General features: G+C 35.9%; 2 protein-coding genes across 3 annotated transcripts; both read right to left on the bottom strand.

Moving 5' to 3' along the window:
* Window positions 1-18,283: 18,283 nt before the first annotated feature.
* LOC137731072 (auxin-responsive protein IAA14-like) lies at window positions 18,284-20,791 on the bottom strand. Of its 2 annotated transcripts, XM_068470144.1 has the most exons (6): window positions 20,634-20,791; window positions 20,288-20,557; window positions 19,673-19,911; window positions 19,009-19,144; window positions 18,797-18,858; window positions 18,284-18,636 (listed from the first exon to the last, which is right to left on the bottom strand). In XM_068470144.1, exons 1-6 carry the CDS (start codon window positions 20,774-20,776, stop codon window positions 18,599-18,601), a joined length of 888 nt encoding a protein of 295 aa, XP_068326245.1. In that variant the 5' UTR covers window positions 20,777-20,791; the 3' UTR covers window positions 18,284-18,598. The 2 variants fall into 2 exon arrangements, with proteins under 2 accessions (XP_068326245.1, XP_068326244.1); XM_068470143.1 differs by having other exon boundaries at window positions 20,288-20,693.
* A 14,365-nt stretch (window positions 20,792-35,156) lies between these two features.
* LOC137732721 (uncharacterized) lies at window positions 35,157-40,027 on the bottom strand. The gene is made up of 7 exons (XM_068472007.1): window positions 39,628-40,027; window positions 38,134-39,519; window positions 37,858-38,023; window positions 36,554-37,482; window positions 35,528-35,870; window positions 35,266-35,418; window positions 35,157-35,187 (listed from the first exon to the last, which is right to left on the bottom strand). Exons 1-7 carry the CDS (start codon window positions 40,025-40,027, stop codon window positions 35,157-35,159), a joined length of 3,408 nt encoding a protein of 1,135 aa, XP_068328108.1.
* Window positions 40,028-72,089: the final 32,062 nt, after the last annotated feature.

Raw genomic sequence — 72,089 nt, 5'->3', positions numbered from 1 at the left:
AAACATCTGGTGGATCTATTTCAAGCCTCCTTCAAGGAGAAGGGTGTCGAGACTAATTTCCTCGACCAGGCTAGACCAATGGATATACCTGATCCAGTGTGCGACTTCTCAAGACAGTTGAACACAACCCACCTAGATGTCTCGGACTTCATTGTGGAAAAGAGGAATGAAGTGTATCTGTTCGACTAAATCATTTATATTTGATGTACTTTTATTATTCTGAACTTGTAGTTTAAAAACTCGCATTTCAATAAAAGAGGCATTTGAATTTCTAAGTTATTTTTAATCGTAATTCCCTTTACTCAGACAGCATGGATAAAAGCTATGGTTATTCTCAAAACATGAGAAATGGTTGAGATATTTGTCTTGCTGACAGCGCAACCACACATACAATACTTTGTGATCGAAAGTATTTCTCAAACTTGATACTTACAAGAGTAAGGGTAACAACAATATCAGGTCAATTGGATGTAATTGAAGGCTCAGGGAAAACTCAGATTATGTTACGAAATGGAACAATATTGTCCATACAAAATGCATTGTATGCTACTTGATCTACTCGAAATTTGTTGAGTTTCAAAGACATACGTTTAAATGGATACCACATTGAAACGAAAAGTGCAGAAAATGTGGAGTATCTATGCATTACCTCTAACGATACTCATAAGCATATATTGGAGAAGTTGCATGGTTTGTCAAGTGGATTGTATTATACATACATAAGGAAAATTGAATCACATGCTGTCATGAACCAGAAGTTCATTGATTCAAAAGATTACATGCTTTGGTATGACCGTTTGGGCCATCCAGGATACACCATGATGCATATACCAACTCTAATGGACATCCATTATTGAGTAGAGACATTGCTATCTCAAATGATAATCCTTGCAAGGCTTGTTCTCAAGGGAAGTTGGTAATTAGACCATCTCAACTAAAGGTTGATGTTGAGTCCCCACAATTTTTGCAAAGAATTCAAGGGGATATTTGTGGACCTATTCAACCATCTTATAGACCATTTCGATATTATGGTTTTGGTTGATGCATCTACCCGATGGTCACATATTTGTCTCTTATCTACTCGAAATGTAGCTTTTGCAAGACTTCTTGCTCAGATAATCAAGTTGCGAGCATAGTTCCCAGATTACCCCATTAAGTCAATTAGACTTAATAACGCTGGTGAATTTACGTCTCAAACCTTTGATGATTACTGCATAACATTGGGCATTGATGTTGAACACCCTGTTCCTCATGTCCATACTCAAAATGGTTTAGCAGAAGCATTGATCAAGCGGCTTCAGTTAATAGATCGCACTCTGCTCATGAAAACAAAATTATTAGTTTCTGCATGGGGATATGCCATCTTACATGCTACATCATTGGTTCGATTGAGACCTATAGCCAACCACCAATACTCCTCAGTATAATTCATGTTTGGACATCGGCCAAACATTTCACATTTACGAGTTTTTGGTTATGCTGTTTATGTGCCTATTGCACCATTGCAACGCACTAAAATGGGACCTTAGCGTAGACTAGCAATTTATGTGGGTTTTGATTCACCATCTATCATTAGATATTTGGAACCTCTGACAGGTGATATGTTTACAGCTCGTTTTGCTGATTGTCACTTTGAAGAGACAGTATTCTCATCGTTCGGGGGAGCAAAGACCGTTCCAGGAGAACGGCAAGAGCTAACATGGGTTATACCCAACTTGTCTCATTTTGATCCACGTAGCACTCAATGTGAAAATGAAGTGAAAATGATCGTTTATCTTCAAAGTATTGCCAATTAAATGCCAGATGCATTTAATGATGCTATGAAAGTGACAAAATCACATATACTAGCTACAAATACACTATCAAGAATTGATGTCCCTGTTGGACAAAATAAAGTGGCAGCAAATGATTCATCTGGTGCACACCTAAAGCATGGTAGACCCCCAGGTTCAAAAGATTAAGCCCCTTGAAAGAGAAAGACAAGGGCACAGCTAAATCCAAATGAAATCATTCAGGAAGAGAAAATGAATGAAAAATCCTCAATTCATGATTCTGTACTTCCCGAAAAAAAAAATATCCTTGATGAGACACATGTCCCTGAAGAGACAGCAGTATATGAAAGCAAAGAAATCTCCATAAATTATGCGTGTACAAATGAATTGTGGGATCGGAATGCAATAATCATCGATGATATATTCGCATTCGCAGTAGCCACTGAAATCATATTAAGTGATGATATTGAGCCCCGCTCTGTTGATGAATGCAAACAGAGACAAGATCGGCCTAAGTAGAAAGATGCAATCCAGGCAGAATTAAATTCCTTGGAAAGGCGAAGTGTTTCTGGACTGGTAGTCCAAACTCTGCCCGATGTAAATCCCGTGCGTTACAAATGGGTATTCACAAGAAAACGAAATGAGAAAAATGAGATAGCAAGATACAAAGCACGACTCCTTGCACAAGGCTTTTCACAAAGACCTGGAATTGATTATGAGGAGACATATTCTTCTGTAATGAATACAATTAGGTTTCGTTACTTAATACGTTTAGTGGTTTCAGAAAAGCTTGACATGCGACTTATGAATGCCATCACTGCGTATCTATATGGAGAATTAGATACTAACATATACATGAAGCTCCCAGGATGACTTAAGTTGCCTGAAACAACTAACAAACCATGAGGTATGCTGACAATCAAATTAAGATGATCATTGTACGGGCTTAAACAATCTGGACGAATGTGGTATAATTGTCTCAGTGAATATTTGATCAAAGAAGGATATATCAACGATATCATTTGCCCTTATGTGTTCATTAAGAAATCCAATTTTGGATTTGCTATAGTGGCAGTATATGTTGATGATATGAACCTAGTTGGAACTCCTGAGGAGCTTAATAAAACTGCTGAATATCTGAAAAGAGAATTTGAAATGAAAGACCTTGGGAAAATAATATATTGTCTCGGCTTGCAAATTGAGCATTGTGTTAATGGAATTTTGGTCCACCAATCAACTTACATTGAAAAAATCCTGAAGCGATTTGGCATGGACAAGGCATATCCATTCAACACGCCAATGGTCGTTCGTTCTTTGGACATTAAGAAAGATCTATTCCGTCCAAAAAAAGATGATGAAATGGTCATTGGTTTAGAAGTACCATATCTGAGTGCAATAGGTGCTTTATTGTATTTAGCGCAATGTACTAGACCAGATATAGTTTTTTCAGTTAACTTGTTAGCAAGGTATAGCTCTGCTCCAACAATTCGTCATTGGAAATGAGTCAAAGATGTTTTACAATACCTTTGTGGGACAACAGACATGAGTCTCTTCTACTTAGGAAAATCCACAAATGACCAGATCCTTGCTAGATATACAGATGTTGGTTTCCTCTCTGATCCGCTTAAAGCCCGCTCACAAACTGGATATGTGTTCACTAATAGAGATACAACAATCTCATGGTGCTCAACAAAGCAAACATTAGTTGCTACATCTTCAAATCACTCAGAAATACTTGTTTTAATGAAGCAAGTCGTGAATGTTCCTAGTTAAGATCAATGATCCATCATATCCGGAATTCATGTGGTCTACCTTCGAAGACAGATAATCCAACTATCATCCATGAAGATAATGTAGCCTGTGTTGTCCAAATGAAGGAAGGATTCATCAAGGGCGATAAGACTAAACACATATCTCCAAAAATTTTCAGTGCATATGAACTTCAGAAGGCTAAAGTTATTGAAGTCAGACAAATCCGTTCCAATGAAAATTTGGCAGATCTGTTCACTAAATCTCTACCAAAGTGCACGTTTCAAAAGTTAGTGCAGAGTATCGGATTATGTCGACTTACCAATCAGCTAAATTTGAAGAATGTGGAATAAGGGGGAGATAAATATCAGGGGGAGCATCCATGATACATGCTTGTTGTACTATTTTTCCTTCGACTATGATTTTTCTCACTGTGTTTTTCCTATCAAGGTTTTAACGGGACAACATAAACATATTTAACACTATATCAACAATCCTTAACACTATATCAACAGTCCATGTAAAGTTGTACTCTTTTTCCTTCACTATGATTTTTTCCCACTGGGTTTTTCCAAGCAAGGTTTTAACGAGGCAACTGATGTTGATATGTGGGCATCCAAGGGGAAGTGTTGTAAAATTGATGGATGAATGAATGCCCACTAATAAAGAATAAGACTTAGGAATAGTGTTTGATACTTTCAAAAGTATCATCATTGTTTTGTGGATGGTTGTAGTTACGGGAGTCTCTCTATAAATAGAGCACTCCGTCTGTTATCAAATGTATTGCAAAAGAAAGCAAGAGAAATAATATCAGTATCCCTCCCTCTTTATATGTCATTTTTTTTGTGTTATAGCTACTAAAGTTATAGTGTGACATTTTACACCTGCTTCACTCTTGTCTTTAGAAAGGTTATCTCTCTAACTTTTTGCCTATTTATAACAAGGTTTTATTGTATGAACCTTTTTGTTGGAGGTAATATTTCTTTAGAGACATTAAGATTCTTTTTAAGTTTTTAACTAAGCTCACAAAAATGGTGGTGGAGTCTCTAAAATGGGGACTTACTGAAGATGCTCCTATATAATTATGTATTTTCAAATATTCCAACAAACATTAACAAATAAAGACCCTACATTCACTAGATGTTTGCACTATGGTGAGTTCATAACATCTCTGTGTGTACAAAGAAAGATATAATGAGGATACATATTCTTTCTCTAATTAGTGCAGAGTGATCGATGTGTATATCAATTATAATAATATCTCAATAACAAAACATACGAACATTATATTGATACATTTACGATAATATCGATGTAAGATTTGTGGTTTAACAAAGGATGGACACCCTCCTCATATTTTTGGTGTGATAAAACCTTGTATTAAAATGATCCAGTTTGGTAAAAGAACACAACATTTACCCTGGAAGCAGTTATATCACTATTTAAGAAATAATCAGCGTGACATTTTCTTCTTTTTCTTTGTGAGTTGAAACGAAAATGGGTTTATTAAAACTTGTGCAGAAGTACACTTAATTAAGATCTTGGATGAGGACGTTCTAAATAATACTGCAAGGATCTTGAAACCAAATTATATAGACAAACAAACTTAGCTAACCGGTGTGCAACACCTTTACAATGACGTGATATAGGCAGAAAATTCAATCCCTGCAACTCCGATGCCCAAGATTTAGCGTCCTTAATCAAACAAACCGAAGGCAAAGAGTCATGTTGTGGATTAGAGATGGGAGATACCACTTGGGAAACATCACGCTCTAAAACAAACTTGGAGTGGTTAAGAGACCTTGCCAACTTCAGCCCCTAGTGAGTGTGACCTTGAGGGCTTGGAATATTTCGTGGATGCTTCTTTCTCTTATATGCATTGACAATGACCTTTGGTAGAGTAGTCCTCCCAAAATCTTAATTGAAAAAAAAAAAGTAATTAGAGAAGTCAATGGAAGGAGATATTTGTTATTGAATAATTCTTGGTACTGATTAGTGTACTTTAAGTTTATTTTTTAGTGGCCACTTAGTATTACGGTCTAGTGATATTTCTTTTCACTTGTGAGCAAGGTTCTAAAGGATGTTAGGTGCTAGTCAGACGATGAGCTGGAGCCTAGCGCCTAGGCAGCTAAGCGGGACCTATGACACGACTGACCCCAATATCCTCCAAACACCAAGGTAGTCACGTGCTAGCCGATACCTAAAAGTGACGAAGCCATACTTACATGCATTAGAACTATGAAGAAAGAACGAACATAAATAAAACTCTTAAATTTAATTATAATGAATATGCAATTTTGGAATGTGTTCAGAGCATACAACTAAACCAAAACATTGAAAAATGAATATTATAAAGAAGGTATGAACAAGAAATGGGTCCTACATCGAGAGGACTCGAAGATACGCTGCGAGAGTGCCTCGACGCCAGGATTGTACGCCTCGATTCTAAGTCCTGAGGGGGCGCAAAACAAAGCATGAGTGGACCAAGTTGATATAGAAGTAATACTAAAACAATTATTCATCAACGTACTAACCCCCAAAGTTTATGAAAACTCATCTAGCATAATATGTAATAGGTTTTCCGAAAACCCTAGCATGCCATAAAACCTTCGTAAAACATATATCATATAATGTGCTTAGTAGTGGTATCAAAATCGCCCGAAGGCAGTATCATTCACTTGTAGGCCCTACATCACCCTACCAAAGCCATATAATGATATCATTTGCTCGAAGGCAGTATCATTCGCCCGCAGGCAGATCGTATGAGTAACCACTAAATAAGCACATAAAAATGTGAACATAATATTTCCAAAATATATATATATATATCTCAATTAGGGCTGGATCGATATGGAATCCCGACCCGAAAATGAGATCCTGGATCCCAAATTGATTCTTTTTGGGATGGAAATCCAAATCCCAATCCCAAACTGAAATTTGGGTATTCTTGAATTTCGGGATTTCGGTATGGTTTCCGGATTCCAATTCAATAGAAATTTGGCTTCTTGTTAATGGAAAAAGCTGATAATTCAATTCAAACCTGCAGATTGAGCACGCAAAGCAGAAAAGAAATCAAACATGCAAAGCAGAAATCGATCATGGAAATCCAGAAAGCCAATTTTGTTGCCTTTCCTTTTTTTTTTTTTTTTTTTTTTTTAATATTATTTTTTTTCCTTCTATTAGTGGGAGCCAAAAGGCTCCTGCTTTTGAGTTGGGAAGTGGGAACCGAAAGGTAAAGAAACAAAACATTTCAGGATTTTGGGATTACCGAACAAATGGGATTCGGAAACCAATCCCATACCGAATACTTCAGTATTGTTCGGGTCTGGATTACCGAACTTCGAGATAGTTTTGGTTTGGGATTTTTCGGTTAGGGTTTTGGATTTTTTTGGTTTCGTTTGGGATTTTTGGGAATTTTTTCCAACCCTAATCTCAATGGATCTCAATAGCTCAAACATCATACCTTAAATCATATTCATGAATATCTCAATAAGCATAAATCCAGTGAAGCATGTTATTTCATAAAGCATGAATCTAATTTTCTCATAAACGTTTCATAAAACGTATCCGTAAAATCATGTTTTTCATGTATGCATTTCTAATAGTAAAATCATGCATTTTGGAAGGGTCCATTCATAGATACTCCGTCGTCAAAGAGATGTACGAACTAGGGTGGACGGAAACGCCATTAACAAATGCACATAAGCACATAAATGGACCAATTAATAAAACTATACTAAAATGATTGAATTTTGAAAAACGGACGTCATAAACGGATTCAGGACGTCGAAAAACCTAAGAAGGAACCTCAAGTACCCCTACTCGTTGCCACGGGGCAGCAGCCCGGAAAGCCATGAGCCACCGCACATGTCACCACATGCCAAGTTAAGTCGCCGGCAAGTTGCCCAGAAAAGTGGTCGGCGATGCTGTGGACAGAAGCGGAGCACAGTACCTCCAGTGAAGGGCATGTGCTCCATATGTGGACCTACATGCTAACTGAAATCTGGGATCCGACCGAATCGGGTCAGATCTGGGTTCTAGGTTGGGCTTGGTCTGGGTTAGGCCGGTTTTTGGGCTTGGGCCAAAGGTTTGGGTTTCGACTTGGCTTAGTGGGCTGAAACTCTGGGTTGGGCCAGTAGTATGGCCCAAAGGTTTGGGCTAGGTAATAGTTGGGCTTGGATTCGGGTTTAGGGGTATCGAGTTAGGTTGACCTGGTTTTAGGCCGTGGGTTGTCCAGAATCTGGGCAAGGTTTCCCGAGCTCTGTTTAAGCTCATTTCTACACCATTTTCAACATACAATATATGGAAATGAAGCTTAAAGAGAGAGGAAGAGATTCGTACCAATTTGGAGTCGTGTGTGGCCGGAGTTGGCCGGAAAGCGGCCTGGAAGTCACAGCATTCCTCGTCGAAATCTGGGAAAGTCACAACGAGGTGTTTTCTACAACTAACGAGGGAAACAACTTAAAACCTACTTTAATCTAACCCTAAAACACAACCCAATAGGTTCTAGGGCTTACCTATGTTGAGGGTTCACCGGAGGAGTGTATAGTGGCGCAGCCATGGTGCAACGATATACGAGTGTCCTTCATCGTTCCGGGTTTCGTGAAACTTGCAGAGTAGGGAGAATGTGATGGTGGTGGTGTTGTCGTCGTCGTCGTCATTGTTTGTGTGTGTTTGTGGTTTGAAGATGAGAGGTGAGTGTAGAGAAAAAGACTTGTGAGAGGAAAAGATGAGAAAGACCTGAGTGAGAGGCCACTCGGAGAGGGAGAAAGAAAGAGATATAAGAAAAGTGGAATTGGGTCGGGGACAAAACCAAGAGGGTGGGCCCCCTTGGTCACACCAATTAAGACCAAAAAGTAACATTTCAAAATATCTATCCCAACCATAGTGAAAATACAAAATTGCCCTTCTATTCCGGGTTGTTACAGCCTAGGCAGGAATCTAAGTGGACTAGGTAGATTTAAGTAAATTTACTAAAAATCTTATAAATTAATTAAGTTTACTATATGGTGTATAAATAAACATTCAATAATATGTTGTTTTTAAAAATCAAAATACATATGTAAGCTTATATGTTAAATTGTAGACTATTTTTTATGCCATTTTCTAAGCCCATATTACTGGGCCTTTATTCAAATTTGTTAAATAGAAGGTTGGGCTTGCATTCCTTATGTTAACAAAACAGCACCTACAACCCTAACTTAAAGCTGGTTAAAGCCTAAAGCTGCAACCGCTAAAAGCCATTGCCACCGTATCCATCTCTGCAATTGCACAAACTTCTTCCAAAACTGTCGTTGTCACCCATTCTGCAATTACAGACTTCTCATCTACAAGACTACAACTCTCTCTCTCACTACTCCTCTTCTTGCAAACCGGGAGGGAGACGACGAGATAGGGGAGACAGACGGCTGTGATAATCGCTAGATTTTTTTCCCAGACTGCTTAGCATCTACCCAGCCCATCAAGTCGGCCGCCTTACACTACCTAATATCCTTGTCGATTTAACAAATGATTTTGGGCTAATCGTGGCGGAGCACCGCTGTTCAACACCTAGGCGCCACCTAGATCGCTGATGGATATTTAAACTAACCTAAATAATAAATTAATTTGATCTAAATTAAATTCGCAAACGCACGAATCAATTATAGTAATATATGCAAATATGAGCTCCGATCTTACATGAATTACTTTAACACCAATTTAATCAATTAATCATGCTAAACTTAATTAAACAAACAAAGAATAGATTGAATTGAATAATTGAGTAATTGATTAAGACTAAAATTAACAAGAAAAAGAAGAAGACAATTGATTTAAATAAACACACATGACACAAGAAAACATAAGGTCATGAATTCACCATTAACAATCTTATTTACTTTTCATAGAGTCAACTACTATCCAATTACCGTGCCAATGTTAAAGGTTGTTCATTCTAAGGTATGAATTAATCCGTGGTCAGGCATCAACTCTTGTATCTATATGATAATTTTATCCTATTGGTTAGACATACAATTAAACACATAAAAACTCATTAAGCGTAGAAGAATCATGTCAACCAAGTAGGACTAGCTTGATATTGGTCATCCTCACTAGTTTGTCTACTTTTCTTAATCTTAATTCCAATAAACCTAATTGATTGATCATCCTCATAGATTTATCTAAATATCTAGATGCAAAATTCTTAAAGGTGATCAATCATTAGAAATCTGAATCTAGAATAAATTACACACAAAGATTAAGAATCTTAAAGGTGATCAATCATTAGAAATCTGAATCTAGAATAAATTACACACAAAGATTAAGAATATAACATGTCATATGATCGGATAATAATTAACAAAGTACTTCGCAAATATTCATGTCATGGCTTCATTATAAACCTTAGAAAACAACTTAGTTACACATAGAAATAAAAATAAAAGAAAGATAGAACCCGGAGTCCATGGCAAAGCATGTCCCTAAGCTCTTCTTCACAAATTGCGGAGATGGCGAATCGTAGTATGGTGTGGGGTGACGTCGAGAGGATGCTCTGGAGAGGGCTTAGGACACCTTATTTATACTAGAAAAACCCTAAAAGGTTTAGGAGAAACTCTCCTAAAATAAAACAAACTCCTAAACAATTAATGACACAAACTAGGAATGAATCTTTCTTGACTTGGGAATACATCATCTGTCTATCGCGCCAAATTTGGAGTCAATTTATCTTCTGGAAAATTGCATAAAAATATGAGAAACGTAACTTTATCTCTTATCTTTCCAAGAATATATCGCACGCCACTAGGAAAAATCAGGAAACCTTTCAAATCATCATTCTCCTACAGCTGCGCAATTTTGAGGGGAAAACAACTTTTGCGGGATTCCATGGAAAATTATGAAATTTGGACACAACGAGCTTCAGCCTCTTAGCTTCCTTCTCCAATTGGCCTTGCACCAAAACTCCTCCGGAAAGTTGAATTATCACCAAAAATGTTCTGAGTCTATAGATTGGCTGAAATTATGGAAACGAAAGTAATAAGGCTCTTTTATAATCAATTCTTTAACAAAACTTAGGGATAATTAACATTAAAATATGATAAATAATGCACCTATCAAATACCCCCAAACTTAGCTTTTGCTAGTCCTCGGGCAAAACAAAAATAAAAGACAACGAGAAAATAGACCTTTCCATAAATTAGACTTAGTGCAATCTAAAAACGGTCACCAAACTTTAGAGAATTAAACACCTTTCAAAATATAATTAACCAAACCTTACACAACATTCTCAAGTGTATTGAGTGAAATAACCAATATCAATACAACTTACTCAACCCGAATAAGTATATGCAAACCAAAGCTTCCACTTCAAATCCTTTACCATGAATATCACTCAGAAAGAAATCACACATTAAAGGTAAAGTGTTTCACTCATATCATAATAAGCAATATAAAACCCCATAAGCTTGCTCTTCATATCATCTTTCTACTAATGTAAATCAATGCAACACCAAAGATCAAAGGTCTTGACAAACGTTGTAACATTAGGCTAACGTAATTGGCTAAACAACAAAAAGTATGGAAAACACAAAGTCAAGAGAACTAATAATAATGAGCACATAATGAACTTTAGAGATATTAAACATTAAAACGCGCAAGGCATGATTTAACAGATCTTCAATGTACACACATGCATAGCACCTTCTTTGTGCTTATTTTGGCCCAATTTTGCAGCTCTTTACCCTGGATCTCCTTGATTCATCCTTATAGCACCCTAGGGCTATGACTTTTTGGGTCACACTTCATTATATCTTTTATGAACATATTTTTTTTACTATTTAAAACCCTCAAACGTATTTCTTTTCATCACAAGGGGTTCAACATTTTACTTTATTCCTCACTTCGTCTAAAACCTTGCATTCTTCAAAACTCTCCTTAAAGTATTGATCTACTAGTTCTCTTGAAAAGGGTAGGATAATTTTATGTAAGGCTAGGTAAGAAAAATTCACGTTAAGAACAAAAAAGCTTATATAAAGGCTCAAGGGGGCTAACTAGGAAAAATAATGAATGGGTTGGCTAGCTAGAAAAGCTCAAACGGTCTAAAGATAGCCTTAATCATCTCCCTAATGTTGCATGACTTAGGATTTTGCATCAAGAGATATTGAAGCAAGTTCTAGTGAATGATAATGCTATCATGAAAATCACAAGAAAGAATATGCAAGAGGCTCAAAATCTCACAAAGGTTCAATAAGTTTTCACTTAAAATCCACATATAATTCTCTAAGTTAAGAGGTAGTTATACTAACATTGGTTGTTTGTATAAAATAAACTTGAGAATGATCATGTAAGGATCTGATTAACCATATAAAACAACTCAAATAACCAATTCAAATAATTGAAAATAGTGAAGAAAGAAAACTAGTTGACGGAAGAGATAAATTAAACTAAAGAACTATACTCCTAATAATTCACGGAGTACTAACTACACAAACAGAAGACTCTAATTAAGTAAAGGACTTCAATTATGAATCGAATAGGAAAATAAAGAAGACTACCGATTTAATTTAATCTTTTAAATATAAAACAGAAAATAAAAAATAGAAAACAATAACTACAAAAATAAAAATAGAGAATGAAAAACAGAATTAATTAAAGCGCAATTAACAAGCTGAATTGGGATTAGGGGGCAATCCTCGGCAACGGCACTAAAAACTTAATGGATATTTAAACTAACCTAAATAATAGATTAATTTGAACCAAATTAAACTCGCAAGCGCAAGAATCAATTATAGTAATATATGCAATTATGAGGTCGATCCCACATGGATTGCTTTAACACCAATTTAACCGATTAATCACACTAGGCTTAATTAAACAAACAAATGATAGATTGAATTGAATAATTGAGTAAGACTAAAATTAACAAGAAAAAAAAAAAGGAGAAGACAATTGATTTAAATAAACACACACGACACAAAAGAACCCAAGGTCATGAATTCACCAATAACAATCTTATTTACTTTTCCTAGAGCCAACTGCTATCCAATTACCATGCCAATGTTAAAGGTTGTTATTTCTAAGGTATGAATTAATCTGTGGTCAGACATCAATTCTTGTATCTCTATATGATAATTCTATCCTATTGGTTAGGCATACAATTAAACACATAAAAACCCATTAACCGTAGAAGAATCATGTCAACCAAGTAGGACTAGCTTGATATTGGTCATCCTCACTAGCTTGTCTAATCTTCTTAATCTTAATTCCAATAAACCTAATTGATTGGCCATCCTCATAGATTTATCTAAATATCTAGATGCAAAATTTCTAAAGGTGATCAATCATTAGAAATCTGAATCTAGAATAAATTACACACAAAGATTAAGAATATATCATGGCACATAATTGTATAATAATTAACAAAGTACTTCGCAAATATTCATGTCATGGCTTCATCATAAACATTAGAAAATAACTTAGTTATACATAGAAATAAAAATAAAAGAAAGATAGAACCCGGAGTCCATGGCAAAGCACGTCCCTAAGCTCTTCTTCACAAATTACGGCGATGGTGAATGGTAGTATGGTGTGGGGTGATGTCGAGAGGATGCTCTAGAGAGAGCTCAGGACACCTTATTTATACTAGAAAAACCCTAAAAGGTCTGGGAGAAACTCTCCTAAAATAAAACAAACTCCTAAACAATTAATGACACAAACTAGGAAAGAATCCTTCTTGACTTGGGAATACGTCATCTGTCTTGCCCGCCAAATTTGGAGTCAATTTATCTTCTAGAAAATTGCGTAAAAATATGAGAAACGTAGCTTTATCTCTTATCTTTCCAAGAATATATTGCACGCCTCTATGAAAAATTGGGAAAGCCTTCAAATCATCAATCTCCTACAATTGCGCAATTCTAACAGGAAAACAACTTATGCAGGATTGATTTGTAAAACCGGAATGAATATGGCTCCATGGAAAATTATGAAATTCTTACACGATGAGCTTCAGCCTCTTAGCTTCCTTCCCCAATTGGCCTTGCACCAAAACTCCTCCGAAAAGTCGAATTATCACAAAAAACGTTCTAAGTGTGCAGATTGGCTGAAATTAAGGAAAGGAAGTAATAAGGCTCTTTTATAATCAATTCTTTAACAAAACTTATGGATAATTAACATGAAAATATGATAAATAAGGCGCCTATCAACAACTTTTTAGAACAGTGCTTGTGAGTAAGAGATCTTAGGTTCGATTATTGTCAAAGGAGAATTTGAACCACATTATTCCTAGCCCATTGTGAGGCTAAGCCCACTCTCCTCCTTTAGGGTGGATAATATCGTTTGTTAAAAAAAAAAAAAAAAAAAATTATTTTTGAGTGTGATACTTCTCAGCGCACATACGTGCTTAGGTTCCCGGATAAAAATATCATGAATTCCACTTCGAGCGTGCAATTATATTCTGATTCGGCTCTAAAACAGGAATCGGGGAAGAATAAGCTCTTTTGACCAAAATAGAGTTGCTTAAAGATTGCGAAATTGGCGATAATACTGATTTAGTAATCTGGTCGAATAATATTTTAAACTTATTGTTTACAAAAATAATTTATATATTTAATTTTGCTTGAACTTCTAAACACACATAATATTTGGACTGTAAAAAAAACACACGTAACATCTTTTGATTACATCACAAAGTCAGTATATTATCAATACCCAAGTATTATTCTTTGTATTCACAAAAAGAAGGAAACAATGCCCGGTAGGCCCAAACCCATTTATTTGGGCTTCACTTGTATACGCAGGCACATTAGTTATTTGTTGTGAAATGTAATTTGCTCGTTGAAGATCTAGGGCGTGGTTTAGGAGTGTTGCAAAAACCAATTTTGTTGTTTGACTCGTTCTGTAAGAAAATATTCTTGCTCATAAGCGTTGTACTAATTTTCTTTTATTTCTTGTAAGTTTTCATTGTCATCTTTCTCCATCACTATCATGAACGAGGATAGAAAATTGTGCATCAGAATTCTTTTTAGTTGTCAAAAAGTGATTTTAGCTTTTACAGAAACAATTTCACACAAGTAATTGTTAGAAGCACTTGAAATTTACATCGCATCCTCTGCATCGAATCCCCGGCGATGGTGTTGACGGCGGGAGGGGTTGAGAGGGTGCGGAGGTAGAGGAGATGACGGCACCGCCTTCGGGATCGTAGTCTGGATCGATGGCTTCACGATCCCGTTCGAGGCAAGTTGAGATCGTGGCTTTGCGGACCTGTTCGAGGAAGAAGATGAAGCTACAATGGCTTCGAGGCTGTGTTGGAGGCAAGGCTTGCAGCCAAACTTCAGGATCCGGAGAGGATCCTTTCCCGTAGAGAAGGACACGCAACCAGTTTTAACAGAGGAAAAAGAGATGAAGAGGTGGGTTAGTGTTTACTGTTATAGAATCGATTAGTTGTGGGATTGATAGATCGTTGCTATATTATTGTCCAAATGTTAACATAACATTGTTATGGTATCAATTTGTGTTGTTTGCGTCGTTGTGTGTATTATATACGGGATTGACAATGACCTTGGTAGGGTCCCCCCCCCCCCCCCCCCCCAAATCTTAATTACAACTAGTACATGCTCACACACCTCATCCCACACTTTAGACTATGTTACTGTCCTTTCTTTTTTTGTTGTGATAGAAGATTAAATAGTTTTTTCACTTTCTTTTAATTAACAAAGAGGGTTCTATTAATATGTAGTTTATATTAAATAGTAATTAGAGAAGTTGTGGAATGAGATATTTGTTATTGGATAATATTTAAATACGGACTAATGTTTTATGAAACAGTACGATATTCATTGATTAAGAGAAACGTACAAAGCTTGAGGATACTGACTAGTGTTAGAATAGAATCAATAACCGGAACCCTCTTCGTGATTTAGGAATGCAATTTCACTATTTTAAGATTCCTTCCACATATGGATTATGTCAAGCCCTATATGTTTTGTACTGATTGTAAATTATTAATTCAATGAACTATATTTTTACAACCATAGGATGATTCACAGATACTTTTGAGCCTTTCTGACCACCGTTGTGTAATTCACCAATATCACGAATCGGATCCAAAACTTACTAGTATAATACTTCTTAAAATAGCGATTTTGTAATTCGGTCTAATGATATTTCGACCTTCTTAGACCGTGTCAAAGTTTTTGAGTTTTAGACGTATGATTTTGTCGAACGGCGACCCTTCATGCTTAACACCTCTCAGTAATCAGTATAGAAGATCCCCATTGAACATAGGTGCAACCATTTCCGTAATGAATTTGGTCCTCTGATTTTGATATTCGAGTAGTTCCACAAGGACTTCTCCGGCGCAGATAACTAAATACACATTTTACTTGCAAGATTTTTAGCAGGTTTCAAAACTGTCTACGATTAGAGGGAAAAGAAACGATGCCGATTTCCAGAAAAATAATTAGTTTTTTCTAGGATTAGAGAAAAATTGTTATAAGAAGATCAAAACAAGCAAACTGGCTTACAAACTTGTGATAAATAAAAAAAAGTAGTATTAAACATTTTCCCTATATAACTTTTCTGTCTTTCGACTCTTTCTTTAACCAACCCATTCCATCCTTTTACATCTAAGTTTCCATTCAATATATATAGCATTTGAATGACTTAGTTACCCTATAATTAGCAGCTTCTTTTGGTCCTCAAAATAAGGGCTTTCAATACGATCCACTTTTTTATACCAAAATCGGGGGTTTTAGCTTTTATTTGTAAATCCCCACTTTGGAAGTTTTGAGCGAAAGACCTTCAAATTTCAAGATATTTAAGTAAAATAAAGAAGAAATGAATTACAAATAGCTAGATGAAAGAGATTAGAAATGCACAACATGTGCATTACCAATGCATGTAAGAGAAAATTGCAAATGACTACTTGAAAGAAGTCATTTATAGATCATTCTTACACATGCATCTTTGTAATGCTCATGTGGTCAACTTTTAGTCCCTTCTACTTAACTTTGTGTGATCCATTTCTTCCTCATCTTGTATTAACCCCTTGGAATTTGGAAGTTCCTCATCAAAACATGAGGCTAAGTTTGAAGAATTTTCAAGTATAAAGGGATTGATGCCAAGTAAATAAGAATGGATTACAAAATGTTAAATAAGAGAAATTAAAAATGCACCATTTGAGCCCCTTAGTACTACGGTCTGGTGGTATTTCTCTTCACTTGTAAGTGAGAGGTCTTAGGTTTGAATCTCGTGGATGGCGAATTCGATACCAAATTAGGTTGCCCATTGTGTGGCTTAGCCGAACTTCCCATCCCCTTAGTGTAAAATATATCATTGTACTAAAAAAAAAAAAATATACACCATTTAAGCATCACAAAAGCATGTGGGCGAGATTTGCAGGTTTTCATACTTCGAATGAGTCATTTCAAATCTTTCATGCTTGCCTTTATTATGTACGTTATGAGAGAAAAAACTGACGAATTCCTCACCATACATAATCTTACACTATATTTGGATGAGAGAAAAAACTTGGAATTTTGACAAAAATTAGAATATATAAATTGACATGCACCAATTTTCTTGTTTGGATTCATAAACATAGAAATTTTAAACATCCACTTGGAAATAAACTTGGAATTTGAGTCCTCCAATTTCCAAGTTTAAATTGTGACATCTCACATTACCCAGAGGAGTGATCTTTAAATGTATATTCCCATCTCTACCTAGCACGAGGCCTTTTGGGAGCTCACTGGCTTCAGGTTCCATAGGAACTCCGAAGTTAAGCGAGAAGGGGGCTAGAGCAATCCCATGATGGGTGACCCACTGGAAAGTTGCTTGTGAGTTCCCAAAAACAAAACCGTGAGGGAATGGTAAGCCCAAAGCGGACAATATCGTGCTATGGTGGTGGAGCGGGCCCGAGAAGTGATCCGTCCCGGGCTGGGATGTGACATAAATTCTATGTAAATAGGTGTTATTCTAAATTTCTATAAGTGAGTCTAAAAATAAAAATTCTGTATTCAAGTCTCTAGTTCTTTTAGGTTAATCAAACAAGAAAATTCATAAATTCTAGAAAATAAAATTCTATCATTTATATATATATATATATATTTTTTTAATTTTTTTTAATAATCTTAAATATCCTCGTTCAGGAAATAGCGGCCGGGTTTGTTTCCTTTCCGATCATTCGATTCTAGTTTTTAATTTTATTATACTAAACCAACCTGTCTAAAATAATTGTTTTCCATGCAAAAGATGAAACTTGGGGCTGCCAAAATGTCAGATCCAAGAAAATCCATTTATAATGTGATAGAGAGAGAACCCATAGACTTGTGATTTGCATTATCTTGAAAAGATAAGTGCTACATAATTATTGGCCCAAATCAAATGTTAGTGATCCCATAAAATTCAATTACATAGTAATCAACATACAGACGACACTTACAAAAAAATTCTACTGTATAATTATATATACGTATAACTAATTACCATACCCCAAATAATGGAACACCTTCTGAAAAAAAAAAAAATAATAATAATGGAACACCAACCACGTTCGCTTAACAGCCTACATTCACAAGTCGGATTCAGATACACATATATTTTATTAGCCGAATTTATAATTAAACAAATGGAGTATAATTAAAGGCCATGAATGAAAGCCCCCATCGACATGCACATGGTCTTGTTCCCTTCGCTCACTTGCCTCAGAGAAGAAAAATATTACAAAGTCAATACAAATATACAATGCCTTATATTATTGATTTGAACACATGAAAGGAAATTGATCATAAAATTAATCAAGAATCTTTTGATGAAAAAATAATATATAAAAAAGTAGCATTAATTTGAAGGAATAAAAACACACACCAACTATGACAACAAGGCCAACAACAAAAAATAATTGGGTAATTATAAAGAAATCAAATAGCAATAAACAAGGCAGCAGACCAGACCACTAGGTTAAGTTTATTGCTTCTTGTCTATTACAAATGTCCAGCATCTTTACCATTTACATACCATCCTCACATAAAGTACAGACACGTCCAAAAGAACACACCCTGCAGCTCTCCCTCCATCGATCCATTTTCTCTTGAGGATCGAGCTCAGCTTCTGCCTTTGCATTTCTCCATAGCTTTTGGGGCTAAAAGTAACCGAAAGAAATATATGGATGAATAGAGTTGCGTTTTCCATCGAATTAATTAAAGAGGTAAATATTACATACAAATATAGGGAAATTACAAAGACCATGCTATGAGAAAAATAAATTAGCCTAAAAGCGAGAATGTTATGTGGGTACTTACCAAGTCCAATTGCTTCTGATCCTTTCATTATTCTCAAGCGCTTGCATGAATCAACGAACATCCTGCATACAAATTAGGGAAATATATTTGTCAGTCAAGTGTAGCAGCTTCATTATTTGAAAACGAGCATTACTCTTGGATTCTATTTTTTTTTTTCTGTAATTATTATTTGTTTTAGGGTTTGTATACAAATAAGGTATGAACAACTTTACCCCCATGGAACGTCACCCACGAGCATCCAATCACCGTCCTTATCTTCATAGGTTGGCACATACTCGGAACTGTTAAGAAGATCCATCAACTTGCTCTCGTTCATGAAGTCTATCATTCCTTGGGCCCCATAGTAACCTTCAATCAAATATTATATGTGATAAGTAATTAAAAGTTAACAAGATATTGTAACATTGAAGTGACAATTAACAAGCTAGCTAGGTTGTAATGATCATCGACTAACAACGACTTCACACCTGAATCAAGTCAACTTTATTACATATGCTACATCTTGAATTTAAGTTTAAATATTTTTTTTTCTATAGTTTAAAGAAATTTAATATACAAAATTGCTGTATAGAAAAGGGAAAAAAAGTATAATTTCACTATATACACTAAGACTAATTTTGGCATAAGGAAATTGCTACAGTTCTGAACTTCTGATCAAGATCTGAAAAAAGGTAGTACTACAATTTCTAAATGAACAAGTTAAACATTTAGCTGACTTATTTGTTGAAGTTTTCCTTTTCTACTTATTAAATTCCATTTTTCTTTTTGTTTTTTCTAAGTAATCAAATTGGGTTTTGGTTTAATATTAGTTCTCAGTGTACTGTAAGTCGAAGAGATAAAATAACTAGTTGAATCAATCATATATTGCCAACTTACCGGTGGTGAAGGAACTGAACATCTTGGCTAAGGCATTAGAGAGCTCTTGGTAACTCTTGTACATCTTCAAATCCACCTTACGAAGATATGGAGCGCCATCCATGCAAACCTTCACAAATGCAGCGCTGCAGCCTCCGCCACCGACGGTTGCCTTCTCAGTGTTTTCCTCGCTGGTGTTCTTCTGCGCCATTATGTTCTTTCGGTATGATCGAACTGGTGGCCAACCCACAACTTGTGCCCTGAAGATAATGGTTTAAAAATAATTAATTACCCCCAATATATATACATATATTTGTCAGACAATCATCTTATTAGTGCATGTAAATTTACCTACAAAAATTAGAAAATCCCTAATTACTGTTTAAAATATCAAACGATATCCACAAAACCAAATAAAGGGAAGAAAAGAAGCATAGAAACATAATTTCGCAATTTGGGTGAACCTACTCTAGAAAGAAAATTGGGGGTTACACATTAGAGGGTGGATCCTCTATCGATATTTTGTGCTTATCTATATGATGTGCTTATGAACAAAACTACTTCCTTTTCGACTTTTAATTATTACCAAAACCAGGAAAAAGAAAAAAGGAGAGGACAATATAGACTCCTGCTTACTTGGCTGGAGGCTTTGCTGGATCTTTTGTGCAAGAACGGAGGTCGTTCTTCTCCCTGGAAGCAATATTTTTTACATTGTCATTCAGATCTTCCTTGGACTGAAGGTTGAGCTTGAGATCAACGGTCTCAGAGAAGCCTCTCTTTCCGGTAGCCTTAGTCTCCGGCTCAGCCACAGTAGAAGTACCACCACCAGGCAGCCCTAGGCACAGCTCAGTCTCTCTGAGGTTCAAATCACACTCAACTCCAAGCATGCTCGTCATCTTCCGGCTAACAGGAATAAAGAAGTTTTGAAGAAAGTGCTTGTATATAAAAAGCCTGCGAGGGTCTCTAAGCTTGTGCTTATATTGGTGGTGATGCGTAGAGCTGCTTTCGTTGCTGCTTCTTCTTTCTTCTGTCTTGTTGCGTTGTTGTGTTGGTTTTGGGCAAAGAGAGAGGGAGACCCCCACACAATAATATAACCGCGTGGGACGCTTGTGTCTGTGTTTGCATGTGTATGTATGTCAGATCGAGTTTCTGATGGTATGATGACTGGACAAATGGAGGAATTTGGATCGTTGATGTTGTGGAGTTACCGTGCAGACTGCAGACTTGTTGGCAATCATTTGCCGACGGGGTAAGATTTGGAGGTAGTGGTTAATATGGCTCTCACTCTTTTTTCATTGTTGATCCTTTAAGCTAGCTAGCTGTTTGTTGTCTTGGTTTCAGAGTCATCCATCACATGCATTAATTGCGAGCCAGCAGTCGGATAAATTCACTTACAATTAGAATAGATCAGAATTACAATTTTTTCCCTCCTTTTTAAAAACTATTGTGGAGCCAAAATAATCTCAAAAGTATAGAAAACGACATGTGAATTTTTTCTTGAGAAAAATAAGATTGCCCTCATTAAATGGGTGAGTGCCCTTAACTGCTCCCATGGCTAGCTGAGCATTCTTGAAGGTCCAAGCAACTAACGACGTTGCTCAAGGCTTCCCTATGTCTGGCATAGAAAAATCAAAGCCATTAAAAATAGGGTTAATTACTAAATCATATATTTAATGCATTTTCAATTGAACTACTCAATCAAGTAAGATATCCCTATCATAATCATTTAGGGATACTTTCACCATTATCCCAATATATTTTCTCCTAATTAATGTCTTGGGAATATTCTTTCCTAATTTATCCAATAGATGACACACCTTAACCAATAGAATGCCGTTGTGTGTAGGGCAAAAACAAACCCCATGGCTGGTCACCTCTCCTATAAATACCTCATCTCCACCACATTTTGGTAAGCTTTTTCTTACGCATAGAAGCCCTAAACACTCACTCTTTTTAGAAGTATTTACTTAGGCATTAGAGATCCATTGGCCAACCACCCCCCCCCCTCCATCCCCCACGTCGTGGGTGCATGAGGCTTTGGTTTTTTATCAAAGACGTTAATTGTTTTGTAGGTACAAATTCGACAAAACTGAAGAAAGCAAATTTTTGCTACCACAACCACATTCAATTTTTGTGGAATGACCTCAATCTTATTATGTATCTATTTACAACCGAATTATCGGATTAACGCATCAATGTATGTCTAGTAAAACCTCGGCGTAGAATCAAAATGAAGTGGGAATAGTTTTTACGCTTTGATACATCTTGATTCCAACCTTGCCATTTGCATGTAACTCGAGGGTGCCAATCACTTAGGCATTTAGAAATCTAGTTTAGAATGTGGCACATGGAATCAAAAGTAAATGAATCTATCCACATACGCAATTTTGGTAGATCAGCCACAGATGCACAAGTGAATCTGCCCACAACAGAGATTCAAGTAAATGAATCCCTCAATGGACACAAGTAAGGGAATCTGTCTACGAACGCTAATAAGTGAATTCATCTACAAACTCAAAACGTAACTCAATAGGTTGGGCCACAAAGGCACTACTTATTTGGTCCAAATGAGAAGCTAGTCAAAACAATTATATCTTAGATTAAGTTAAATCAAATAATTATCATATCATATCACCTCTAGTCTACACATAAAAATTTTTAGGTTAATGAGTTCGGTTTGAGAGCAAGTCTCCTTCTTTAGATTATTCCAAGTGTTGGCTAGCGGCTCAGTTTTGTGACTTGACTCTAATGTGTTTCTCAAGTTGCAGTTCCTCCTCTCAATGTTGCTTATATTCTCATTATTCGGTATCTCGTCGCCTTCTATTGTGGCTCTATTTTTATTCCAGTTCATTGGAAGTTGCCGATACCTGGATGACTCAAGGTTAATATTGATGAGTCTTGTGCCAGACGTGCTAGATTAGGAGGGATCTTTAGCTTTTTGGAGGTGGGGTGGTAGGTGATTTTGCATCAAACACAAAATTTGTAAGTTCAATTGCTGCAAAAATTATTGTCTTCATTGAGGTTGTGCGTATAACTTGAGCCAAAGATTTGGAACATTTATGGATTGAAACATATTCCATGTCGGTTATTTATTATCTTTTCAAGGTTCCTAATGAGGCCCCTTGGTTTCTTATAGTGGATTCGAAAAATTCCTTGTTGATTTTGTCAAATGCAATTTATTTGTACATATTTATCGAGAAGGAAATCATGTTGCAGATGTTTTAGCTTCATTCGAGGAAGATATTTAGGCTAATAAGTGGTGACCTACGGTTCTGAATTTTGTAGCCTCTACCCATGCTCATGACATTTTGTTTTCTACTTATTATCGTTTTCGTTAATCATTTTGTCTTCATGGGTCTTAGCGTAGTTCCCTCACTTGTATCTTTTTTTGTTTACGCTCATATATCATCAATAAATTTGATGGAGGATGGATGGTCAGGGAGTTTCTAGGTGTAAAGGTCCTCACCCTTTCGGGAGAGGGTAAGTTCCTCGCACACGATCATTGTCGAAAAGCTAATTTTGCTTAATTTTTCTCGATTTGACAAAAAAAATGAGACCATTATTTCGAGAACCTCAATCCATCTCCTGTTATATAATAGGGTAATGCTAGGGAGACTAAATTGCTAAACTTAATGATGTGGTTGTTGATGATTAGATTATTACTGAAGAGTTAATTAACGTTACGTACTTCCTACTGGTGATACATCATTTAGTTTACAAATTTAATTTAAAATTTTAGTCTCCCGAGCATTACCTATATAATAATATCATATTTGGCTAAAAATCTAATCCATTCGTAATACCTCTCCTCAACTTTTAAAGTTTCCCAAATTCTAAACTCCTTCTCTTATTGACAAAAACAAAAATCAAAATAACTATGATTATGGAATCATGACAATATTCTAAAGCATGACAACATATTATTTATTTGAATGTATTTATCTTTTTAGTGTTGGAAGTTCAAAGTTTAAATTCTCTGGTTGATCATAATTAGGGATTTAGCTAAACTACTTACATGTATTCTAATATAATTACCATCTCAACGGTTAGATAGTGATTATATTGAATACACATATTTACATCAATTATATTTCACTGTTAGATAATTATTGTACTTAAGACGTGCAAGGATTGTAACTAGACCCCACAATTAATGTTAGGAATAAAGATTGAATGGTCGTGATAGAAGTGTCAATAGATTTGTTAGTTAGTTACAAGTTGTTGTAAAGATTCCTTAGTTTGTAAGCAATCATAGTTTAGGATATATACCTTTGTAATAGTTTTACTATTTACTTAAGATTAATGAAACTGTGAAATCTCTTTTCTTACTACTGAAGTAATTCTCAATCTCTCTATAAACTTCTTCTTCTTTATGTATCTTATCTGTTTATATCTGCTTGGTTAACATGGTATCTTTGTCGAAAATGCTTCAAGCTTGACGGTATTACGGTCTTGGATTCTTCGCTTCTACTTCCTTGCTGCTATTTCCCTCTAAATATCTTTTGATTCTCTTACGCACAAAAGGTGTTTGATAAAAGTTCTCAGTCAATTCTTTCTTTGGTTTCGATCTCTGTCTATCACAATGGTGACGACATCTCATCTTGCAATCGCCAATACGTCCTTTGTTTCTTCAATTTTGACTCCTGTTACTATGAAGCTCGATGATTTTGGCTACTTGCATTGGCATTTCCATATGCAATTGTTGCTTGAAGGTTATGGCATCGTTAGTTTGTGGATTGTGGATGATTCTACTCCTTATCCTAAACGATTTCTTGATACCAACTCTGGTGATTCCGAAGTTAATTCTGAGGGATCTTTTACTCGGTGTGAATCTGATGGTTTCAAGATTTGAAAGATGCACGATAAGGTCTTGATGCAGTTGATTATTGCAAATTTATCTCATGCTGCTATCTCATGTGCAATTGGAAGCACCAGTTCTCAAGACTTACGGAATCGTCTCAAGGAACAAGTCTCCATAGTTACTCGAATAAGTAATTTCCAGATGAAATCTGAGTTGCAAACGATTAAGAAGGGTAATAATTCTATCACTGTCTATTTACAAAGAATTGAAGAAGCTATGGATTATCTGTCTGCTGCTGGAGAATGTTTTGATGATGATGATATTGTGTCACTTTGAATGGGCCGTTTGCCGAATATAATACAATTAGATCTGTAATTAGAGAGCGCAAAGCTGTCGTTTCTTTTAAGGATCTTCTATCTCAATGTTGACAATGTATCTGCTACTCAAATGCTTTCTGCTTTAGTAGCTAATACAAATGAGTTTAATTCTAAGTTTAGAGGTTCTTACAGTACACAACATAATCATTCTTCTTCCAATTTTGGTGGTTACAAGTCCGCTAACAACAAGAACAAAGAGAGAGACATGTTTTCTCAAAACTTCAATTTTGGTGGTTACAAGTTCTTTGGTTGTTCAAAATCACTCTATTCTAATTCAACATCTGGAATTCCATTACTACAATATTAGCTTTATGTGTCGGATGATGGTGGCGGTTTAATAAGTCATTATGTCAGATAAAAGATATCCAACACATCATTCAGTTAGTGTCGGATAACAATGAAATCCTTTCAGTTATATCCGACATAAATTCCTGGCGGATATTTAGTGTCAGATGCAACCACCATAAAATTATTATAACCGCCAGTATTTTTGAATTTTTTATAAATATTTTTAACATATTCCGGTGGTTTTTAAGTTATTGGTGACGGTTATAACCGACAGAAATTGACTATTTTACTATTTTAAAAGGTTATATTGATTATAAATAAATAAATAAACACATGGTTTAAATATTTTTTTTTTTTCACTCATGGCCCTGTGTTGCGCACTTAGATGTTTGCTCCTCATGTATGGCCCGTGATGCGCACTCAGATGTGTCCATAGGGTCAATTGGTGTGCCACTGCAACTTGCAAGCAAACATGTCTCTGTGTTGTCTCACGTTTTGTAGTGTACATAAATATATTTAGTCTTATCTTCTAGTGCCAAGAATCTATAGTACCTTGCCCATCATGTTCTCTAGCTTCTGTTGTTTGTCGAGCTTTGTATTGTGTTATGCACATATGTGTGAGGTTAATAGGTAAGCTTCTAGTGAGATTTTTGCATATAGAGATCGATCTTCGTTGGGATCTTACCATGGGATCTTAAAATGTTATATTGATTAAAAATAAATAAATAAACACATGGTTTAAATTTTTTTTTTTTCACTCAAGGCCCTATCGGATATAACCGACACGAACAAAACAAAATTTTGGATGGCCGCCAAAATAATCTCTGAATGTTTTTTTTTTTAATTTTTTTTTTAATTTTTTAATCTTTTTTTACGATGTTTTACACATACTATCTCGGAGTATAAATAAACATATTTGACAGTTGGATTGTTGAAACTAGTTTCGTAGAATGCATATCTTATCAAATTGATAGATTTAACAAACACTTAAGAGTTAATGTTATACTTCCATTAAGTATAAAATAAGATTTATCCACTAGTGTAAATATTTTAAATTGAAGATCAAATTCATTCATTGCATTCTTATAGGGTCGAGGAGTGTAGTTGTAAAAAAATCATCAAAATTGGAGCTAAAATAATCGTTAAATTGTGATTTTTCATTTATAACCATCGAAAACTTTTCCTCCGTTACCTAATCTCTAAATGTTTGTTTTTTGTGATTTTTTACGTATGCGATCTCGGAGTGTATACAAACAAGTCTACTGGTTGGATCGTTGAAAAATATTTTGTAGAATGTGTATCGCATCAAAACGATAGATTAAACAAACACTTAGAGTTAATGTTATACTTCCCCATCAAGTATAAAGTAAGATTTTGTGGTATCCACTAGTTTAAATATTTTAAATTGAAGATCAAATTTGTTCATTGCATTCTTATAGGGTCGAGGAGTGTAGCTATAAAAAATTATCAAAATCGGAGCTAAAATAACCGTTAAATTGTGATTTTTCGTTTATAATCGTCGAAAACTTTTATTCTGTTACCTAATCTCTGAATGTTTGTTTTTTGTGATTTTTTGCGTATGCGATCTCGGAGTGTGTACAAACAAGTTTGACGGTTAGATCATTGAAAAAAGTTTCGTAGAATGTGTATCACGTCAAAACGGTAGAGTTATACTTCCATTAAGTATAAAATAAGATTTTGTGGTATCGACTAGTGTAAATATTTTAAATTGAAGATCAAATTTATTCATTACATTCTTATAGGGTCGAGGAGTGTAGCTGTAAAAAATCATTAAAATCCGAGCTAAAATAACCGTTAAATTGTGATTTTTCGTTTATAACCGTCAAAATTTTTTGTTCCGTTACATAATCTCTGAATGTTTGTTTTTTAAGATTTTTTACGTATGCAATCTTGGGTTAGATCATTGAAAAACATTTCGTAGAATGCATATCGCGTTAAAACAGTAGATTAAACAAAACCCTAGAGTTAATATTATACTTCCATTAAGTATAAAATAAGATTTTGTGGTATCCACTAGTGTAAATATTTTAAATTGAAGATCGAATTTATTCATTGTATTCTTATAGGGTCGATGAGTGTAGCTATAAAAAAAATCATCAAAACCGAAGCTGAAATAACCGTTAAATTGTGATTTTTTGTTTATAACCGTCAAAAACTTTTGTTCTGTTACCTAATCTCTGATTTATTTTTTTTTTCTTTTTGTTTTGTGATTTTTTACGTATGTGATCTTGTAGTATCTACAAACAAGTTTGACGGTTAGATCATGGAAACTAGTTTCGTATAATGCATATCTCCGTTAAATTTGCCTAAATTTTGAAGTGGGAAAAGTAATTTGTGATAAATTTTTATTTATGTTTTTCAAGTATTGATTAGACAATATTTAGTTTGTGTGATAACATTTTCATTGTACAATTATCTTTTTGTTTCTTTATCGCATATTTTACATGAGTTATTATCTATTAAACGAAACAATTATTTATTTAATTTTTAAAAACGTATTCTATTTAAATACATATTATTTATTTATTAAACCAAACAATTATTATTTTATTTTTCAAAATCGTAACAAAATTTTGGTAGGGAATTTAAAATTTTGGGAGGGAATTTTGGGGGGATTTTTGCTGCCATTTTTTTTCTGTCGGTATTTATTTGAAAAATGTTTGTATCGGTTTTAACCGACAGTAATGAAAAATTTTCAAAATAAAACCCCTTCATCTCATCCTTGCGCAGATGCCTTCTCCCTTCCCCTTTTCCCTCCCCCTTTTCTTCTCTCCTCATTTCCTTCTCATTTTCTTCTCCCCTTCTCCTTCTTACTTCAATCACCATGGATGAACAATTCGAGAAGCAACATTCCGAAGCCAGTACGTTTTAAATTATTTGTATTACGTTTAATTTGTGTTTTAAATAGAAATTATAAACTTCTTAAATTTCTTAAATATAAATATCAAGGATGAGAAAATCCCGCATACAAGGGAAGTTGCTGTATGAGCCCAAATACAGACACAGGAAGAAAGGCAACAACATAAAGGAAAGACCTTGTCAATTCCTCATCGAGATGAATCAAGAGCACAACTGTAATAGTGAACGAGAGCATGGTCATCACTAGCAAGAAGAAAAGTAAGGCAAATCCTAAATGCATCCTAAGTGGAAGAGATTAATGGAAGTTTTTGTACTCAAACTGACATGTCAAGATTGAGAGAAACATGATGAGAGAAGACAATAAGCTGATGAGGAAGACAAGGTATGTGATGATAAATGTGGTGAAGAAAGGAGAGTGTTGGAGAACAGGAGCACCGCTTGAACTATAATCCCCAGGAGCAGTGTAGGCGGTTGCACAACTTGCATAAATTTCCGGTTCGTCTTTTCTTTTCTTTTTCAAATATATTTATCTGTCTTTCCAATCCTTTTCTTATTGTTGGGGGTCAAACTTTTGTCTAACTATATATATATATATATATATATATTCAAGTTAGTTGCGAAACAGGAAACAAACTTGAAGAATTGAATAATATGGTGTACCTTAGAGGAACGTTGCACATCTCAAAGTTGGAAAATGCAATGAATGCCGGGGAGGCCAACTTGAAAGGGAAAGAAATGATTTAGAAAGTGGTTTATATTTTTCTTTTTATTAATATATTTTCTGTCGGTTTTATCCGACAGAAAATGCTCTTATTTATTAATTATTAATAAATTCTCTATCAGTCATTTCCGACATAAGTTCTGTTGATTTAGGAGTATTTTCTGTCGGTTTTATCCGACGGAGAATGCTCTTATTTATTCATTATTAATATATTCTCTGTCAGTTATATCTGACACAATTTCTATCGGTTTTAGAGTATTTTCTGTACGAAAATTCATTTCCTAACGCTGGCAATTCTGTCGCTTGCACTACATCCATTTTCTGTTAGATTTTGCTTAATATCCTATAGTAATATATGTTTCTTGTCGGTTATCATAGCGACACCTATAAATGGTTTTGTAGTAGTGTTCTTGGTACTTGCCCACCAAAGCAGACAGATGATGTCCCTCCTATGCATAATTGTCAAATATATGGCAAAAATAATAAACTTGCCAATTGTGACAGCCCGTACCGTAGGTGCGAAAAGACTAAAATGCCCTTGGTGTTGTGGGGTGTTGTTTTGTTGTTTTGGTGGTTGACTCTACAGGACACACACACACACTCCTGTGACTCTCTCTCTCTCTCTCTCTCTTCTCTCTCAGACTTCATCCTATTTTCTTTGCAATTGTACGGATGAACTTCAGAAACCAATCTTCCACGCACGGATCGACGTCTAGAAGGTAAGATTCAAACTCCTTGCAAGTTCCTGAGTTCATCCATACCATTTGTAAGACTTGAAACCTTCGAAAAACCCTAACCCCAGTTTTCATGCATTGTTCATGCACACGTGATCATGACGTTTTTAGGAGTTTTTAAGGCCACTGGGAACTTTAGGAGGTCCTCATGAAGCTCGGAGAAGAAAGTTGGAAGGAATTGGACGTCGGGATCATGAGTTGCAGGTTTGGCCGGAATATCGTGGGTTTTTCCAGCGAGATTCCGTTGGTTTTAGGGCTTCAAAGTGGTAAGGTTTTGTTCTACTCGTCGTAAGCTTCAATTTGCTACCAATTTCATGGAATTGGGTTGAAAAATGAAGAAGATATGAAGTTTTGAAAAAATTTCCAGTTTCCGACAACCTTGACGGCGGCAGCTGGCGAGACTCACCGGAGAAGACAAGGGAATATTCTGTTAAGTTAACAGAATATTCTTAACGGCGTCAGGTTAGTTTTAAGGGAATATGCTTGCTTTTGTACGGAATATTCCCTAACGCCGTTAAGGATTCCGTCCGTGTGCCAGGCACGTGCCTGCGCGTGGTCGGCGCGTCTGGCCGTGCCTTGGCCGCTGCGTAAGGGCACTTGTGAAATCAGAAAATTATTTTAAAAATATGGGGATGTTCGTGAGGTTGAGTAGATCACGTTGGTGTATTCACACACCCCATTTGAGTATTGTATGAGAAGTTATTACCTAGTTTTGGTTATGTGCTTTAAATTGACGTTTTTATAATTGTTTCGCATATAGGTGCGACCTATCCCAAGGACGAGTGTAGTCACTCAAGGCAAGGGGGTTACGACCCTTCCACATACTAATGAGTGGGCTTTTGGTTTTCCGTATATACCTATATACTTGTGGTTTTTCCCAGAAAATGAAATGGAATGTTTATATGTTTTAAAAGCCATGCATTGCGTTTGCCTATTTATTTATGCATTAGTAGTTGCATATATGTGTGTTTGGTGCTGCGGACGCACAGGTAAGTTTATAGATTATGATTGTGAATTAATGGTTATGTGAGATGCATAGAGAGCTCATAACCTGCACCCCCGGTGTTAATGCTCCCGCCCAGAGTAGGGCACAGTCCTTCACGTGATGTTCACCTCCTGCACCACACGCTCATCTTGGATCCAAGTTAGGTGCACAGTCCTGTCGTACAGACCACTATAGGTGGTTCCAACTCGTAAGTGACCCGCGATTATTCGCCCAGTCTTCACGTGATCGTAGCACTTGAGTGTATTCATTTACAGCCAGTTCTATCGTACAAACCACTTTAGGTGGTTCCGACTCGTGTACAGGTATAGTTAGTGAGTTGGGGATTTGAGCTCTAGATTCAGCCGTACATGTCACATTAGGTGACTCCGGTTGACATGTTACTTGCATTGATTGATATTACTTGGGTTACTTACATTTTATGTGGAGGCATTCGACATGACATATTTCTGAGCATGTTTTAGATATATGTGTATATTCTATTTCTGGGAAACTATACAGGTTTTACAGCGAGGGGTTAGAACTTTTGATAATGAAATGATTTTGAAAAGCTTTGTTTTTGCCCACTCACACTTTCTGTATTGCGCCCCTTCAGGTTCTAGTTTGGGTTGCTCTTTTGGTGGCTTACGAGGAATCCACGGCATATCTGACAGATTATCACCAATGTAGAACCACTTTTAGGTATGTTTAGTTAGCGTTGTTCCTCTGGACTGCACTAGGCTTCCTGTGCTCTGAATATTGTTTTTTTTTTTTTTTTCACATTTACACTTGCACTTGTGTGTTAACTATTCTGTGTGCAGTTTGGTTTTTATTTATTCATACTTGTATTATTATCTTAGCTTCCGCACTGTGCACATGGCTACATCACCCTCACGTGACGGCTAGCATGCCCTAATTTCGGTCGGGGTGTGTCACCGATACTTGTAGATTCAAGAATGCTGCTACTTCTTAAGTATGTCAAATATGTGGGAAAAACAACCATTTTGCTAATACTTGTCAATTCAGAATTAATGCAGTTTCTCAAGGTTGTTATATTTGTGGAAATCCTAATTATGATGCAATATTTTGTTTTCAGAAGAACATTTCTCCTAGGAGTGCATTGCATGTCAATAATCATTATCCTTCTGCACTTCCCCAAATGTCATCTAGTACTTCTTAAAATGTGTTGATCACCTATTTAGGAATGACAAACCATATGACAATTGACTTGAATAACTTGTCTCTTCCAACTCCATACCTATCCAATGAGATCATCCAAACAGCTTATGGTGAAGGTTTATCAAAATCACATGTTGGTTCCTCCCTTCTTAACTTTTCATTGCAGCCTTTGAAATTAAATTCAACGTTATATGTGCCTAAATTGCCAAAGAATTTGGTCTCAATTCATAGAATATGTTTGGATATAACTACTAGTTAATCTTTTATGCTTTTTTCTTTTAGATGCAAGAGAAAACCATAAGGAGGATTCTCTTCAAAGAACTGTGTAGTAATATATTGTACCATATACCTTCATCAACTCATTTGGTGCTGCTTATCTTTGACAGCAAGTTACATCCAGTATTTGGCATAACAGGCTAGGTCATCCTTTTAATCTCAGTCTCTTAAATGTTAAGAAAATCAAATGTGTGTCTTGCCTAAGATATTATACCTATGTTGTGTCACAGATGTCTGGAAGGCAAGTTCACAAAGCTTCCTTTCAATACTAACATGTCTAAGCATTTATATCCATTTAAGGTTGTTTATAGTAATGTGTAGGGGGAGGTGAATACATAGGAAACGTTTTCAAAACCTTTTGGTTAGATAAAGGAATTAGTCATCATACGTCCTGTCCTTATACAAAGGAAAGTTGAAATGAAGCATAGACAAATCTTTGAAATTCCATTACAATTTTACAAACAGCCTCAGTACCTCCTTTTTTTCTAGTCTTTTGCTTGCCAAACATTTGTTTATCTTATCAACAGAATGCCATCATCTACTTTACATCATAAATCTCCATTTGAGGTTTTGTTAAAGTCTGTTCCTGAAATTCATCATCTCCAAGTGCTTGGTTGTTCATGTTTTCCATTGTTAAGACAATATAATAATACCAAGTTGCAAACTAAAACCACAAAATGTGTCTTTCTAAGATGTTCCTCTAAGTTCAAAGGCTATGTTTGTTATGAGGTATCCAAAAAGAGAGTGTGCATTTCTATACATGTATTATTTGATGAGTATGAGTTTCCATATCTCACATTAGTGAACTAAGTCTCACACAAAGCATCACATCTTCCTTATCAACCAATCCAACCTTTAATACCAATTTCAAATCATAGTAATGTTTTGGTTGTTCCTCAATCAAATAAGTTTACTAAAATTGCTCATGATTCCATTCAGTTTGTACCTCATACAGCTGTTGAGTCTAGTTTGGCTCCTATACCTATACCATCTACTACATCTAGCCATGACACTACAACAAAAGATCTGCATCTCAATCATCTTCCTCCCATATCTCCGTGGTTCTTGAATTCCATCCTAAGAGCTTACAAGTTGTCTTATCCATTCCATCTTTCAATTTGTATCATATGCAAACAAGGTCCAGAAGTGGAATTTCAAAGAAAATTGCACTGATATTTGAATTCATGAAAATGGGGGGTGTTTAACTAAGGTTGAACGTGCTACTTATAATCAGCCTTGAAATCTCCAATATGGGTTGCTGCTATCTAAGAGGAACCCTTAGCATTATATTCTCAAGGAACAAGGTCTTTGGTTGCACTTCCTCTCAGAAGGAACCTAGTTATTTGTAAATGGGTCTTTAAGATGTAAAAGAATGCAGATGGTACAATTGGGAGATATAAGGCTAGGTTATTAGTTGCTAAAAGGTTTAACCAATAAGAGGGAATTGATTATGGTGAAACCTTTAGTCCAGTAGTTAACCCTACAATTGTGAGGTTAGTTCCTCATTATGGTTGGTCCTTAAGACATTTAGATGTTAAAAATGCTTTTTTTTTTTTTTTTTTTACATAGTGTGTTACAAGAAGAGGTATATATGGCTTAATCACCTGGATTTGTAGATGCTCATCATTCTGACCATGTTTGTAGACTTCATACGTCTTTATATGGGTTGAAACAAGCTCTAAGAGCTTGGAAAGAAAGATTTACAAGGTTTATTTCTTCTTTGGATTCTCATACTACTCAAGCTTATTCCTCATTTTGTGGTTATTATATGTGGATGATATTATCATTACTGGAAGTGCTACTACTGTTATAGTTGATGTTAACACTGCTTTTACCAAAGAATTTGATGTTAAAGACTTGTTGCCCTTACATTTTTTTTTTTGGGTATTTATATTGCTCAAAAACAGGATGCCGTTATTCCATCTTAGGACAATTATGTCACTAATTTGTTTACCAAGTCTAATATGCTTTTGTCCAAGCCTTGTGCCACTCCATATTTACCTTATAACAGGTTGTTGAAGGATGATGGTAAACCTTTCAACAATCCAAAATTGTATAGAAGTTTGGTAGGAGCCCTTCAGTACATGACATTTACAGGACCTGACTTTGCTTTTGCAATGCATCGGGTATGTCAGTTTATGCAATGTCCCATGGACTCTCATTTTGTAGCAGTCAAATGAATTATTAGGTACTTAATAGCAACAAAGGGCTATGGTATACATTATGTTAGAGAATATTAGACTTGACAGCTTTCAGTGATGCAGATTGGGCGGGTGATCCTAATGACAGAAGGTCTACTACTTGGATGGTTGTGTTTCTGGGTTCCAATCCCATTTCTTGGTCTTTAAAGAAACAACAAACTGTTTTCAGATCCTCTAATGAAGCAGAGTACATGGCTTTGTCCACCACTGTTGTTGAGATTAATTGGATCAAAAAGTTGCTTACATTTCTTTATGTTCCTTTCTATGTTCCTCCAACACTCTTCTATGACAATCTTTCATCTATAGTCCTTACTTGTAATCCAATTATGCATCAGAGAACCAAACATAATGAAATTGATGTTGACTTTGTGAGGAAAAAGTTGCTAAACATTTGTTGCAAGTTCAAATTGTTTCCTCAATTGAATACTTTGCTGACATTTTGACAAAAGGGTTTTCTACTCCTTTATTTTAGACACAACTAGGATGAATGCCCGCGCTTTGCTGCGGGTTTTTAGATGATGAATAATATTCATAGAAAATTGATTGAAAATGCTTTAATAATATAATTGCATTCATAAATGTAGCAAGTTAGAGAACGTGTGTTTAACATGAGTAACGTTTACAAAACCACATATTTATACAATTATCTCCAAATGAAAGAAAAAGCAAGATATGGGTGAATTGATCTATAGAAAAAGTAATTTCATTTACATTGCTTATGTATTAAGTCAATATTGAGAGTCAGTATGCAATCAAAATTACTTGAATGAAAGTTTACGTTGACAATAGTTGCAAGGATGAAATATAGTGTCCTTGCATTAGAGACTGAAGTACCATACAGTTTACACATATTTTGTTTGTTCATACAACATGACAAAATACATGTTCTGCAGGGGTTTGTATCATTCCAACAGTTGCAAAACATAATAAACATGTTTTTATGGTATGTACATTAGTTGACTTTAGTAGTCGAATTCGCAAAAAGTATATGTCCATGTTAGTGGGATGACCAAAAAATATATATGTTTGATCCCTTGCAGTAGTCCATCACGATGTCTTCCATAGTTCATTTCTTTGGCGAATGAACATCTCCAATACTGAGCAGCAAAATAGAACAAAAAAGTAAGTAATTGTCCAAGTTGGCATAGATTATTGTAAACAATATGTCATTATACCTGTCTTTGATTTTCTTTGCCTGTGATCTACTTCTTAAAGCACTGATTGGACTTTTGTCTGTAGGTTCAACTTTTGGGACAACCAAGTTAGAGAATTCTGCTGAGATTCTGGTTGAATTAGTAGACAGTGGTTGGCTCCCCTCATCATGTTTGCTGTGAATACATGTCAAATTTAAAAAAGATGGAAATGAGCATTATAAAGTGCATACATGATGTTTTTGTTTAATGAAATACCAACATTACTTGAAAAGGAAAAATTAACCTGTGAGCTTTTGAAGGTTCATTTTCAACAAATAGTGTTCTTTTTACACCCTTGTTTGTTGCAGCTGATTGGATTTGTTGAGTCTGGGATTCAAGGGTAGTAAAAGGGAGAGGGGTTGTTGCATCAATAACTTGTTTTCCAATGTTCTTAGCAGGTGTACGTGGTACAATTGAACTAAGTTTTGGTTCAACTGATGTTTGTTCCTCAATTATTCCATGAACAACAAAGTCGGTGTTGCCAAACTCATTGTTTTGATTTCCAAAACGGAGCAGGAATTTTTTTGTGCTGTGAACCAATTTTTGGAGCTGTGGTGGCAAGACAGAAGAGTCATCATAGCCTTCTTCTATGACCAAAGAGTGGCAAGAAATACCCAAAAGTTTTTCAGCAGTCCTTCCAATCACTAAAAAGTTGAGTTGATTTGTGGCATCATCCACAATAAAATTCATCTTAAACCTAAATAAGAGATGAAGATGTCATGAGATGTGTTTTGCAGTTTAAAAAATTTGCAATAAAAACAAAATTTTGATTGCAAAGAGATGTAAACAACGTAGAAAGAAGAAATTAGGAAATTACCATGGTGTATGCATTTTTTTGAGCAGCCCATGCTCAAAGCATTGAAAGGTTCCATTTGTATTTCTCACACTTTTGTGGCAATACGGGCACGACTTGTACCACCATCCATTTGTCAGATCGTAATTGACAATTGTTGCTTGACACATGAAACTTGTATTCTGGTATGATGTAAAATTTTCAAATACAAATGACATTTTGAGAACAAAATCACAAACATGACATTTGCACCCTATAAAATGCATTTACACACAAAATCACAAAGTGAACAATCTGTAATGCTAATAGGGATTTTAAATCGAGAGTGTGCAGTTCTTCCTCCAGGAAGCAAAAGGGAGGCAATTCCAGATGAAGCTACTGCCAAAACAATATGGTTTTCTGATCTAATCTTAGCTATGATAGTAGTCCACAAAAAAGTTTTACCAGTCCCACCATGTCCATGAACAAAAAACATACCAGGCTTATTATGATCAACTACCTTTATGACACTATCATAAACTATTTTTTGTTCTCTATTCAATTGTGCAACCAACTGTGAATGTTGCTCTTTCAATGATTCCGTGTCGTAGTTTAACTCCTCTCTTAAACTTCTATTCTTAAGTCTATCTATGACATCTTTGCTTGGAATTGGGAGATGATGCTTAGATAGAGAACTATTTGAAGCAACAAACAACTTTTCTAACTCATACAAAAGAGAATTTTTAAGTTCATCCTCATACTTAGACATATCTTGCAAGCCAAAAGCATTAATCATCTTTATCGAGATGTCATCACACATCATTTTCCAATGTGCCTCAAACAAAGTTGTTGGATCAGCAACATCACAAAACAAAACTAATGTAACAAACAATTGTCGCAATTGATGCGATGATGCGGTAACCATCGCTTCTAACATTGCATTGTTCCACTCCTTGTCATCTCCCAATAGGCCAAGCGAGTTGCACGCAGCCTGAAATGTGGGTTGAAGAACACCTCTAATTGTTCTTAAATCATCAAAACAAAAGCCACTTTTTTGATAATTAAGCAATAATCTCAAATAGTATAATTCACCGGCAACAGGGTGAACATATGCAACTCTACCTAGAGATTTACCATTTTTCCTTCGAGTCCACTCTTTATTCTCACTATTCCAAACATATTTCGAAGGAAATTCAACATAAGACAACTGGCGTGCATTAGGATCTTGAGTATTCATTTCAAACCATTTTGTTAACATTGTGTTTTGAAGATCAGGTTGGTTAACAACATAGTTTAAACTATCATTGTCTTTAAAGACAACATTTTGGTCAGAAGGTAGATGCACACATAATCTTTGAACAGCTGGTTCTCTAAAATGAATATGAAATTGTAACAATCTCCAAACTGCTTCATAAGGACATAAATATCTGCAATTTAGATAAGCTAGAATCTCATTAAACTCTTGATCTTCAAAAACAGCTCTAGCTCTATCAACACCCTTGGTTATATACTTGAAAAGATATTTAATAAGCATTGATTGGCAACACGATTCAATATTTATATGAGCTTGATACTTTAATAATAATTCACGATTATAAGGGACAACAAATGCATTATTAAGCTTGACTCCATTTTTAACAACAAAACAATTCTCCATTTCCCTACGTTTGTATGTGACAAAACCATCAGATTCAAAAGTAGTTTCATTTGCAAAACGTTTTGGGAATTTCTTGAAACATTTTTTTTCTTTCATGCAACGAGATTTTTCATTTGCAAGACCGCATGGACCATGAATCATATACTGTGCAACAACATCATACCCATCTTTGTCAAATACTTCGCTAGGAATTTCAGCCGAAATGATTGAATCCACATCAGAAGGAGAATGACATTTATACTCTTTATTGACCCAAACCAAGATGTGACAATGCGGGAGACCTCTTTTTTGGAATTCAACTGTGTAAATAACTGTTCGGAGAAAAATAAGACAAAAACATGAAAACGAAGCGCCTAAGGTTTATGCTCATAAGAGAAAACAAACAAATAATCTCGAGAATTGGGAAAAGTGAATAACTAACCAGATTCAATTTTGCCAAAAGGTTTTCCTGATTTTATATACTTAATCATATGATCAAGTTTTGCTTTGAAAATTCTGGATATGATGTCTGGTCTGTCTTCAGCCTTACAACCAGGTCTTTCACGTAGATCTTCAATAATTTCTGGCCACTTAGCATTGCATGTAAAGGTGATGAATAAGTCAGGATTTCCTAAGTGACGACATATAGCCATGGCATCTTGATAATTATTTATCATATACCTAGCACTGCCAGTAAATGAAGTTGGCAAGATAATCCTCTTACCAATGTCTGAACCACTTGCATTTCCGTTTTTTAACGCCTCATGAATTCCTTTAAGACGCTCAGTTCTCAAAGAACTTTGATTTGTCCTAATGAAATCAAGTCTATCTTCTTCAAGTGTGGCATATGCATCTACTAAATATTGTTGAAACAATCTGCCACCCTTTAACAGGGTGCTATCCTGTCCTGGTCTATCTTGAATTTGGTAACCTAGAAATGCTCTCATAGACACCCCACCAGTCTTGGGTTTTTTCCCCTTAAAAGCAGGATTCCAAGGAAGACCTTTGGTGTATCCATCTTCACCATACGGGAAAAGAATAGGATATTGAAGAGCCATATATTTAGGATGCAACTTTGTTATCCTTTGTAAACCAGTGGCCTTGTGTTCAATAATAATATCTCTTTCGGTGTGAAATTGACCGATATCCCCAACAATTAACCCTCCTATGCCGTCGCATGTTGGTTGATTATATTGCGCATCATGGTTGTTCACTGTGCCGTACAAACGCAAGCGCAAAGAACTTGCTGACTGTTGATTAATTCTATCCCTTGCAAGTCTAAATAATTGAACCAACTCATTACACTCATCTAACATTTTAATGAGCCCACCAACAATTTGTTCGTCAAGTTTTGAAGATGCTTCAAAATGAGGAAAACAACTCATACGATTGTTGACTTCATTTTGAGTGTCATAAATGTAGAGTTGGGCAAATTTAGGGCTCTCGCCTTCAAGAGGCAACAAAGAACCCATTAAATGATGCACCTGACCATTAATCTTAAAAACATAAGGACCTTGACCCTTGTTTATTGATGCATCAACTTTAGCCCCCATTGAAGTGAATGCCATCATTGAATTATACAATCTAACATTTTTTTTGAAATGTGAATTTTCTTGAGAATTTGTTGGATTTAGTAGATGGTCCAAATAAGCAGGGGCAGGCTTAACAGGTGGGAATTTTACTTTTTGACTCATACAGCATGCAGTGAATTGTGGCCTTCTAGTAGAAGAAGCGTTTGTTTTTAATCGCTCTGTAGACCAAAATAAAGCGCCACAATATTGACATTGAAAATTTCTAGGGCCAAAATCAATATAATCTGGAACACCACCTATGAAAAGAAAGAGCGACAAAATCATCCCCAAAGCAGCGAGCAAAAGTTAAGTTTTTAAATAAGCCAAAAAAAATGCAAAGATAAATATATTGTAAGAGCACATACGTTTTCTTTTTTTTTGATAAGCGGCTTGACCAATCACATGTGAGCTTCTAACAGAATGACCAGCTTCAGTATCAGTGACCAATATACCACGCAAAGTGGCATCATTCGCAAGAAAAATAGGGACGGTGATTTCATGTGAAGTGCTAGCAACAGACGAAGATGAGTTGAATTCATCGCTAATAGATGCATTTTGTTTCAAAACAGATGTATATGGTTGAACAGGATTGGTTGTATTGTCATGTGATAGTAAAGAGTTTGAAACATTGTTATATTCTTGATCGTAAGAAGTTGGGACATCTTGCAAAACCACATCATCTGGATAAACATCACCATTAAAGATGCGCAAATTGGCATGCTGAATTTCAGCAACCTTCCCAGGTATTCTGAGTTTCCTAGGCATAACACTACGCAAATACAAAAAAAAAAAAACATACGAATGACTACACCTTACTCACTAATTAAATCGCCACACGTAAAAAAGGGTGCATTAAAAACACAAATGCACCCAAAATATAATCGCATAAGTAAAAGCCTACTTAAATTTGACTAACACCAGATATAAAGAGCACTTAATTTTAGTAATCTTGTCAAAGATTGTAAAGGTTTTAGGCACAAAATAGCAAAATCGAAGAAACCACATATAAATTATGTTAAGACCCTAAACATTTCTCCACATCTACCAAAATTAACAATTTTTTAATTCTCTAAAACGAAAACAAAGAAAGTGAATAAGATCAAAGTTTAATTTGAAAACCAATTTATATGTAAAAAGCGAGAAAGCTAACCAGTTTGTAGTTGCAAAAGGAATCACTGGCAAGTGTGAGGAATTAATTGCAAAAACCTGGATAATAGAAAGATAAACAACCAAACAAAACTATAAATGTAAGGACATACACGACACAATGAAATAAACAAAAAGAAAAACAACTCTAGGTAAACAATAGATCAACCAGCGAATAAACATAAACAATATAAAAATAAAGGTAAATTAAAGTTGAAGCAAAACATGAATTATTTCTGAATATTGTGATTATCTTTGTTATATAGTAAATGGAATATGAACATCAATTATATGAAGTCGCAAAATTAGGGAAAAATTGCATTAAGGTAGAAATGATTTATTTTTATTTTTTTTGGTTAAAGGCAGCAATGAAATAATGAGAACTAAAAAAGTGTGTAAATGAGTAGTAATAGCACTTAATTATTAAACTGATAAGGGAGTTCATTGTTTACATCATTACACTAATACGTCAACCATCCTTACATATACACAATTCAAAAAACCATTTCATTGTTTACATCGTTATACTTATCAGACAACAAAAAAGGTTCACACAACCTTTTTCAAAATTGAAAATCTAGCTGATCCTTACATATTTTTTAAAATCCAGAAAACCACTACAGTGGAGATGAACCAAAGAAGGAGCATCCCAATCTTCTTCGGACGTTTAAACTTGCAAATCCAATTGTACAACCCAAAACAGTTTTTTTGAACATTTTCTTTTGGTGGATTACTACGATTTGTAGGTGAATACATAGTGTGGACGACCAACTTGTTTCGATTGACACCTTTTCCATAAACACGTAAACCCATTCTTGTTTTTTCTATTTTTTGTGCTCTTGATGTGCTGGGTCCGGGAGCAGTCTCTGAATAAAACAATTTTGTCCCTCGAAGCTGTTCTTCTTTTCGAGCTTTTACCAATCTTCTTAAATCTTTTACCAAAACCCCTCCTAGAATTTGTTGTTCTTTTCGATCGATCTCTTTCACCATGTTTTTTTCTCTGAATCAAAAATTAAATATAATGTCAATAAATGTTTTTAAAAAGATAAAATTTTGTAGACTTGAGCAACATTGTTTAAATTCTAAAAAAATCTGAAACAACAAAGAAAATACATTAATTATTTTTTTATAAGTAAAGAATACATGAATAGAAATATTTATAAATTTGTTTGAATAACCAATTTGTGTTTGTTATAAGATTATTTATACTCATTTTATTAAGTATGTAAATTACGAGAAAAAAAATTTCTGAATAATTTGTAGTTCGTTGAGAGAGACCAGTTATCAATAGCAATTATTGAAGCACTTAAAGAAGGATGAGTCCCTTTCGTTCTCTCATTCATCCCTCCGGTTGTCATGTATGTCAAATTAGGCATCAGGAATAAGGCCAGTTTTTTTAGGTTTTACGATGGTCAAAGCCAAAGTTGAAGAAAAGCAACGTATGCAAAGGCAAAAATATTTATGCAATGACATTTGTTTTTATTACCATGCATGTGAGCTATTATGCACATGAGAAAAAATTCGATTAATAATAGAGTCCACATATAGCATAATTAGAAAAAGAGTTTATGGACTATTGTCCTCCGCCTAGAAGAATTGAGAAATAAAGATTATCCATGGGCTTGGTTTTTGTTCTTTGATTTTTGTTCGTATGTTTATAAAACATTGGAAAAATTAGAAAAGGCATCAAAATACACAACAAACATCATAAAAAATTTGAGGATATAGCAAAATTTGAGGATATTGTTCCAGGGAGAATTCACATCAAGTTTAACTACATTATTTAATTCAAATGTAATCTAAAAGCAGCATAAATATGAAGAGTAAAAAACTAAAAGGAAAAGTCACATTTCAGCAGCAATTAATAGCAGAAATCAGGGCTTTGTAGGAGGGACCAAAACAATTTCAGCAAAAATATACCAGAAACTATAATGACCAACATATTTACATACATGTGAAAATTTATTTATAATTACATTTACAATGATTAACATATTTACAATAAATTACATACACGTAGGTATCCAAGTGTCCATATCATGGTCACTGGATTTTGGTGCGAAGTTCAGAGATCTCTATGGGTTTGAGTTAAAGAGTTCAATGCACACACTTTAAACTCTGATAAATTTGAGGGCTGTTATCTATCGGCGACTCATTATCAAGGTCGGCACGCACAAATTCTTCACATCCACAAAAGCACAAAATCTTGTACTTCCATAAACATTCGCAACCCAATATAAAACAATTGAAAAACTTTAATAAAAAATGAACCATAAACAAAAAAAAAATTGGGTGACCAAAAACCTCTCAAAAACCGAGTTTGGAAGCATAAACAGAAAAAGCAACTAAATTGAATCGCTTTATAACAACTTCCGAAGAACAAAATCATCACCAAGATTAAGTTTAATTAGTTTTCTCACCATATCCTTATATATGCAGTTTATATAATGAGACAATCATCTTCCAAAACCATTTTACAACCAATATAACTTTAGTGCTAAAAAAAAATTCTTGTATTTCCAAAAACATCCGCAAGTCCACCAATGTGTTATTTAGTTCCTCCCCTAGAACTAAAGAGGTGTTTTGTAGAGACCTAAAATACATGGAATCTCCACCCAGTAATAAAAATAGAGAACATGACATACGCAACAGAAGCCGAACACAAATCCCACATTTCACAACCAAATTATCATATTAGTTCGAAACATTAAATTCTAAGAACTAAAAATAATAATAACAATACCTTAAACTGAATCTTCAAGTGAGAACTTCCTGCTTTGCAACCTGCAACAAACGATAGAAATTAAAACCCTCGAATCCACAAAGGCATTTTGTTTTAAAACCGGTGCAGAGGTTTGGACATGATTGCTCGCCTCTTTATCTAATGCTAAAGAGGCTGAAACACTGTTAAACTCATCATCATAAGAGGTTGGTACATCTTGCAAAACAAAATCATCCTGACTAACACCATCAATAAATATTGGTAAATTGCCCTGCTTAGTGTTAGTAACCCTCTTAGATATCGTCACTTTTCTAGGCATGACACCACATGAAAGAACAAACTGAAAGCCAATAACAACGCTTTACTTACTAATATAGCCAACTTTCTATGCAAGAAACAACATAGATGAACAAACAATACGTTAATCACAATGATTTTGCTAATTAATCAAACCAGTACACAAATCAACTAAACCATTTCAAATATATATGCATGACTCGAGAAACAAAACTTAAAGCAAAACTTCATTAAAGACGCAAATGAGTATTTAGAAGATGAGAAATCCTACCGGGTAAATTTGAGAAAGCAATCACCTACAAAAGCAAGGAACAATGATTAAGCGTGGGAATACCACAAAGAGAACCTACACATAGATGGAAAAAATTGTAAGTACGTATGCAAATGTTAAAGACATAAGAAAAAGATGTCAAAACACAAAACACTTCTAAATTGCCCTGCTCAGTTTTAGTAACCCTCCTAGGTATCGTCACTTTTCTAGCTATGATACAACATGAAGGAACAAACCGGACGCCAATCACTATGGTTTACTTACTGACATAGCCAACTTTCTATGCAAGAAACAACATAGACGAACAAACAACACGGCCATTACAACGATTTGCTAATTAATCAAAGCAACACAAACCAACTAAACCCTTCCAGAAATATATATATCATTTGAGAAACAAAACTTAAAGCAAAACGTCATCAAAGACACAAATGAATATTTAGAAGATGAGAAATCTAACCAGGGTAAATTTGAGTAAGTAATCACCACAAAAGTAAGGAACAAACGATTAACTGCCAGAAAACCACAAAGAGAACCTACACATAGGAGGAAAAAACTGTAAGTACATATGCAAACGTTGCATAAAAGACATAAGAAAAATATATGACAATGCAAAACACGTTTTGTAAGTATATTCATTACACACTGAAGGGAAAATAGATAAAGAGAGGCTCAAGTGCGGTCCGGTTCAGTTCAAATTTTCTTTTGGTTTTTTGGTTTGGTTTGATTTCAAAGGGAGTGCAGATGCATACATATGGATTCTGTGCATTGTTGATACTTCAAAGGGAGGCGAGATGCATACATATTCCTTTCACCCAAAATGATAAAACAATTTAATAAAAAAACGACACTAATAATCGTATAAGCCATGCTTACATGGACAACCAAATAAATTAACCGGGGCAAACACCTTGCTCAAATGTAAGGCACTGACGTCTCAAGTTTGGTATGGAAACAATTTTTGACATCTAAACTGCCTAATAACATATGTCACCTCTTTTTTTTAATTGTCAAACCAAAGTGAAAGATGCAAAACATACACTGCAACATAATACCCTTCTCAAAACAGTCACACATATACATATCTAAAACCAATCGGTAAAAGATAGACAGACAGGGGAAATGAAACACAGATTAATCTACAAAGACTCGTAATTAATCACTTTGTTGTCCAAAAACAAAGACGGAATGAAAAACATTTTGTAGAACAATACAAAAATATTCAATACAACAACACAACAAATGAACGTACAAACAGTAATTGTTTCACAACATTAAAAAGTTAGGGTTAGCAAATGAAACCTGAAATCCCAAGTCAGCAGGACGTTTCCTGCAATCCATAAAAATAAGAGAATAATGAGTTTTCTCGTCTTGAAACAATTGAAATAAAAAAAATTGCATTAAAATTAGGCAGCAGAGAAGTCGATGCACAACCTCATATGCACACACAGAGACACAAATGCATACAATTTAAGAGCATTGGAATTGAAATGGTAGGCCAGACAGAATAATAGACAAAATTTAAACTACAAAACGGAAAAAAATGGACCTTTGAACAGTTAACAGAAAAACACAGGAACCTGAGAAACAAAACTGAGAGCAAATGAATAAATAGAGGGGCAGAAAATCCCCAAATTGATTAAAAAAAAGACAAAAGCATGCTACCTAACCAACCAAACAGTGCAGAAAGATTTGTAAACTAATTCTGGCCTCTCAATCACAACATGCAAGCAGATATAAATGCAAGTAATAATAAAATATAAATATTTGAGTACGAAATCAAAATGACAAACCGAACCTGCAAGCAGATATATATGCAAGAAATAATAAAATATTAAGATTTGAGCACAAATTCAAAAGGACAAAGTGACTATGCAAGCAGATATAAATGCAAGAAATAATAAAATATTAAGATTTGAGTACAAAATCAAAAGGGCAAGGTGACTCATCTGATCATGCAAGCAGATATAAATGCAAGAAATAATAAAATATTATTTGAGTCCAAAATCAAAAGCAAGAAGTGACTCATCTGAAGGTACAACAGAGCATAGACGATTGTGAGTGATTTCTGGATTGGTATACCAAGATTGGTATACAAAAGAGCATTAGATCTATAACCTGGAAAACAAAAAGAAAAAAAAAAAGGCATACAAAAAACTCCAAAAAAAAAAAAAAAAAAATTAATCGATCTTAAGACAGAGAACAAACAGGCAGACAGAGAGATCAATGTGCAAAATGAGAGAAAAGAAAACTAATAAGGGAAATAAATATCTCTCATGATTCCCCCAAAATCTGACCTAACACACTAAAAAATTCGAAAAGAATCCACAACAAACAGGGAGATCTAAGCTGATAGAAAAAAAAAAAAATTTTAAAAGCACTTATCTTTCGAAATCCAGGCATGCAGCGGTAGATCCGGATAATCTGTATCCCCACTTCTGAAATCGACGACTCACACCTTTCCCCTTCGCTCTCTTTCCATCGTCATCTCTCTCTCTCTTTCTCTCTCTCTCTCTCTCTCTTCCGCTTTCTGTCACAGTCTCCATCCCCCCGAAACCCTCATCGAAGGACAGCACACAACAACCCTCGAATTCAGTCAAAACCGAGAAGATATTACCCAGTTTCCCACTTCTGAAATCCATCAGCCATACCTCCCCCCATGCGCTGTCTTCCCCTCGAAATCTCTCTCTCTCTCTCTTTCTCTCTCTGTCTGTCTCTCTGTCTCTCCGTTTCTTCCGCTCTCTGTGAGAGCTTCATTTCCCCGAAACCATAAATGAAAGACAGCAAGTGGAACCCTTACATGGCAACCCCTTCATTCACTCAAAACCGAGAGGACAAAATTGCCCTTCCAACCTAGTCCACAAATAATGGGTTTCTTGCAAATAAGGTGAAATGAAGGGGTAATTCGTCCTAAACCCTCCAGACAAAATCACCCTTATCAGTTCAAATAATATCCTTCAAACCCAGCCCAATTCTCATGGTTTTTTTGTAAATAGCGTGAAATCGAGGGGCAAAAATTTGACTGTAGCCCAATGAACAGTCAATTGCTCCCTAGTTTTAGAATAGATAATGCTCCAATCTCAGGCTTCATTTCTCTGCTCTTGAGATAGAGGTGGAATGTTAGGAATAAAAATTGAATTAATGGTTGTGATGTTGACGAGTGTCAATAAATTAGTTAGTTATAAGTTGTAAGGATTGTTTACTTTGTAAGCAATCATAGTTTAGACTATACACCTCTATAATAGTTGTACTATTCACCCAAGATTAATAAAACAGTGAAATCTCGTTTCTTACTACTGAAGTAATTCTCAATCTCTCTCTAAACTTCTTCTTCTTTCTCTGTTCTTATCTGTTTACATCTGCTTGGTTAACAAAACAAGGGCTATAAACTTCTCTGACCGAAATAGAAAGAGGACATGTTTTGAGATTTGTTGTATCACGATAGTTAATTAAATTGATCATTCAAGAGCTAATTATGCTCCCAACCAAGACATCTAGCTAGGTTTATCATATCTTGTTTACCATCTTAATTTTAATGTGAGTGCAAATGCAATCCCACTACGTGTGGCAATGTTAACTCCAACTCCCTTGATTGGTTATTTCAAGTTAGGAAGTTTAGGTCCAAGGGAAGAAAAAATAAAAATAGACATAAAAGTATTGTCTGAAACCTGGGTTCATGTTGGAACATGGCAACAAGTTTAATTTGAGTATTATATAATATGACCATGAATCTCCTATAACATCAAATGTTCGGAACCGACCAAGAAGCAAAAAAGAAAAAGAGTTTGGTCGACGTCGCATTTATATGCGTATTACTGCTTATACAACTCACTTAACATATTTTTCATGATCATAATCTCTTAACGTCTTAATTTTGTATAAATATATTTGTTCATGATGTAAAAAGTAATGTGGTCTAAAAATGAATAGTATTATTATTATTTTTTTTAACAAACGATATTATTTACACTTTAGGGAGGGGGGGTGGAGGGGGGAGCTTAGCCTCACAATGAGTTAACAGTAATGTGGTTCAAATTCGTCTTTGGAGAGAATCGAGCCTAAGACCTCTCACTTGCAAATGAATAAGAATATCATTAGGTCATAGTACTAAGTGACATGAATAATATTGTTTTGGATTAAACTTTATTTATACTTATACCCTTAGAAAAAGACTAAAAGACATTTAAAAGTATGTCAATTTGGATTCCTTTTTTTTTTTTTGTGGTGTGATAATATGATGTTATTAACAATCAAATACGGATGGATACGTTGACGTCTTTATCAACAATATTGAAAAGCCAAATTAGCTCAAACCTAACTTGATTGGTGTTTAAACAATCCTTGGTACTGTTAGCTGGGTTATCTACTTGTTGCGTTGCCCCATAAAGCATTTGATGCATGATTAACATTCAAGATATATATATACCTTCGAAGTGAGACGTATTAACAAAGTCGTCCACCTTTATAATAACACCGGATATAATACATCATGTAGCATATGTTTCTGTATCCAAAAAAATTTATCCTATCGTAGAGAAAGCAATAGATAATCAGCTTATATATAATCCATTTTTGTATTTTTTATATTGCAAGGAAATTTAAACTTAGACCAATCTCCCTACCTCAACCTCAGTCATTCCACTTTTCATAGAATTTGAGCTAATATGGCTGAAAAGTCATTAGCTGGATTGTGGAATTAATGAAATACCACATTATTAACCCATTTCTTACATTACCATGCATGTTCTTCTTGCCCTTACCTTCCCTCGGTTAGGAGGAGCATATCTAACCACGATCGAGCCATTGCAAATTAGCAAATGTGTCATTACGATGCAAGTAGTTTATAACAACACCACTCTTCTAGGAACCTAGCAAATATGCATAATTGCACATGAAAGAAGAAGTCACATAACATCATCATGTATGAGTAATTTATTATTTGATTCTAATCTAAGCTAGCTACCCACAATATCAAGCACATGACTATGAACTATATATTAAAATAAATTTCCGGTTGACCTACTGAGTATTTATTAACTCCCAGGCTCCTTCAACACCACTAATGAATATATTTATAATACTTCTAAAAAATTATTCAGCTCTTTACATGTAAAAGTATAAATAACTGATTTTCAAGCAATGCGTAAAACTGTTTTTCCTTTCAATGAATTATATATGTCTATGTATTAACGTAATTTGTAAATAAATAAGAATAACTTTTTACAAAAAAATTTCAGTATAGTTTCACATTTATGACTAATTGGTTTAGCATTACTCAATCTTCGCTTGATTGGAGGCAGCCTCATGCTGGACTAATATATGTGCGCTGATGATATGTACACTTACAGTAAATTCAATACTAATTAAATTAACTAAAGAACTCTCTATTGCACTTTGTTGTCGCTGAGTTAACAGCCCGTTGTACATATCCTATCGTTTTTCAAATATAAAATGTTACAGACTCATATAGGCATGTAAGACTCATAAATATCAGTAGCTGGGAAGTGTTGGGACATCATTCATCTTAAAACTTTGAGGACACGGAGATGACTTAGAGACAGGTCACATCCTCAGAGAAGGAAACATCCCAAACCCTGTCTGTGCCCTTGCCCTGTCAACGTCTTCCCAACCCCATTATGGATTGTTTCTTTAACCTTGCTAATATTTATCATAATTATCTCATTGTCTGATGACCAGGTCCTCTCCTGGCCACATATTCTTGGAACAGTGCACAAAAGGAAAAACACACCCTCTCCTTCTTTTGGACGCGGTGGAGTCCAAATCAGATAAGAATACAAGAAACCTAGATTTTCCTTGGAAATCCCAAACAAGTCCTTATCCGGCAGTAAAGAAAGTGACTACTTCCACGTTACTTTTGGCAAAATCTATTTTACTGTACATTTACCTAACCCCAACAATGGAGAATTCTGGTGCTCCTGGTGCGGCGGAGATAGTCGTATCAAATATTAGATCCATTCATATACATATGGACCCTATCTTTTTTAATATACAAACCCTAAAGAGGTTATCCATCATTTCTTTTCCAAAGAGATGATTTGTCATTTTATTTCATTCTTTTTGAGCAATAATAGGTATTATTCTTAACCTTATTGGAGAAAGTTGAGATTTCACTATAAAATTAATTGGTAATATGGGAAGTAGCTCAACTTCTTATAAGCCCATACAAGGTCCCTCCTCCCATCCATGTGGACTTCTCAACACGTCTTCTCATATGTGACGAATTTTCGAGCCTACCATGTGGACAACACAACGGGATGACGTGAAGAACGTGTAGCTGTTTGGCTTCACACGTGGGACAACCTGCTTTGATACAATGAAGAAAGTTGAGGTTCCACCATAAAACCAATTGGCAATATGGGGAGTAACCCAACCTCTTATAAGTCCATGCAAGGTCCCTCCTTCCATCAATGTGGGACTCATTCTCAGATGCCCCCTCATGTGTGGTGAATTTTCAAGTCTAACATGTGGACAACACATCGGGGTGACATCAAGCATGTGTAGCCGTTTGGCTTCACACGTGAACTCATTCCCAACATGCCCCCTCACGTGTGGCAAATTTTCAAGCCTAACACGTGGACAACACAACGGGGTGACGTGGAGCGCATGTGGCCGTTTGGCTTTACACGTGGGACAACTTGCTCTGATACCATGAAGAAAGTTGAGGTTCCACCATAAAATCAATTGGCAATATGGGGAGTAGCCCAACCTCTTATAAGCCCATGCAAGGTCCCTCCTCCCATCAATATGGGACTCATTCTCAACACGTTCCCTTATGTGTAACGAATTTTCAAGCCTAACACGTGGACAACACAACGGGATGACGTGGAGCGCATGTGGTCATTTGGCTTCACACGTGGGACAACCTACTCTGATACCATATTAACTACATTGAAATATTTGAGAATCGAAGAGAAAAAAATGGAGAAGAAAGAGTAACTGAGAAAGATGAACTAGAGAGAATATAGAGAGAGAAATATGAGACTTGTATATTGACTTGAAAGAATGAAGATTACACACTCCATTTTTATACTAGAAAGCCTAACAACTCTAACCAAATACTAACAAGCTTACTAACTATATTGCTAACTGTCTTTCTAACTGTATTGCTGACTTGTACCCTTAATATTTATAACAATTGAATTATAACAATTGAATTATAGCAGTCGGATAACTGGTGCCCCATGCATCTATAACTAATTCCTTCATCACAATTTTATTTATGGTTTTATGAGAAACAATGCCACTTAAATTGTAATTAGATGCTTTTGTGAGAGCTTAAATTTTCCACACGTTAGAAAAAACAGTGAACCCCAATAAAAACAACAAAAACTGTTAAAAGGAGAATCTTACAGTGTCCGTCAAGTACTCCTCGACAACTAAGTCGTCGTCGTTGTATAGGCCACAGTTTGATGGCAACTATCTTGCGTGCTTTTGAAGAAAATACTAACAGAGCTTGCCATATCAGCCATATTATCCACCACGGTTCGAGATAAGTTACGATGTCAAAATCTGGTTATATGTTAGCTAACCAGATTTTGTTTGCTAATACGAACTGTTGAAGAATATTAATTAAGTTCCACATCCAAACCTGACAAAACTAAGTAATCTACATAAAGTGGTTATTACACTATCAATTGCATTGGGAGCTTTAGTAAAAACTTCGCATTTGTTAAATTTGGACGTCGAAAATATGTAGACTTGTATGACATGATTGTATTCATTTTAATACATGATTCTGTTTCTCTTGTTATTTTCTTCATTTCATGAGTCTGGTTAACAAAACTTACCAATTCTTCGTATACTAGGAGTGATGAGGTGATACCATCCTTGACTTTTAGAGATAGAGAATATTCATCCATAGATGAAACGTTGTTCAAATTTGGACCCAAGAGAATCACTCAACCTGGATATTGCAAGTCTGTAACACAGTTCGTCTTGAATTTGTTTAGTTATTCATTCTTTGGATCTAACATTTTTGTTTTAAAAGTTTATGAATGTAGCCAAATTTCTTAATACTTATCAGATTCAAAAACACAAAACTGAATCCAAGAAGGATATAAAAACAACCCATAAACACTTTGAATGCACTCTTTCTCAAATCTCTGACACAACAAAAGGCACCACTATTGTGTTTAGTCATTTGAGACGATTAGTTAAACAATTCCAATTAACGTGGACTAAATTTAAAACAGAACCATAATGACACAACGTGATTACCACCTATTTACTAACAATAACTAATTAAGCACTGTATATCATTTTAAGTTGGCAATACTCAAATGTTGGTTTATATAAGGTTAGAAAGTGACTTCGGCACATTCCATTTTACTTTATGCATACCTCTCTTTATTCTAACCGTTGAATATATTTTTATCTTGAATATATTTCTATTTGGAAAACAAATACGGCTCGATATTCAAAAATAAATAAAAAAATAAAAAATAAGGTTTCCATCCTTCTTTTTTCTATTGGATTGATTAAAACCTTATTTCTTTTTATTTTTTATCAATGTCCCTAGGGGTGGAAAAAAATCCTGAAAATCTCAAACTGAACCGAAAAAATCCCGATCCCAAGCCAAAAATTTCCCAAACCGAAATTCCCGAAATTTTCGGGATACTATCCCGAACCGATCCCGAAATTTAGGTACGGGATTCAGGATTGGCTTCTCGATATTTTAGGAATCCCATACCAAACCGAAAATATATATTATTAATTATTATATATGTATATTTATACATATATATTATATATATTATTCTTTTATAATTGATGCTAGTAGTTTCTAATTCATGCTCTACAATCCGGAATGCCCTAGACCTTGCATATTTTTCATGTTCTGTTTGATATTCATTTGGATTTTATTATTGCTGCTGTCATGGCTGATGATTTCAGAAGGCTTGATTCTTTTGTCTCTCAACATATTGCCAAAAGGGTTTAATTAATTTGAATTTTGACTCTGATAAAAACAGTCAGGCATGCCTGTGACATCCCACATCGCCCAGGGGAGTGATCCTTATATGTATATTCCTATCCCTACCTAGCACGAGGCCTTTTGGGAGCTCACTGGCTTCGGGTTCCGTAGGAACTCCGAAGTTAAGCGAGAAGGGGGCTAGAGCAATCCCATGATGGGTGACCCACTGGGAAGTTGCTCGTGAGTTCCCAAAAACAAAACCGTGAGGGAATGGTAAGCCCAAAGCGGACAATATCGTGCTACGGTGATGGAGTCGGGCCCAGGAAGTGGTCTGCCCCGGGCCGGAATGTGACAATTTTCTGTTTGGCGAGGGAATGGTAAGCCCAAAGCCGAAAATTTTCTGTTTGGGATTCGGGGTACTAGTTTCGGTTCGGTATCCCATACTGAACCACCCTTAAATGTCCCTAGCTTTTAATGAATGTCATTATTTCAGTTATATATTATTTTACATATCAACATAATTAAATTTTATGTCTAAAATATATTCATTTAGTGTTAGAAACATTACATTTAGTATATTTTTATTTATGGTTAAACTTTGTATCATATATTTCTATTTTTAATTTGTACCATTTTTAATTGGCAACCCTTTGCAATTTGTACCAATTTTCTTTTTAGTTTTAATTGTACCCATAGTTTTAATTTGTACCCATATATTAATTTCATTTTGTGCCCATATTTTTTTTTAATTTTTATTTATACTCATAATTTATTTATAATGTACCAATTTTTCTTTATAAATGTACCACTTTGTTATATATAAAATACCAATTTTTTTTTAAATGTACCATTTTTATGTAAAATGTACCCCCCCCTTTTTTTTTTTTTATGTAAAATCGATTTATTTTTTATTTATAATGTAGACATATTTTATAATAAATGTACCCTTTTTCAATTTTTTTTTAAACACTATGGTACATTTGTTTGACATTTATTATTTCAAAGTTATATTTTACCTGTTTTTATCTATTTATTCAATCACAATTTTTTATTATTTTCTTTTTTAGTGTAATTTTTTTTTATTTTATATGTCATATAATATGGGATTTTAATTCTCATACTGTCACATCCCGGCCCGGGGCGGATCACTTCCCGGGCCCGCTCCACCACCGTAGCACGATATTGTCCGTTTTGGGCTTACCATTTGATGCGAGATTTATACGCGCACAAATTAAACCCTCGTTTGACAATTGTAGTAGAATGGATAAGTGAGGGATCGTTCTAGACCGGGGATTAGGAGGGATTGCTAATCTAATGAAAACTGACTCAAAGATGTAAAAATATACTTCAAAACACGTAAACAAAATCAAAAGACTCTTAACTAAACTTGTATGACTCAAAACAAACTTAAAAGACTCAAAACAACTCAAAACAATAAAAAAGACTCAATTTAGACTCTAGGACTTGACTTGGACGAAAATAGAATTGGTTTTGACTCAAAAACACTCAAACTCACAATTAGGACAGATTTGACACAACTAAATAAAGGGGATTAGGTTTTTGACGAATTTAAAAGAAAAACAAGTAACTAAAAGACTTAAGTAAACTTTGGACGAATTTGGGGATATGGATGGGTGATTAGCTAGCTAGAGGGTCCTTCTCCACACATGACACACTTGCATACAAATTGATTTCCAGTTGCTTTTCGATAAACCATGAACCTCAACACCCTAGATTAACCGTGACATCACTAATTAACCCTCAGATTTTCCTTAAGTTATTGGATTGGATGACATCATACGACAACCCAAAGCATTCTTCAAAAGTCCCCTACATGACATCATAATAGAGATACAATCAAAGATCATTACGTTCTATGAAAATCATAAGCATTGACAAAGCACTTGTAACTATGACATCATGATACTCATGCTAGGAATTTACTTAACATGATTGTGAAAACAACCTTAACTACTTGTGAATATAAGTTTGTAACGATTATGTGAAACTCCCTTATATTCTAGCCCCAAATTCATGCATGCAAACTAAGTGTGCACCCTTAATCAACAAACAAGAATAAGTTATCCATCAAACGGTTAAGTAAATTGCATTCACAATTTATGAAATCACAACTGGAATTAATCAATTCATATTGCAAATATAATCATGGTTTCAAAGTCTCCCCTAGCTAAAACAAGTTTAGCTCCTCATGTTTACAACAAAACAAAGAGAATATAAATTAAACATTGAAAACAAAGATTGAATACACCTAGAAACGCTCCAACAATCCAAGCTTGAATAGCCAAAACGTCCAAGGCTTCTCCTCTCTTCTTTCTCCTTCTTTGTTGCGGCACAATAGCATAAGGTCTAGGGATAATTGGTTTGGGGGATGGAAGTGTGGAATGGAAAAATGGTGTTTGGATTATAAGGGGAGAGATGGGAAGCTCACGGCTAGGGAAGGGAGAATGTGTTTGTAATGTGTTGTGTATGAAAATGAGATGTCCATGAATGAATGAATGCAAGGGTATTTATAGGAGTAGTGGAGGGAACATATGGCTATGTCATTTGTAGGTGAAGTAGGTGGATGTTGTAGGTGAAGTGGATGTTGTAGGTGAAGTAGGTGGATGTTGTAGGTGAAGTAGGTGGATGTTGTAGGTGAAGTGGATGTTGTAGGTGAAGTAGGTGGATGTTGTAGGTGAAGTAGGTGGATGATATGTTAAGTGATAAGTGATAAGTGATATGATATGTGGTGATGATAAGTGATAAGTGCATGTGGGTTAACTAATGAAGGAAATGCATGTGCAATGACAATGTGTTAGAATGGATGTGTGTTATGCATGGCATGATTGGGATTAGGAAAGGTTTAAATGTCCTAAAACTAAAGAGAACAAGGTTCCAACACTTTGGCTCCAATTAGGTCTTCAATTTCGTCCAACACTTTGGCTTCAAGCATAAGCTATCCGTCCTTAGCCCAAAAGTGCTCCAAAAGTCTCCAAAATGCATCTTTTTGCTCCTTTAGCCCTTTCGACCTACAAACACACGAAAATAGCTTAAAGTACTAAAATAACTAAAGAAACATAACGTAAATGCACGAGAACAAGCCATTTAAGTCGCATGAAAATGCTCCTATCAAATACCCCCACACTTATCTTTGCTAGTCCTCGAGCAAAACAAAACAAAAGAAACCAGAAACAAAACAAAACGAACAAGTAAAACACAACCTAAACCTTCCAACAAACGTCTCAGGGATTTCCAAAGCACATGACAAGTTAAAAATCATTATTCCCACAGATTTTAGCCATTTTTACACTTAAGTACATTCTTACTCATAGTCACCACATACTAGTTCACAATTAAGCATTTAAAACCATGTTTTGAATGTAGTAACATGCCTTAGAGAATTCCCTCAATTCCTTACTAGAATGCACTCTATTTTCACATAGATTTTCTGACTACACACCCTACACTAGTTATATGTGAGAAGATTGATGTAAACATGTAGACGAACACTCACATATGTTATAACAAGGAAAGCATTTTCTGAATTTACGATAACGACATGAATATGATCTCATGAATGGAATGCTACTACTTAGAATGAGAACCAGTGATTCCATAAGCTCATATCAATTCCAAACTCCACATTATTAAACACATAACGATCAAGATAGAAGTCAAAGGGGTGTAACGGGGCTAAAGGTGTTTGGCTAAAGAAGGTATATGGAAAACAAAGGTTCTCAAAGAAATAGCGAGCAAAGCATTTGAATTAACGTAGAAATCACTTTTGAATGAAAACTCAACTTTTGATCAAGGGGGAACAAGTTCTTTTTCCTTTCTTTCTTTTCTTTTCTGTTTTTCTTTTACATATATTTTTCACAATTTTTTTTTTTTTTTTTTTTTTTTTTTTTTCTCAAAACATACATAAACGCTTAAGAACAAAACATTCTCTCCCCCACACTCATTTTCTTTCATAATGTACTCAAAAGGAATTCATTTAAGTCATGCTCACTATCTTTTAAGAACAAGGGTACGGATGGTCCTAATCTAGGCTAGGTAAGGGTTGATGTGGTTAGCAAAGAAAATAGGTTAAACGAGGCTCAACGGGGTTAAGACTTACAATATATACGAAATATGGGAAGTAAGGCTATTTGGCTATGGTGGCAACTACACAACTTCATCTTGATATATGTTATGCAATCAATATCATGCTTTGAATGAAACGGATATAAGTTCTAGCATTTAGTTCTATCATGATACAATTGCATTCTAAGTAGCAACCAAGCAAGGAATAATGAGATCATGCAACAACTTTAGAAAACAAAGAATCACAGAAAATAACTCTCCAAAGAAAGTAATGGCTCGAGTCTCACAGGGTTGTAGCGTTTGTTTGAGTTCCTTCCTTCAAGCATGTTACAAAAACGAATTTTTCTTTTATGATTGCATGTGAAGTCATACATTATAACCATAACCAAATATATACCAAGAGTAAATCAAACTTTCATCCATGTTTATAATTCTCTTTAACAGTCATGCAATTACAAACCAAATCCTCATCATTGTGTTGGAAGGTACCCTAAGACACAAACACACAAAAACGACTCAAAACACTCTTTTTAGGTTTTTCAAAACATGTTTTTCAAATTTTTATGTGATTTTCGGATTTATAAAAACAAAACATACTAAAACACTCTAAAACATCTTAAAAACACCTTAAAACAGTAAGGAACAACCTTTAAAGTTATGGGCGATAAAATCCCACGAATTTGCATTAACAACATTAGTTACCCCCACACTTAAATCAAACATTGTCCTCAATGTTTTAAGCTTAAAATCATACAAAGCATAAGTAAACACACAAAAAGCATTTAAACATACTAAACATGGCAGAATGTAAATAACAAAGAGAAGAGTTTAGAGACGCAAATCTGGTTGTGGAATGAAAATTCCATCTTCTCCTTGTTGATTTCATTGAGGCTTGATGTTGTTGATTCCACAGGGGCTCCTCCCATCGTTGATTTTCCTTTGTGCTACTCTTGAACTGGGCAGCAGGATTCTTTTGGTCTCCCCCGAAGGTCTGAGCTTACTCCTTTGGTCTGTTTCTTTGTTCAATCTTTCCAATTCGTATTGAAAAGGGTTGGAGGATAACTCAGCCTATGTTTGTCTCCACATGCTTCAATGTATCATTTTCACTTGCCTTACTCGCTCCCCTTTGCAGAAGTGGTCCCTTCTCCGGAAGTGTATCAACCGTTGAAGATGACTACTCGAGAGCAACGCTAGGTAAGCAATCAGGAATAGATTCCAGGCAGTTGGCTCCAGATCGGAAGACTGACTCCAAGTGCCGGCTGATTGCTTCTTTTACTTTGCCATGCGAGTAAGAACAAGGACAAAGAAAAAGACAGGGAAAGAGCATGATATGAGATACTTTTGCTTTTGACCTTGATGATATGAGATACCTTTGCTTTTGAAGAAGCGGTGAATGAATCAGCACATGTATTTGTTGTGCTGCTTCCTCCTGGGTCATATGTACTCCAGGCATCTGGTATCATCTTTGGGGAAGAAGAAAGAATTGAGTATTTCGAAAGGCTTTGCTGGGAGTGCGCCCTCAGAGGTGAGGGAGAGTTGGGCATTTTCTTCAGGTTTGCCCTGCCATAAAAGACGAAGGTCGACATATATAGAGATAATATCAAGTGGTGGTACTTTTTACCTTTGTCGACAAACGTTTTGATCCCGCAAATCCGGCTTTTTGAAATAATGGCGCCTCTTCGATCTCTGAACACGCCTCTTCGATTTCTGAGCAGGCGCCCCTTCGATTTCTGAACGACGCCCCTTCGCTTTCTGAACGACGCCCCTTCGCTTTCTGAACGACACGTGGTAGTGCAGATGCGGCTCCTTTTGACAAAGCTGCACGCGTCTTCTGAAAAGCTGAGAAAGCGTCGCCGAACTTTGCGCTTGTCGGCTAAAGATGTGTAGTTGCGATGATGGCCTCCACGTGTTGTCTGAAAAGAAGAAATCTTTTGACAAAGTTGAACGCGCCTTCTGAAAAGCCGAGAAAGCGTCGCCTAAATTACGCCGGAAATTCTGGCTTTTTGAATTGGTGGACGCGTCGCCTTGGCTTTTTTATTGAGCTATCGATCACCACAACAAACACACTCTGAAGATTTCCCATTCTTGAAAATTGACTCCGGCCCTTTGAAATTTAACTCCATCCCTTCTCTTTGAACACTTTTGAAAAATGGCAAACTCATCGAACCTTAGCTTGGAATTGAGCCTTAGCAGTGATACGGGCGCGCCGCGTCAAGGTAACGTATGGCGCCCTTCTTTCTTATCTTCTAACGGTCCTCTTTCAGGTGAAGACTCTGTGATGCAGGACGCCACAACAGCTACAATAGTAGCTAGGAACCTCCTCACACCAAAAGATAGTAGGCTGCTGTCAGGACGGTCCGATGAGTTGGCCGTTCAAGAGTCCCTCGCACTTAGTGTTCAGTGTGCGAGTTCTGTGTCCAACATGGGCCAACGCCTGCTTGCCCGCTCCCGTCAGGTGGAATCATTGATGGCAGAGGTGGAAAGTCTCAAGCAGGAGATCAAACTGCTTAAGCATGAGAATAGAAGTTTGCACGTACTTGCCAACAACTATTCGACGGGCATGAAGAGGAAGCTTGATGAGCTGCAAGAATCTGAGGGTCGAATTCACAATGACCGTCAAAGGCTTGCGTCTTATCTCCAGAGGCACCTTTTTCCTGGGTCATCCAGCGCTTGGCCAAGTATTGAGGCCTGGAATGCTCTAGCTCCGATGCCTCCCGCTCCGATGGCTTCCGCTCCGATGCCTCCCGCTTCTATGCCTCCCGCTTCTGCGCCTTCCGCTTCTGCGCCTCGTAGTGGGGCTTCACGTAAACAACCTTTGTGAAGCTCCACCTTTCTCCATGTTTAGTATCTTTTTTTTTTTTTTTTTTTTTTTTTTTTTTTACACATAAATAAAATCAAACGGCATGAAATTTATCTTTGAATGGGCGGTGATACTTGAAATGATCCGATAATAGTTTAAATTCCAGATTGGGTGCCTGAATCATTAACCACATGTTAGTATAAAAGAAAATTGAAATTCGGGGAGGCGGCTTACCTGTGTGCTCCAAAATGAACTCCAGAATAAACACCCCTTCGAAAGTTATGACTTGTCCTGTGTCATAAAATCCAACTTCCTTGGGAATTGTGGTTTCAAATATGTCCTCTTTGATGCCTTCTACATCTTTTCCAGCCACTACCTTCTCTTGAATCATTCTTCTTGGTGTACAAAGTCCTTTGAAGAATTCAACACCATCTAAAACTTGCTGTGTTGCACCAAGAATTTGAATAGCATTTTGCTCCTTTGGGAAGGCTTCCACGATGTCCTTTTTACTCTCTTCTTGGTTGGGAATCAAAAACCTGCTAGGAAAAGGGACATTGGGTGGAATAACATCAGAATAACATGGAATTGGGACGTCCTTACTGGTGGTGGGTGGTTTAGAGGGCTTAGGGGGCTGCGGCAAGGGTTGTTCTACCCTTGCCGTGTGCATGTCTTCTTTCTCCTCCTCAATTAACAGCTGTTCATCCACTTCTAGGCTATGTTTGGACATTTTTAGGTCAGCTCCAACCTCCATAGCACTTCCCAAAGTGATAGCATTTTGGATTTCAAAATCTTCCTTCGAGTTTTCAATAGTTGAGTTGGAAAGTTCACTTTGCTCTTGAATTTGTTTCATGAACTCCATAATCTGCCCAAATTGCTCGTCCAATTTACCCAACTTCTTGTCTTGATTTTGTTCGTCCTGCGTCAAAGATGTTAGTAATTGAAAATTTTTATCATTATCCATGGACATACTTGAACTTGATTGGAATTGTTGTGGGGGAGGTTGTGGTGGCTGCATAGGTGTTGTATTGAACTCCTCATATGGTTGCCAATATGCTTCTTGTTGAGCCTCCTTGGCTTGATTTTGTGACCCCTGCGCCAAAGAATTTATTTCATTAAGAATTTGAATATAATCTATTGGCGAATTTGAATTTAATTGAGCATATTGCATATGAAGTTGTGGTGGCTGCATAGGTCTTGAATAGAACTCCTCATATGGTTGCCAATATGCTTCATGTTGAACTTGTTGATCTTCCCACCATATAGAGTTTGAATGATCCCTCCCATCTCTTTGTGGACATTGATTGGCTTGAAATCCTTGCCTATATGAAGCACCAAATGTAGGGACACTCTGCATTGTGGTCCTTTCGGCATATGGCAACAATTTAGAAGTAAGATTTGCCAATTGAGCTTGAATGCTAGCAAAATCCATATCTTACTTCTCTAGTACCTAAAATCAAAGAAAGAGAACTAAATCAAATATCAAAAGTAACAACAAACAAAGAAAACAACACTAAGTTAGAGACTAAAACGAAAACAACTAAACCAAAAAAAAGAAAAGAACCAAGGGATTAGCAAAGTTGCTAATCCCCGGCAACGGCGCCAAAATTTGATGCGAGATTTATACGCGCACAAATTAAACCCTCGTTTGACAATTGTAGTAGAATGGATAAGTGAGGGATCGTTCTAGACCGGGGATTAGGAGGGATTGCTAATCTAATGAAAACTGACTCAAAGATGTAAAAATATACTTCAAAACACGTAAACAAAATCAAAAGACTCTTAACTAAACTTGTATGACTCAAAACAAACTTAAAAGACTCAAAACAACTCAAAACAATAAAAAAGACTCAATTTAGACTCTAGGACTTGACTTGGACGAAAATAGAATTGGTTTTGACTCAAAAACACTCAAACTCACAATTAGGACAGATTTGACACAACTAAATAAAGGGGATTAGGTTTTTGACGAATTTAAAAGAAAAACAAGTAACTAAAAGACTTAAGTAAACTTTGGACGAATTTGGGGATATGGATGGGTGATTAGCTAGCTAGAGGGTCCTTCTCCACACATGACACACTTGCATACAAATTGATTTCCAGTTGCTTTTCGATAAACCATGAACCTCAACACCCTAGATTAACCGTGACATCACTAATTAACCCTCAGATTTTCCTTAAGTTATTGGATTGGATGACATCATACGACAACCCAAAGCATTCTTCAAAAGTCCCCTACATGACATCATAATAGAGATACAATCAAAGATCATTACGTTCTATGAAAATCATAAGCATTGACAAAGCACTTGTAACTATGACATCATGATACTCATGCTAGGAATTTACTTAACATGATTGTGAAAACAACCTTAACTACTTGTGAATATAAGTTTGTAACGATTATGTGAAACTCCCTTATATTCTAGCCCCAAATTCATGCATGCAAACTAAGTGTGCACCCTTAATCAACAAACAAGAATAAGTTATCCATCAAACGGTTAAGTAAATTGCATTCACAATTTATGAAATCACAACTGGAATTAATCAATTCATATTGCAAATATAATCATGGTTTCAAAGTCTCCCCTAGCTAAAACAAGTTTAGCTCCTCATGTTTACAACAAAACAAAGAGAATATAAATTAAACATTGAAAACAAAGATTGAATACACCTAGAAACGCTCCAACAATCCAAGCTTGAATAGCCAAAACGTCCAAGGCTTCTCCTCTCTTCTTTCTCCTTCTTTGTTGCGGCACAATAGCATAAGGTCTAGGGATAATTGGTTTGGGGGATGGAAGTGTGGAATGGAAAAATGGTGTTTGGATTATAAGGGGAGAGATGGGAAGTTCACGGCTAGGGAAGGGAGAATGTGTTTGTAATGTGTTGTGTATGAAAATGAGATGTCCATGAATGAATGAATGCAAGGGTATTTATAGGAGTAGTGGAGGGAACATATGGCTATGTCATTTGTAGGTGAAGTAGGTGGATGTTGTAGGTGAAGTGGATGTTGTAGGTGAAGTAGGTGGATGTTGTAGGTGAAGTAGGTGGATGTTGTAGGTGAAGTGGATGTTGTAGGTGAAGTAGGTGGATGTTGTAGGTGAAGTAGGTGGATGATATGTTAAGTGATAAGTGATAAGTGATATGATATGTGGTGATGATAAGTGATAAGTGCATGTGGGTTAACTAATGAAGGAAATGCATGTGCAATGACAATGTGTTAGAATGGATGTGTGTTATGCATGGCATGATTGGGATTAGGAAAGGTTTAAATGTCCTAAAACTAAAGAGAACAAGGTTCCAACACTTTGGCTCCAATTAGGTCTTCAATTTCGTCCAACACTTTGGCTTCAAGCATAAGCTATCCGTCCTTAGCCCAAAAGTGCTCCAAAAGTCTCCAAAATGCATCTTTTTGCTCCTTTAGCCCTTTCGACCTACAAACACACGAAAATAGCTTAAAGTACTAAAATAACTAAAGAAACATAACGTAAATGCACGAGAACAAGCCATTTAAGTCGCATGAAAATGCTCCTATCACCATTCCCTCACGGTTTTGTTTTTGGGAACTCACGAGCAACTTCCCAGTGGGTCACCCATCATGGGATTGCTCTAGCCCTCTTCTCGCTTAACTTTGGAGTTCCGATGGAACTCGAAGCCAGTGAGCTCCCAAAAGGCCTCGTGCTAGGTAGGGATGGGAATATACATATAAGAATCACTTCCCTGGGTGATGTGGGATGTCACAATCCACCCCCCTTAGGGGCCCGACGTCCTCGTCGGCACACACACGGCCAGGGTTAGGCTTTGATACCAAATTGTCACATCCCGGCCCAGGGCGGATCACTTCCCGGGTCCGCTCCACCACCGTAGCACAATATTGTCCGCTTTGGGCTTACCATTCCCTCACGGTTTTGTTTTTGGGAACTCACGAGCAACTTCCCAGTGGGTCACCCATCATGGGATTGCTCTAGCCCTCTTCTCGCTTAACTTCGGAGTTCCGATGGAACTCGAAGCCAGTGAGCTCCCAAAAGGCCTCGTGCTAGGTAGGGATGGGAATATACATATAAGAATCACTCCCCTGGGTGATGTGGGATGTCACACATACCATGTCAAGTAATTAATATCAACCATACGAAAATACATATTAATAGCAGTAATAAGGTGTACAAAGTCAAGGGACTTTGATAAAAAAAATTGAATATCATTAAGGTTTTAGTCAAAGAAAGTTAGTAGTTGGGGAACGGATCTAAAGTCTCTTTTTAAAACAAAAAGTGTGCATAAATCATTTAAATATATATCATGTGATATACACGTTTTGATACTTTTGCAAAGCAGATATTTGTATCAAATTGCATTAGGTAATTAACTAATATAAATTGAATCAAAGTACTCAAAACTGAGGTAGTTTATTCAGATGGTCCCGACGCCTACGAAACGAAATATATGAGAATCTTCTCTGCAATAATATTATTCCATATGTTGGTAGAACTTGGGACAGTGGATACCACAGTGGGGTTTGATTAGTGCACTCTTCGCTGAGACTTTTTAGTTAAAAATATGGCTTGGCCAATTGACCAGGCTGCCTCTGGATGCATTAGAGCAAGTCCACTGGGAGTGAATTGCCCGGCACTCAGCACCCAAAACAGGCCGGCCCCAAGCCAAATCACTCCAGCCCAACCTGATAGGCTGTCACCTAATCCAAGCCATTCCATAGGCCGGCCTAGAATGTGCTGAGCCAAGGCCTGACCTATGCGACGTCATGTTGATGCCAGAGTGATGTCACAAGCCATTTAATTTTATTTTTTTTTGCACTAGGTGCGTGGGAAGCACGCGCAACTAGGCATGCGTCGCCAACAAGAAATCAGAGTTGGCGCCCGCATGCGCAATGCATCAGCCAAAACCAATTTTTATAGGTGCCATGAATTCCAACGAGAGTGAAGGGGCTGAACACTCCTAGGCATGTTTTTCGGTGAATAGAGGGGCGGCCGCCACTCCTCGCCCTCAGGTAGCTTTACCAATGGGTATGACGTATGAGTAATAGCTACAAACACATCATCAAATCTACGCTACCTTAAAAGACTAGTCCTAACTAAGTATTGAAGTTATTGCAGATATAACAACTACATCCGCATTACCATTACCATGCAGAAACCAAATATTTGCATGGAAGAAAAATCTTAGGGTAAGGTCGTGTAGTGTAAATTTTACCAGGACGAGACTAGAGAGAAGAAAATTGGGTCCAATGATGAATGATGGTGTTTCGTTTTCCCAGGTTGGTCGGGGTCCATCCTCTGCAGCTATGATGACAACCATGAATGGTCATGGGTGCGTAGACGTGGCTCAGTCCAACAACCAGTTGGAATATTGCGGATTGGTTCAAATTATTTGCTGTCTATCAGTCTCAGTCTCCCTCAGATGAACCACGGAAACCCAGGCAAACCAACAAGACCGCTCTGCTCCCAGATATCATGGCTCGGCCCCAGCCCAACCTCTCCTCTCGTGCGGTTTGCAAGTAATGGGACCCAATGGCTGATCGATCTGTTTATAGACACCACAAAATGATGTTTCCAAGTTCCATCCAAGCCTACAACGAGGTTGGCTTTTTATACTTTGATTAAAAGGAGAATAATTTTTAGACTATATTTGTAAATTATGTAATGTGTTACTAATATGAAATAACCATATTAATCAACATTTCAATATAATGCAATTATCAACAACCACATCATATAATTTACAAAATATGATTTAAATAAATAGTCTACCTAGTTATAAGGAAGAAAGAACTTTGCATGTCCTTATAGTTGTGGTACTCCCATTATCAATTAGCTGGAAGTTGATGCTTGTCCACTAAAATATATAAAATAGTCTACCTAGTTATAAGAAAGAAAGAACTTTGCATGTACTTATAGTTGTACTACTCCCATATTGTCAAGTAGTTGGAAGTTGATGCTTGTCCTCCTAAATATAAACATGAGGAATTTTTTGTTAATAAATTTTTGGAATGCGACGTGAGTTCTATACAAGAAAATTTTCAGTCGAAACATGGACCGATACATCGTACACCACGTATTATAATATAAGTAGTAAGATGCTTAAAGAAAAACTCTTCTCCACTTATTATAATACGTAGAATACCAACTTCATATTTCAACAACAATAAATATCTGTTAATCTTGTACATCACGATTATTAATGAAAAGTTCTTACATGTGAACATTTGCATTGTTTTGTGTCAATGTATTGGTACAGTTTTTGCGCACATATATATTATTTAGCAATATATCTTTGAATTTGAAGTGAATTAACTATAAAATAAGAAGGGTGTATTCAATTGAAATTTCGGAGATATAAATAGATTTATAAATGTACGAATTTGAATGGAGTTTAATTGATTTGTAGATTTTTCGTGTAAAATTTTGATTCAATTCTGTCAAAATTTCAGGGGAAGAGGTGAGATTTAGGAATGTATAAAATATACTACGAAATCCCTTCAATTCCCTCAAAATCCTTTACTTTTTAAAATTCTCTAAAATATTCCTAATTGAATACACCTAAAATGTTATAAACTTCTTTAAAATCCTAATTGAATACACCTGGATTTTTAAGGATGTTAATAAACTATCTTAAAATCCTGATTGAATGCATGTTGAATTTCATATTACTTAAAAATTCTAATTGAAAACTCCTAGATTCATTAAAAGAATTAAAATCCCGCAAAATCCCAAGTTCCTATTGTTTGAAAAAAAAAAATTTCTACAAAACAAGTTAACAAAATTAATCAATAAAAAAAATTAAGTAGATCACCTAGTTGGGTATCGGGGCCGGTTTTGAGATTTTTGAGGTTTGGGGCGACGCAAAGATATGTGTCCTAACTTCATATAAGAAAAATTATTTGTTTTCTCACGTAAGATTTCGATAAAATAATACTTAGAAAAACACTTCAAACTTAATAATTTTGAAATACAGAAAAACTAATTTATTTTGTGTTGAGAGAAGGTAATCAGAAAACACCGAGCTTACAAGTAGATAGATGATGAGTTTTGTTTTCCTTCTATATGAATTTTTAAAGAGATTTATATAAATCGGGAGGTTTTTTCTTTTCTTCCCTTTACTAACCTTGTTAATTAATCATTATTTTGAGTCTTTAAGTGATATGTATATGCAATGAATGATGATTTAAATAAACTTATTGGTGACACGTCATAAGAATTGCAAATTTGGTCTAAAATTATGCATTACTCCTTGTTGAAGGTTAGACTTGAATTGGAATGAATGTTTAAAAAGTACAACTCACATTGCTATTAGCTAGTAATTAAGAAGAAATTAACAGCCAAACAGAAATTCGTAAAAATTAGAAAGAGTAAACATGCACATAGCATTTTGAACTCAAGACCTCTTGTTAATTTTAAACAACAAAACCACAGCTTCTAATTAAACTTCTTGATCATTTAACCAAATGTTTTATGAACGTTTACTCTTGTGGAAAGAAATTCGTAAAAATTGGAAAGTAAAAAAAACACACATAACATTTATCCAGAACCTCCTCATTAATTTAAAATAGCACAAACCACCACTTTTAGTTAAACTTTTTTGAACATTTGAACAAATTATATAAATTTATACTCTTATGAAAAGAAATTTGTAAAAATTGGAAAGTAAATAAACACGCAGTGTTTCGAATCCAAGTCTTCCTTAACACACCCCGACCAAGATCAGGGCGTGCTGGCCGTCACGTGGAAGTGACGTAACCATGTGCACAGTGCGGAAGCTAAGAAATAATAATAAAAGTATGAATAAATAAAAACCAAGCTATACACTGCATATATAACATACATGTGTAAGCGTAAGTGTGAGAAACAGAGTTCAAAGCACGGAAGACCTAATGCAGTCTGGGAGAAACAACACTAAATAAACACACCCAAAGGTAGTCCTACACTGGTGATAATCTGTCAGATAAGCCGAGAAATCCTCTGGGGAGCCACCAAAAGTGCTAGCCAACTAGAACCTGGAGGGGCGCAAAACAGAAAGCGTGAGTGGGCAAAAACAAAGCTTTTCAAAAATCATTTCATAAACAAAGTTCTAACCCCTCGCCGTAAAACCTGTATACTTCCCAGAAAAATAGAATATATACATATATATAAATCATGCTCAGAAATATGCCATGCCAAATGCCTCAAAATAAAATGCAAGTACTCAGGTAATGCCAAACAATGCCATGTAATCTGTCAGCCGGAGTCACCTAACGTGACCTGTACGGCTGAATCTAGAGCTCAAATCTCTAACTCACTAACTACACCTGCACAAGAGTCGGAACCACCTAAAGTGGTCTGTACGACAGGACTGGGTGTATAATAAGTACGCTCAAGTGCTACGATCACGTGAAGACTGGGCGAATAATCGCGGGTCACCTACGAGTCGGAACCACCTAAAGTGGTCTGTACGATAGAACTGTGCACCTAACTTGGATCCAAGATGAGCGTGTGGTGCGGGAGGTGAACATCACGTGAAGGACTGTGCCCAACTCTGGGCGGGAGCACTAACACTGGGGGTGCAGGTTATGAACTCTCTATGTATCTCAAATCACTACTAAACATAAACATAAACCATAACTTACCTGGTACTTACCTGTGCGTCCGCAGCACCAACCATATGTATATATGCAACTAATAATGCATAATTAAACAACAAATATAATGCATGGCATATAAAACATTTAAACGTTTCATTTCACTTTCTGGGAAAAACACAAGTATATAGGTATATACGGAAAACCAAAAGCCTACTCACTGGTATGTAGAAGGGTCGTAACCCCCTTGCCTCGAGTGACCGCGTTCGTCCTCAGGATAGGTCTCACCTATATGCGAAACAACTATAAAAACATAAATTTTAAAGCACATAACCAACATTACGAAATAACTTCTCATACAATGCTCAAATGGGGTGTATGAATACACCAACGTGATCTACTCAACCTCACGAACATCCCCATATTTTTAAAATAATTTTCCGAGACCGCACGCGCCGGCCAAGGCAAGACCACATGCGCTGCCCACGCGCAGGCACATGCCTGGCACACTGACGGCGTCAGTTAACGCCATCAGGAATATTCCGTTAAATCTAACTGATTCCGTTAACACCGTTAGGAATATTCCATCCAAACTGACGGAATATTCCGTCATCTTCTCCGGCCAACCTCCGGCGCCGGAAAACCGGGAAAAATTCAAAACTTGATATCTCCTTCATTTTTCATCCAAATTCCACAAAAGTGGTACCAAAATGAAGCTTACAACAAGAGGAACAAATCCATACCACTTTCAAGCACTAAAACCACAGAAATCTCGCTGAAAAACACCACTAACTCCAGCCAAACCTGCAACTCACGATCCCGATGTCCAAAACCTTCAAACGAACCACCCCGAGCCTCCTAAGAACCTCACCAAGCTTCCAAAAAGCTTGAAATTCCCAAAAACACAAGAATTAACGTGTGCATGAACAGTACCCCGATTTGAACATCTCGGGTTCGACGTGAAAACGAAGGTATCCTTACCTGAAATGGGTATGGTTGAACTCCTAAGGACATCACGAGCACAAATATGTAGTTTGTTTCCTCGATCCGTAAAGATTCCAAGGGTTATGGTGTTGTCCGTACAAGAAGATAGGAAAGGGGGAAAGAGAGGGTCTCGGGACAGGGTAGAGAGAGAGAGAGAGAGAAAAATGAGTGTGTGTGTGTGGTCCAAAATCAACCAATCAAAACCCAAAAACGACCACACAATGAAACAACCATACGAGGGGCAAAATCGTCATTTCACCCCTACAGTACGAAAAGTCCGGGACAGGTTGTCACATTCCTCACTAGTTTTAAACAATAGAACCCACCAATTCTAGTTATTTTTTTGGATAATTTGACCAAATTTTATAAGTTTATACCCTTATGAAAACATATATGAAGATACCACCTTAATAATTTTGGTGCCCCCAATTCTTTTGGCCCCAAATGGTCGCCCAGGCCGCACTCGGCTAGAATCAGCTTTGTTGGGTGCTTGGGCTACACTCCCATTTCACACTAGAATTAATTATAGTGTTAGTAAAATTAAAGGATAATAATTTTGTCCTTAATTAATAGTTAGGACCTCATATCTTTGTTTTTTTTTTTTTTTTAACAAATGATATTATCTACACTAAAGGGGGTGGGGGAGTGGCTAAGCCTCACAATGGCCTAGCAATAATGCGGTTCAAATTTTCCTTTGGCGAGAATCAAACCTATGACATCTCATTTACAAATGAAGAGGAATACAACTAAACTGTAGCACTAAATAGCCATATCTTTACTTAATAATAATGGCCAAACACTAACGCAACACATGTTCTATTATTTTTGTGTACAAAAATATTCTACGGTAAGGGGTAGAGATTTTGTTATCAAATAATGAACCAACCCTAATAATTAGGTATCGAATTCATCATTTAGGTGAGTTAAACTTGAGTCATCTTTACCTCAAAATAATAATGGTCGACTACTAATTAATGCAACATATTTTCCAGTTTTCTGTACAAAAATATTTTACTCTTAAGGTGTGAAAATAGCCAACCATACTATCGAACTCATTAATTATCAAGTGATCAAGTCGTACGTGAGATTTCTTTGATAAAATTGAGTATTGACAGATGTAGGAGAGGTTTATTTTAAGGAAAACTAATGAAAATGACTTGAAAATTTTGAGTTTTAATCAAACTGACAAAAATGTGTTGTAAGTGAATAGTACAAGAAGTGACTTTTTAGAGTAAAATTGTCATCTTCGTTAAAAGTGAACAGTACCGAAAGTATTTCGTTAAAACTCCCCTTATTTTAATAGAATGGTGGGGATTAGTCTAGGTCATGTAAATTTTTGGAGGAGTTGGTAGAAGGTTAATATGTTTGTTAGAATAGTAAGAGTCTTGCGAGCTAAGCAAAGCTCTTTATGACATAAATATATTGTGATATGTAATTGCATATATACCTAGACTCCTAAACTAAACTGTTATGACTTGCTACCAAGGCTATACAATATTCCTGATATGTAGTTGCAGATTTGCAATTCATTATATGACTCATCAAGATAACTATTATAGCGAATTCACAATGATCATGACAACAGATGGAGAAACTTTAGACATTAATATATTGGGATATCAAGGCTACACATTGCCGATCGGTATGAAATATACTCTCAAGTCTCAACCTTGGTTTTGTCAAAGTAAACCAGGTTCCATGTTTCAGAAAATACGTACAATAACTAATCATATGTTGTGCTTACTGCTTAAAACCATATTACCGGGCCTTCTCTCAATATTAGATAGATTAAATGAAACAGAAACAAAACTGTAGTGGAGTGAGTGGGTAGGGTAGGATTTGGATTTAGGGTTTTTCTAGTGAACACATATGGCTCATTGTTTCATGTAATGCAAGATATTCGAATGGCGGAGCACAGTGTGGTCCAAAGCATGAAATAATAGTACAGTCTGACATATACAGAAATAGAGTTAATTACACGATTGCCCATGGATTTAATTCACAAAGGTGACCCAGTGAGTGATGACGACCCTCCGCCCTGTTAGTGTTTGTTGAATCAATGAGTGTTCTGATGTAGATGGAGCTGAACAGAAAGAATAAACGATGAACAAAAGACTGGAGGAAACGAATGGTTTCGTGTTCTTCTTCTCTGCAGAAAGTTTGCAGAGGAATAATACTGTTCTATTCAGAAAGGAGCACTAACGTGCTTTACATTAACTGAAGGTCCTTAACTTGGGACCACATAAACCTCTACATTTCATCCTAGACACACATCTTTCTAATTTCATGGATCTATCAACACATGGCACTCATGGCCCTTTTACAAAACTAGACATTTACACTTTGCCTCATTCTGCACAAGTGAATACACCAATTTAAACAAAACTTATTCTAAAGCTTTTCAGCTCAAATACTTATAATTCAACACTCCCCTTTAAGTTTTGAGCTGATTTCACACCAAGCATATCTCGAAGATAGTTGAACCGATCCTTAGCCAAAGATTTTGTGAAGATATCTGCTACCTGTTTTTCAGTGGGACAGTATATCAGATCAATGATTCCTTCTTGCAGTGCATCCTTAATAAAGTGATACCTTCTATCAATGTGCTTTGTCTTTTGATGGAACACAGAATTCTTTGTGATGGCAATGGCAGATGTGTTGTCACAGTGAAGAGGAGTAGCTACAGTTTGTAATTCTCCAAAATCTTCCAAAACAAACCTTAGCCATATTGCTTGTGTAGTTGCTTCTGATGCACTTATATATTCTGCCTCTGCAGTTGAGAGTGCAACACAGTTTTGCTTGACTGAAGCCCAGGAAAACACACCACTGCCAAATGAGAATGCATATCCTGATGTGCTTTTGCTGTCTTCCAAAGAACCACCCCAGTCACTATCACAGAAGCCAATTAAACAAGCTTTTCTTCCTTTCACATACTCTAAGCCATAATTCAGAGTTCCCTTGATGTATCTGAGTACTCTCTTTGCAGTTCCATAGTGTTTGTTAGTAGGACAGTGCATGTATCTGGCCAA

This window comes from Pyrus communis, chromosome 4 (genome assembly GCF_963583255.1).
Source record: "Pyrus communis chromosome 4, drPyrComm1.1, whole genome shotgun sequence".
NCBI classification, from domain to species: domain Eukaryota; kingdom Viridiplantae; phylum Streptophyta; class Magnoliopsida; order Rosales; family Rosaceae; genus Pyrus; species Pyrus communis.
This window is presented reverse-complemented; position numbering and strand designations above follow the sequence as displayed.

Coding starts and splice junctions, on each gene's coding strand:
- LOC137731072 (XM_068470144.1), bottom strand. CDS start 20,776: ATGCAAACACAGACACAAGCGTCCCACGCGGTTATATTATTGTGTGGG. Junction 18,859..19,008: donor GTGGGTGACGTTCCATGGGG/GTAAAGTTGTTC, acceptor ATTTGTATGCAG/GATGTTCGTTGATTCATGCA. Junction 18,637..18,796: donor ATCAGAAGCAATTGGACTTG/GTAAGTACCCAC, acceptor GGTTACTTTTAG/CCCCAAAAGCTATGGAGAAA.
- LOC137732721 (XM_068472007.1), bottom strand. CDS start 40,027: ATGCCTAGGAAACTCAGAATACCTGGGAAGGTTGCTGAAATTCAGCAT. Junction 37,483..37,857: donor GGGTATGATGTTGTTGCACA/GTATATGATTCA, acceptor TCTAAATTGCAG/ATATTTATGTCCTTATGAAG. Junction 35,188..35,265: donor GCAAAGAAAATCAAAGACAG/GTATAATGACAT, acceptor TTTGCTGCTCAG/TATTGGAGATGTTCATTCGC.